Below are 72,089 nucleotides of genomic sequence, written 5' to 3' on the forward strand. Positions count from 1 at the left end.
TAAACCGGAGCCAAAAGCAAAGCCGGAGCCCAAGCCGGAGCCAAAACCAAAGCCAGAGCCTAAGTCGGAGCCAAAACCAAAACCAGAGCCCAAGCAGGAGCCGAAATCAAAGCAAAAGCACAAGTCGGAGCACAAGCACAAGTCAGAGCATAAGCACAACTCGGAGCCAAAACCAAAGCCAGAGCCCAAGCCAGAGCCAAAACCAAAGCAAGAGCCCAAACCGGAGCCAAAATCTAAACCAGAGCCGAAGCAGGAGCCAAAATCAAAGCATCAGCACAAGTCACAACACAATCACAAGTCAGAGCACAAGCACAAGTCGGAGCCCAAGCCCAAGCCAGAACCAAAGCTGGAGCCCAAGCCAAAGCCGGAGCCAGTTCATAAAAAACCATTTCCACCATTTTCACACCCTAAACTTCCTCCACTACCCACCCTTCCTCCAAAATGGAAACATCATCCCATCATACCAGGGCCACCACACCCATAAACTTTCCTTCCAAAGCATTTAAATTTCTTGAGTCATGGCATCTGTAGGCTACTTCCAGTACCAAATAATTTTTAAGAACGTAATAAAGGTTTGCAAGAAGATGATGCGGAAAATGGATTGATGTATCACGATTCACCAACGATGACAGGTCTTGATCCATTGCTTATGATTTCAAGATTGGGTGTGTGCATTTGATGGGGTCCGTAGATGTTGCCGGTTTGATTTGTTTTTGTGGCAACTTGAATTGTGTTATCTATTGTCGATCTTTACAATTATGATGATAGTTACAATTGTTTGTACTCGTTGAAATAAAACAATTCATTGTAGTTCTCATATTTACTATTTTTGGTGGCTTTCTTTTATTTACACCATCATACTTTCTTTATGACATTAATTGTGGGACACCATTTGTAGGGGCGTGACCATACTACAATGCATCTGTATACGCTTTTCGCGGGCACACATGCCATCAATTCTGTTGGAGGAGTGGTGTGTGCGTAAGTTAGCTTAGAAAACTCGAGATTGGTATAGTCAAATTTTAAATTTATAATAAAAATGATTACTACCCAATTATTTCACATACATAGGCCAAAATCCACCATCCATGAGAAGCACGACATGCCAATCAAGAGCTCCTCATCCTCAATCGCATACATGCAAAAGTTAGCTACGCTGAGTGAGTTCTAACAGTATAGTTTGAAAGATTTATATCAACATTTAAAAACTCATTATTTTCATACTTTCGAAACTCAAATTCAAGTAGCCCAAGACATCAATAACCACATTATACCCAAAATGGTAATCACACATACATGAATACACAATCAACCTGGCCTGTTACTAAGACCCATTAACTTTTAACCCATGGCGAGCTTGTTCCTCTTACATAAAATGAACTTCACAAATATTTGCTAAGTGATTGTGTAGATATGATTTTCATACAAGCCTATGACTCATGCATGCACTATGATTGACCTAAGTGTTACACCCATAAAAACTCACCCCCAAACATAACGAGAGTTAAGTGAACATTGTGACGCTTGTTAGACTATACATAATCAAAAATCAAGTAGGCACATCATGATTCATCGTTATCCCAAAAATTGTTAGTAAGTTGTAACTCAATGTAGGTAGGGAATGTCCAAAGACGCCTGGATCACGTACAATTTTCGACTAAAAACTTGCGAGTTTTCTTGAGGACAAGCAAAGTTTAAGCGTGGGGTTTATGATGTGCCATCAATTATGCATATATTTAGTGCATAATTACCCAATAATTCTAAGTAATTTTATGACTTTATAGTTGAAAATAATACCTAAACCGTTCATGTTTGACAAATGTAGGTTTCTAAGGTCTCTGAATGAAAAGAAGTGAAAAACGAGTACAAACGAGGAAAAAATTCAAGATTCTAAGGAAATCAGCAAGTTGCGAGATAGGCACAACCGTGCTAAGCTATGGGCATGGTCGTGCACATCACCCAGGAGCAGAAAGTCAACAAGTCAACCTAGGAATGGTCAACAAAAGTCCACGAATCATTATCCCCTTCAAAACAGTCAACTTGAGATCTGGGTAACCGGTACTTGAGGATCTGTCACCATCTCCTCCCAGATACGCATTCCACCTTTACTTGAGATTGAAGTTTTCTATTAGGGTTTTTTTCTTGGGTGAAAGTTGTGAACAGACTCTAAAGGTATATAATTACGATTAGAAGGTGAACAAAGGATTTTTATGGTTTTACATCTTGAAAAACATGGATTCCAACTTAATTTTTTTTGAACAATTTCTTTTTATTTAAAAAGAATACAGGATCAGCTAGGGGCTGAGGGATCTTGTTGAATGTTGCAGATCCTGTTTTGTGTTTATTGATTTTGGGATTTTTTTTGTGTTTGGAAAATCTGATTTTGAGTTGATGTGATGCAGGCGGGTGTAGAAAAGATTCTTGATGGGGATATGCTAGGCCAATTTTGGAGCTTACAAATGCGATGTACAAAGCATCCATTTTGGCAGCTGATTAGACTTTATCATGGTTCACATATGTAACGCCCGGCTCTTTTGTACTTTCCACTTATGGAAAGCTTTGTTCGTATTTCTATTTTTGGAAACCTTGTATTCTTGTAATCGCTCCTTTCATTGTAATCATTATCAAACCGAGACTTGGATCATTAATGAAACTCGTATTCTGATACAAATATGTTATACCCACTTTTTATATGCTCAAACATTCACTTTTATGGAACGATTGATACTTATTCGTGATCCTTGGAAACTATGTACTAAACTTGTAAATACATGAAACTCGTGCATTAAACGTATTTTGAACGTAAACAATACTTGATTATGAAACTTATACGCTTAATTATACTTCGGTTAGGATTATCGTGCTTGATTACATCTTATACTATGCTTTTATGTCAAAACAAGTCCCTAAACTCTCAAGTTTGCACCTAAAAGCATCAAACTCAAAACTTCAGGGGCTAAATTGTAACAAAACGAAAGTCTGGAGATCAAGGGCGCCGCGTGACGCGAGGCTCCTTGGCGTCACGCGAGCCCCCTGTTTCGGCAGACTTGTGCTTCTTGAGCTGTTGTGCACGAAATCCAATCTTCTAATCTCACCCAATCACCTTTAATCCACCTCTAATCACCTCCAATCACCTTCTAACTCCCTAATTATAAATACCCACCTTCTCCAACCCATTTGACACTTTCACAACTCTCTAATCTTCACTAAAACACTCTCAAATCTGCAGAAAATCTGAGTTTGGACAGCTTCTTGTATCTTTACTAAAGTGAGTGTAACTCACTCATTTCTTAACCAAATCACTTGGTTCTTCTTCCTAATGCTTCATTATGTCCTTAGGTTTGAATCCTTGGTTTTTCCTTGGAAGAATCATGCTTGGATTTTCCTTAAAATGGACCAAAACTTTCTGTTTTATATTTTATTTTTCAACAACTTGTTATTCCTTATCAAACTTGAGTTTACTCATCTCATTCCTATGTCCTAATGCTTACAACACTTTTGTGGTTGGTTAGGCTTAAAAACAAGGTTGAGACACTTAAAAATCAGAGGATTAAACCTCATAAACTTGGTGCTTTATTTAGGGTTTTAACCCACAAATCATGTCAAACTTAAGCTTTGATACATGAGTGATTATGGAACAACTTGGGTTGTTCCAAACATAAAATCCTCACATGGTTTGATGATTTCTAATAGTTAGTTTACTTAATGTACTTATTATAACCTTAGTTCATGACCCTCCTTGGTTGTTTTTACATCAAGTGTAGTGGTGAACATCAAAGGGGTACCTAAATGGGAGCTTGTCTTCCTACCCCATACGTGACATCTATGACCCATCTTGAGGTACCTAAATGAAGAATAAATCTTCTACCTCTTACTTGAATACTTAAAATATATATATCCTACAAGTTAAATAATATATATGTACATACACATCTTTGATAATCATCTAAGGACCTAAAACCTTGTCATGATTCTTATGAGTGTTCAACTCATGAAATCACTAAGACCCTTGTGGTTACCAAGTGTCATGCAAGTGTTGAAGGGAAGATGAATACTTTGATATTATATTCTATTACATTTTCATGTTACTTAAATTCCGAATCTTCCGAATCCCCCAAACTCATACACTTTGTTTCTTTGTGTAGAGGAACAAGGTGCTCCAACTAGCTAAACCACCAACTTACTCTCGGACCTCAAGCTAAAGACTTGCAAACCGTGAGTATACTCGTATTTCCCCCTTTTTACTTTTACCACTTTTGGGGTGTACCATGTTTACCTATTGAAAACTTACACATGAACACTTTGTTAAACACATGAACGTTTCTATAACATGCTTGTATACGTGATGGCTTGATACTTTAAACTTGGGTTATTCTTATGTGTTGAACTTATCATTAACTTCGTACGAGCCAAACCTTGACATATGTAGCGCTATAGGATTAACGACCCGCCCGTAAACTTGAGGTTATGTCTTGAGCATATTGCGTTTTCTTGGTTTGATATGTTAGACACATGCCATATTTAATGTTTATCTTGAATCATATGCTTGCCATGAGGAATTGTTCACACTTTTTATCTTATGCTATGTACGTACCAAACTTGTATACTCGCCTTTGCTTTTGCATTGAATTGTATTTTTAAACATGTTACAGGTTGATGATGATGAAATGAAAACGGATAGCAAAGATGCCTAGATACTCACTTAGACGTTTAGGTTTAAAGTGTTGCATCAATTTTGTTTATGTTATGTTGAACAATGTTGTTATTTGCCTTTCTTGTAATGTTTTGACAATTTATTTTGGAAATGAAATTTGGATTATTAAATTATTGTCACAAATAGCGTTATGATGTCTCGAGCAATCTTCACACTTCGTCTCATCCCGATGTTTCCGCCATTGGTTGGGGTGTGACAGATTGGTATCAGAGCCATAACTATAGGGAATTAGGAAAATTGCCATGCTTTTGCCCTAGTCTATAGTTTTAGGAACTTTGTCTCTTATTTGTTGTTTAAAACAATTGTGCTCTATCTTACATGCTTCCTAGCTACAATTCTTGTTATTAAACTTATGCGCCTTTCCTAAGGCTAACACGAATACACTTATGCTATTTTATACTCTTGTAACATCAACGAGACAACTTTACCAAAATAGGCGTGAAACCCACAATTTGGTAAACGACTCTCACTCTACCTTTAATCTATTTTTGCACGAAATTTCGCCATTAAGCTAGGAGTGACATCCACAACTTAATGGTAATTTCCATTTCAACTCTAGTGGACCCTTGTCAAAGTGTCAAAATTTTATTTTGGCCGACAAGTACCAACCACCTTTAGGGTACGAAATCGTCAAGTTAGGGGTGAAACCCGCATCTTGTCGATTAAGTCCCATTCCTTGATTTTCATTCTTGCCAAAGTCCCGAATGTTCCAATCATTTAGAGATGTGTAGTAACCGGAAGGGTAAGATACCGTTAATCGCTTCTCGACGAGAGTATCTTACTTATAGGCCAAAGCACAATATCTCTAAATCGAAAGGACTTTCGACCCACTTTGGAATTGTCGACGTTCCTCTACCCGGAACACTCCTATGTTTTATTGAGCCTCTCTTTTATGTATCTCACATTATATGTGATTTTATACTTGAACGTTCATCCATTTCGAAATGTCGTTTTAATCATGTCGCACATTATCGCAATCACAAACAATAATAATTCTCATGAACCAACTAAATTTATATTTTCCTATTCGCGACTTATGTATTATACATGTTGAATGTGTGTTGGAAACTTATGCTTTATGTGAACTTTACTTGGCACTTGAACATCTACTTGCTTGCATACACAAACCTTGTTTTCAATTAATGATCAAAGTCTCATCTTTTCCCTTCTCTTTCAAATCTTTTAGATGTCTTCTAGTTCATCCAAGAGACTCAAGTCTAAGAAGGGTTCGACTTCCTCCGCCATGTCTCAAAAAGATTGCATGAAATTCATGGCCAAACAATTTGCAAAGGTCCTACCCGACATTGTTAGCAAGATCCAAACCGATTCACCACATGGTTCGGTCGACTCAAAGGCCGACAAACCCAAAGCCACCTTCCAATTCAAGCAATTCATGGCTTGCAAACCCTTAGAATTTACCGGCAAGAATGGCGCTACCGCCATGATGAATTGGTTTGACTCCATCGAGCTTACCTTCTTACAAAGTGGTTGCCCTGACGAGCTGAGAACATTGAATGCAACCGGTGTGTTTCGTGAAAAGGCACTTGAGTGGTGGACAACTGAGCGTAACAAGAGAGGAAACGAGGTCGCACACGCTATGCCGTGGGACGATCTCAAACAACTTATGAAGGATCACTTTTGTCCCCCTCACGAACTCCAAAAGTTGGAAAATGAATTCTGGAACCTCACGCAAAAAGGGAGTGACATGGATGGTTTGATTACACGCTTCAAACAGCTTAGTGTTCTATGCCCTGGTCAAGTAGAAACCGCCCCCAAAACCGTGGCCAAATTCATTCGTTGTGTTGCACCTTCCTTAACAAACCATCTTGCATCTGCCAACCCTCAAACCATTGAAGACGCATACCGCATAGCTACCGAACTTAACAACAATTGTGTTCTTCATGGAACCTTTGACAAGGTTTCAACAAAGAATGCGCACCAAGCCACCATTGACTCTCCTAATGAGTCTAAACCCTCCCAGCAATCTAAGAGAAACCAAGGCAAGAAGCGGAAGGCTTCAAGCCAAAACTGCGCGGTCGTCACTCCGCCAAACCCACAACCCCTTCAAACTGTGCCTGCTTTCAATGGTGAGCGCAAGGTTTATACTGGAACGCACCCAAAGTGCGACAAATGCCGATATCATCACCCCCAAACGCTCATTGTCGAAAGTGTGACAAGTGTGGCCGGTATGGGCATCTCTCGCCATACTGTCGTATCCCCCCACAGGCCTACCAAAACCAAGCTCTCTTGACTCCAAATCAAGTCGCTCCTGTGCGAGCATGCTTCACGTGTGGTGTTACCAACCACATGGCCAATGTGTGTCCTCAACGATATCAACCACAACAACCTCGACAGCAACAACCACAGCCACAACCCCAACAACAACAACAGGTTCAAGAACCCGCTAGGGGTCGAGCTTTCCTTCTCACCACAGCTCAGGCTCAAAATGCAAACGACGTCATCACTGGTACGTTTCTCATTAACCATGTCTATGCTTCATGCCTATTTGATACTGGTGCCGATAAAAGTTTTGTGTCGTTAGAATTCGAGTCTTTGCTCAAGTGTAAACGCTCTAAGTTGCCAAAATCTTTCGCTGTCGAAGTTGCTAATGGTAAAACCGTCAATGTCAATTATGTTCTCTCCAATTGTTCTCTAATCCTTAACGATCATACGTTCTCAATCGATCTCATACCTATGCAAATGGGTAGTTTCGACGTCATAGTAGGTATGGACTGGCTTGGGCGAGTTCGTGCTGAAGTTGTCTGTTCTGAGAAGTTTATTCGCTTGCCTCTTCCAAATGGTGATTCTCTACACGTTTATGGTGAAAAGCCTTCTCAAGGCCTTAAGCTTATGTCATGTATCAAGGCAAACAAGTGCTTACGCAAGGGTACCTTCGCCTTTCTCGCCCACATCGTGGAAAAGAAGGATAAAGGCCCAAGCATAAGTGACGTTCCTGTTGTACGTGACTTTCCGGATGTATTTCCCGAAGACCTTCCTGGTCCTCCTCCTGCTCGTTCTGTCGATTTTCGCATCGATTTAGTGCCTGGCGCTACGCCTGTCGCTAAGTCCCCCTATCGTTTAGCACCCTCTGAGATGCAAGAGCTCTCGAGTCAACTTCAAGAGCTTCTTAACAAAGGCTTCATACGCCCTAGTACTTCTCCTTGGGGCGCTCCCGTGTTGTTCGTCAAGAAGAAAGATGGATCCTTTCGTATGTGTATTGACTATCGTGAGCTCAACAAGCTTACTATCAAGAATCGATACCCTCTTCCTCGCATTGATGACCTCTTCGATCAATTGCAAGGCGCAACCTGCTTTTCAAAGATCGATCTTCGTTCTGGGTATCATCAACTTCGAGTACTCGAAGAAGATGTGCCTAAAACCGCCTTTCGTACGCGTTATGGTCATTATGAGTTCGTGGTCATGCCCTTTGGTTTGACCAACGCACCTGCTGTCTTTATGGACTTAATGAACCGCGTGTGCAAAGCATACTTGGACCGTTTTGTGATCGTCTTCATCGACGATATCCTCATCTATTCCAAGACGCAAGCAGAGCATGAGCGACACTTGCGCCTTATTCTTGAACTCCTTCGTACTGAACACTTATATGCCAAATTCTCCAAGTGTGAATTTTGGTTACAAGAGGTTCAATTCCTTGGTCATACTGTCAACAAACTTGGTATTCACGTTGATCCCGCAAAAATCGAAGCTGTGAAAAATTGGGTCGCACCTAAATCTCCGTCCAAAATCCGTTCGTTTCTTGGTCTTGCTGGTTACTATCGTCGTTTTATCTCCAACTTTTCGAAAATCGCTGTTCCTTTGACCTCCTTGACTCAAAAAGAGAAACCTTTTGTTTGGTGTCCCGAACAAGAGGAGTCTTTTCAAACGCTCAAGGACATGCTTTGCAATGCTCCTATCCTAACGCTTCCTGATGGTAACGATGATTTTGTTGTGTATTGCGACGCTTCAAACCTTGGTCTTGGTTGCGTCCTTATGCAACGTGACAAGGTTATCGCTTACGCATCGAGACAACTCAAAATTCATGAGAAAAACTATACTACCCACGACCTTGAACTTGGTGCAGTCGTTTTTGCATTGAAGATTTGGCGACACTACCTTTATGGTACTAAATGTGTGGTCTTCACCGACCATAAGAGCCTTCAACACAACTTCAACCAAAAGGAACTAAACATGCGTCAACGTCGTTGGGTGGAATTGTTAAACGACTACGATTGCGAAATCAAATACCACCCAGGTAAAGCGAATGTAGTAGCCGACGCTCTGAGTCGTAGAACTCACGTCAAGAGTATCCGTTGTTTCCAACTCGTCCACGACCTTCAAAATCGCATACGTAACGCTCAGTACACATCCGTTAATGAGGGTAACCTCTACAACGAGATGCAATGTGGTGCTGAAAATAGCCTCGTGTCCAAATCTGATGGTATTTTATACTATCTCGATCGTATCTGGATTCCCGACCGTGATGATCTTCGCAAATTTCTGATGAAGGAGGCCCATAACACGAAGTATTCTATTCACCCTGGTGCCGACAAGATGTACCACGATATGCGTACATCCTATTGGTGGCCTGGAATGAAGAAGGATATAGCCACCTTCGTCTCAAAATGTCTCACATGTTCCAAAGTGAAAGCTGAACATCAACGTCCCTCTGGCTTACTCAAACAACCAAAGATTCCTACCTGGAAATGGGAGAGCATTGCCATGGATTTTATCACTAAACTTCCTCGCACTACAGCTGGGCATGACAGCATTTGGGTAATCGTTGATCGATTGACCAAGTCAGCTCACTTCCTCCCTATTCGTGAAGACTTCAAAGTCGAGAAATTGGCTAAGGTCTACATGAAGGAGATAATCTGCCGTCATGGTATTCCCATCGACATCATTTCTGATCGTGATGCTCGCTTTACGTCTTGTCTCTGGCAAACTTTTCAATCTGCTATGGGTACTAAACTCAACCTTAGCACTGCCTTCCATCCTCAGACTGACGGTCAAACCGAGCGTACTATCCAAACCTTAGAGGATATGCTTCGTTCATGCGTAATAGATTTTGGTGGCAACTGGGATTCACACTTGCCCTTGGTCGAATTCTCGTACAATAACAGTTATCACGCGAGTATTCAAATGGCACCTTTCGAAGCATTGTATGGTCGCAAGTGCCGTTCGCCTATTTGTTGGCACGAGATTGGTCAAGCCCAAATCACCGGTCCCGAGCTTATACAAGAGACGACGGACAAGATTTTACAGGTTCGAGATAACTTATTGAAAGCCAGGAGCCGACAAAAGAGTTACGCTGACAAAGGACGCAAACCTATGGAATTCGAGACGAGTGACTTCGTGCTTCTCAAGGTATCCCCTTGGAAGGGCGTGATTCGATTTGGCAAGAAAGGGAAACTCGCACCTCGCTACGTCGGTCCTTTCAAAATCCTCGAGAGGATCGGCGAGGTTGCGTATAGACTGGACCTGCCCGAAGAACTCAGCAATGTACACCCTGTCTTCCACGTGTCCAACTTAAAGAAATGTCTAGCTGATGAAGGACTTCACGTTCCTCTCAAAGACTTGCAAGTCAACGAAACGCTCCACTTTGTGGAAAAACCGGTCGAAATCATGGACCAAGGAACCAAGCAATTAAGGCGCAGTCGAATTCCTATCGTCAAGGTTCGATGGGAAGGAAAGCGTGGCGCTGAATTTACTTGAGAGCTTGAAAGTGAAATGAAGTCGAAGTATCCTCATCTTTTCCCCGAGTCTTCCTAAATTTCGGGATGAAATTTTCTAAAGGAGGGGAGACTGTAACGCCCGGCTCTTTTGTACTTTCCACTTATGGAAAGCTTTGTTCGTATTTCTATTTTTGGAAACCTTGTATTCTTGTAATCGCTCCTTTCATTGTAATCATTATCAAACCGAGACTTGGATCATTAATGAAACTCGTATTCTGATACAAATATGTTATACCCACTTTTTATATGCTCAAACATTCACTTTTATGGAACGATTGATACTTATTCGTGATCCTTGGAAACTATGTACTAAACTTGTAAATACATGAAACTCGTGCATTAAACGTATTTTGAACGTAAACAATACTTGATTATGAAACTTATACGCTTAATTATACTTCGGTTAGGATTATCGTGCTTGATTACATCTTATACTATGCTTTTATGTCAAAACAAGTCCCTAAACTCTCAAGTTTGCACCTAAAAGCATCAAACTCAAAACTTCAGGGGCTAAATTGTAACAAAACGAAAGTCTGGAGATCAAGGGCGCCGCGTGACGCGAGGCTCCTTGGCGTCACGCGAGCCCCCTGTTTCGGCAGACTTGTGCTTCTTGAGCTGTTGTGCACGAAATCCAATCTTCTAATCTCACCCAATCACCTTTAATCCACCTCTAATCACCTCCAATCACCTTCTAACTCCCTAATTATAAATACCCACCTTCTCCAACCCATTTGACACTTTCACAACTCTCTAATCTTCACTAAAACACTCTCAAATCTGCAGAAAATCTGAGTTTGGACAGCTTCTTGTATCTTTACTAAAGTGAGTGTAACTCACTCATTTCTTAACCAAATCACTTGGTTCTTCTTCCTAATGCTTCATTATGTCCTTAGGTTTGAATCCTTGGTTTTTCCTTGGAAGAATCATGCTTGGATTTGCCTTAAAATGGACCAAAACTTTCTGTTTTATATTTTATTTTTGAACAACTTGTTATTCCTTATCAAACTTGAGTTTACTCATCTCATTCCTATGTCCTAATGCTTACAACACTTTTGTGGTTGGTTAGGCTTAAAAACAAGGTTGAGACACTTAAAAATCAGAGGATTAAACCTCATAAACTTGGTGCTTTATTTAGGGTTTTAACCCACAAATCATGTCAAACTTAAGCTTTGATACATGAGTGATTATGGAACAACTTGGGTTGTTCCAAACATAAAATCCTCACATGGTTTGATGATTTCTAATAGTTAGTTTACTTAATGTACTTATTATAACCTTAGTTCATGACCCTCCTTGGTTGTTTTTACATCAAGTGTAGTGGTGAACATCAAAGGGGTACCTAAATGGGAGCTTGTCTTCCTACCCCATACGTGACATCTATGACCCATCTTGAGGTACCTAAATGAAGAATAAATCTTCTACCTCTTACTTGAATACTTAAAATATATATATCCTACAAGTTAAATAATATATATGTACATACACATCTTTGATAATCATCTAAGGACCTAAAACCTTGTCATGATTCTTATGAGTGTTCAACTCATGAAATCACTAAGACCCTTGTGGTTACCAAGTGTCATGCAAGTGTTGAAGGGAAGATGAATACTTTGATATTATATTCTATTACATTTTCATGTTACTTAAATTCCGAATCTTCCGAATCCCCCAAACTCATACACTTTGTTTCTTTGTGTAGAGGAACAAGGTGCTCCAACTAGCTAAACCACCAACTTACTCTCGGACCTCAAGCTAAAGACTTGCAAACCGTGAGTATACTCGTATTTCCCCCTTTTTACTTTTACCACTTTTGGGGTGTAACATGTTTACCTATTGAAAACTTACACATGAACACTTTGTTAAACACATGAACGTTTCTATAACATGCTTGTATACGTGATGGCTTGATACTTTAAACTTGGGTTATTCTTATGTGTTGAACTTATCATTAACTTCGTACGAGCCAAACCTTGACATATGTAGCGCTATAGGATTAACGACCCGCCCGTAAACTTGAGGTTATGTCTTGAGCATATTGCGTTTTCTTGGTTTGATATGTTAGACACATGCCATATTTAATGTTTATCTTGAATCATATGCTTGCCATGAGGAATTGTTCACACTTTTTATCTTATGCTATGTACGTACCAAACTTGTATACTCGCCTTTGCTTTTGCATTGAATTGTATTTTTAAACATGTTACAGGTTGATGATGATGAAATGAAAACGGATAGCAAAGATGCCTAGATACTCACTTAGACGTTTAGGTTTAAAGTGTTGCATCAATTTTGTTTATGTTATGTTGAACAATGTTGTTATTTGCCTTTCTTGTAATGTTTTGACAATTTATTTTGGAAATGAAATTTGGATTATTAAATTATTGTCACAAATAGCGTTATGATGTCTCGAGCAATCTTCACACTTCGTCTCATCCCGATGTTTCCGCCATTGGTTGGGGTGTGACAACATATGTGCTAGTAAGTAGCTTACAGAACCTTAATCTATTGGATAATCTTGATGGGTTTACATTTGGGCCAGCACTGTTTTTGTTTAATGGGTCAATTAATAATGGGTCATAACCCAATAGGTCTTGCATGTGTTTTGTTTTGAGTTCAAGAGTCATGCACGTGAGTGAAGTTTAAATAAGTATTTAATTAGGTAGTTTGTTTTTAGCTGGTCTTTTGTTTTGTCCGGGTATTAGGGAGAGTCTAGTGGTAGACTTTGATTGAGTCACTTAGTGTACGTTGCAATTGTTGGCTATTTAAAGGCCTTTTGTTTATTGAATAAGATGTCAGCTTTTCACTTTACTTTCTCTTCTATAAACTTCTTATAATATTCCTTCAACTTCAAATAAGTTCAGTGATTTCTTGAGTGTTTTAATTCAATTTAATCCAACATTTGGTATCAGAGCTTCGGCTCATACCAGGGATCGAGAAGGGTTCTTCGTGAACCGTAGAGAGAGAGAGTGAACAAGGCATTGTGTGAGCCGTGTTCATGTGAAGAAGAAGACACCAAATCTGTGTGGAGGTGTTTGGCTGTGTGCTTCAACGAGTTGAATAGAATAGATCTGTGTGATCTTGGAGGATTCTGTGTGAATCGGGAAAAATAGATCTGTGTGATCTTGGGGAATTCGTGTGAATCAAGAACAGTAGATCTGTGTGATCGGAAGTTTCAACTTGCTGTGTGTGGGTTGTGTGTTTAGGGAAGAAAAAAAAAGGAGAGATCTGTGTGATCAAAGAGAAGGAAAATTCTTTGTGAATTAAAAGAAGTTGGAGGTTGTGGTGTGATTAAAAGAAGATAACCTAGAAGAAAAGGAATTTGAGGGGTGTTTGTCTTTTGTGGTTAAAAAGTCAAACAAACTTGTGGTGGTGAACTACTGTACGAGAGAAAAACAAAATAAAGAAACATTATTTGTTTTATTCTGTCTCTTTATTTCTCAGGTTTGATCATTAAAAATGTCGGATGAGAAAACAAGTGGAGGCAATGCGATGGTACCCGTAAGTAGCCAAGGTAGCAGTAGCAGATCGTTGCAATGTCCGAAATTGACGGACACAAATTGCACTTCATGGGCGATTTTGGTGGAAACAATCCTACGGGCGAACGGTCTTTGGGAGGTGATAGATCCGGTCACTGGTCACTGGAGCTACTGTGGAAGACAAGAAAAATTACACAACTAAAGCCATAATTTTTCAGTCTTTACCGGAGGATGTTTTGCTTCTGGTCGCAAAACACAAGTATGCAAAGGACGTGTGGGATTCAATCAAGGTTCGTTATCTAGGGGCTGATAGAGTTCAGAAAGCTTGGCTATCAATTTTAAGAAGCGATTTGGAAAAGCTGAAAATGAAGGAGAGTGAGACACTAGACGAGTATGCGGGAAAGATAAGCGGGATTGAAGCGAAGTTCAAGAACTTAGGATCGACTCTTGAAGACGCAACTATGGTAAGAAAGTTGTTAAATTCCGTTCCTAAGAAATATATGCAGATCGTGGCGTCTATTGAGCAGTACTCGGATGTTGACACGATGCCGTTTGAAGAGGCGGTCGGGCGATTGAAGACGTACGAAGAAAGGCTTAAATCCCAGGATGACGAAGAAAATGATCAAGGCCAATTATTGCTTACAAAGGAAGATTGGGAGGAAAGAACTAGGCGGGGTGATTTTGATCAACACGGACAAGGACGTGGTCGTGGTCAAGGTAGAGGTCGCGGTTATGGTAGGGGTCGAGGTGGTCGGTTCCAAAGCATTGAAGACCGAAAGGATCAAGGTTGGTATAGAGACAAGCGAAATATCAAATGCTATAATTGTCAAGAATACGGGCATTATGCGAGTGAGTGTCCTAAGAAGGAAACAAAAGAAGAAGAGGCGAATTTGATTCGAGACGATGATGAACCGACATTGCTTTGAAGAAACGGATGGACATCAAGATTATGGGGGTGATTGTTGGATAATCTTGATGGGTTTACATTTGGGCCAGCATTGTTTTTGTTTAATGGGTCAATTAATAATGGGTCATAACCCAATAGGTCTTGCATGTGTTTTGTTTTGAGTTCAAGAGTCATGCACGGGAGTGAAGTTTGAATAAGTATTTAATTAGGTAGTTTGTTTTTAGCTGGTCTTTTGTTTTGTCCGGGTATTAGGGAGAGTGTTGGTGCATATTCGGTGACAACAGCTTAATAGTTTGATTATTTAGTCTTTGGATATTTTGTAATGGGCTTAGCTTATTGGTTAATGAGTTATTATTGTAATGGGCTTGGAAAATGGCCTAGTCTATGTAGGAAGCCCAGTTCACAGACATGTGGTATATAAACATGTTTTTGTGATTAGGGTTTGATTGGTTAGAGAGTTTTAGAGAGAGAAAACGTAGAGAGAGAGTGAAAAACGTTTTTGAGTAAGGCAATATAACAGAGATAGGCTGTGAGGTTGTGAAGGTCTTGAATTGGTTGTAAACTGCAAGTTGGATAATCAATAGAAGACCTGTTTGATTGTGAATTCAGTTTTCTACTCGTTTCTGTAACAAATCTGATCTAGAGGATTCCGCACTCTAGGTTAGATATACAATTCTGTGAAGATCCATACACATCAAGGGGACCTACAGAGAGTCTAGTGGTAGACTTTGATTGAGTCACTTAGTGTACGTTGCAATTGTTGGCTATTTAAAGGCCTTTTGTTTATTGAATAAGATGTCAGCTTTTCACTTTACTTTCTCTTCTATAAACTTCTTATAATATTCCTTCAACTTCAAATAAGTTCAGTGATTTCTTGAGTGTTTTAATTCAGTTTAATCCAACATAATCTCAATAAGCTCTTCCCTGGTCAGTGTCGTGGTTCCTTCCATAGTTGGCCCTGTCAATAATAGCCAAAAGCAGGTAACGACGGAGTATTTACACACCGTAAGTTTTTTTTCGGTTTTTAGGATCTGTGTTTTGTTATGTTCATGTAATCATGTGTCAATTTTTGGGATTCCTTAACTTTTTGGATGTTTTTTTTTTTTGGTTTCGTAAGCGCTGTGAATATTGAAGTTGTGAATATTGAAGCTGGTGTTTGATGAAATGGGGTTGTATTTGTGGTTTGTATTTGTTGAAAAATGGGGTTTAGGTTAAGGGTTTGTGATGATTTTTCAGGGGTAATAAAGATGTTTTTTGAAAGATCTGTTAAATGTTTTGAATACCCCATTTTCAAAATTGTTTGATATAAAAACATATATACTCTTTTTGGAAATTATGAATTTGTAGGGGGGAAGTGTGTTAAAAAAATTATGAATCCCAATTTTACAGCAATGTAAATGATGACTGTCGTCAGAGTCAATCAAAAACCTAATTAAACTACGTAGATAGCGTAAGTAGGGTATCGTATCCACGGGGAATATGTGGTTAGTGTTTAACTAGAGAATTATTATTAAAGAAAAGCAACTCTCACCCAGAATCCCGATTGCAAGTTTAACAAAAAAACTCGTTTACAGATTCATAACACCACATAGACATGGCCTCGGAATTAATGAATTTGATTAATTATTAGGGATAGTTTTTAAGATTCACTATACAACCTAATAATCCGTTTATTTATATCAACTACCCACAATTTACCAACCCACTAACGATGCAAGTATATCGCTAATATGCTTGATAAACGAAAAATAATTCAAATATAAAAAACGTTTACCAAGAATTCAACACAAGTGGTCAAGCTTTACCAGTTAAAAAGAATCCGTGAACAAAGTTTAATGAAAAACAAAGTACTTGTTCATCTGGGCAGAAGCCACAAGCAAAAAGATAAAGGTAACGTCCTCCAAGTTTCAGATTCTAGGTTCACACCCAACTCAATTTAATCATTAATTGGACACCACATAGACATGGTGCTGAAAAGTCGGTTAATTTAAGTGGTAATAAAAAATAGGTCTTTGTCATCAGATCTTTTACAGTTCAATTACCCTATTTACTAGTGTGAGTCAACCTACTCTATGTCACCCAACGAGCTACAAAGTTTTGTCATCAACCGAGCAAGTTGTAAAGTAAGAACTCAAAACACATAAAAATAGTTCAAAGAAACCAACATATCAAATTGTGGGGTTGTTTGGCTAAGCTTATTTTAGTGACTTATTTACTTATTTACTTTTTGAAAAGTTAAAAGGTGTTTGGGTTAGCTTATTATGTGAGAGGAATAAGTAAATAAGTCATTCCATTATGACTTATTTGTTTTTCAAATAAGCAAATAAGTAAATAAGTCATTCCAATAAGCTTAGCCAAACAGCCCCTGTTTAACAACGTTGTCAATGTCAAAAACAAATCCAATCATAAATAAAATTAAGAAAAGTATCAAACCCTATCAACCGTACGCTTGGAGAAAGCCACCTAATCGATCATGCCTTGAACCGTGTACAACCGCCCGAAGGCGGCTGCCCTTCTCCGTGCGTCCCTTTTGCCTTCCCCTTCAGCCGTCTGCCAAAAGATCTCTCCCAAATTCCCCTCTCGCTTGCTGCCTTTTTTTTTCTTTTTAATCCCCCGCCAACAGACTTTGAGATGATGTTAATCTAATGGCCCAAGTAAATCTCTTTGTTGGCCCAAATTAACTAAAACCCTTTTGATTTCTTTTTTTTTTTTTTTCAAAATCACGTGCACACTATATGATTGCAATTATCCATCACCAATAATTCTCGAGTTATATTTGGCTAGCCATTTCAATCATCCCATTATTCCATTTCAATTTTGCATTGAGGGTTTATAACCTGGTAACACATATGTGACCATCAACATAATGTAAACAATATATCCATGTTAGTAATTATAACTCTCAAACTAAAAGGATTGATGATATTAATAACAAATAAACATCAATTTGACATCTGTTTGTTCATCTCAATTTTAACTCAAATGCCCCGATTTAGCCCCACCGCATGTTCAACGTGTAAAGTATAAAAACAAATCAACGCAACGTCTTTTATGCTAATATCAATGCATTTTTATAATAATTAATATTCAATAACGTCTACTCAAAATGCACTGATCAGTAAACCATTGGTTAAAGCGTTTCTTAATTGTAAATGTTCAAATTTTCGCGCATGGTGTCGAATGTAAATGCTTTTTTTGCACACAGAAAGAAAATGCGTTTTTACGCCCCTCATCACACATAAATCTATTTTTTCACAAGTTTGAAAAAAAATTATTTTACACACGTTTGTAAAATGTTTTTACGTGCGGGCATTGAATGTAAAATATTTTTTTTTACGTCGGTGGAGAATGTAAACACTTTGTTTTACATACGTTTCATGTTTGTAAATTTTTAATTTTCATATACGTTTGTGAATTTTATTTTTACATAGTTTTGAAAAATGTTTTTAAGTATGTTTTTCGAATGTAAAAAAATTTTGCGCATGGTGTTGAATGCAAAGAATACCTTTTTTTACATGCGCTAAAAAAGTGTTTTTACGCCCTGATTGCCGGCCTAGGCTCCTCTAAACGGCACATGTAAATCTTTCTTTACAAACGTTTGTAAAAAATGTTTTTTACATGCGTTTGTAACATGTTTTTACGTAAGAGTGTTGAAGGTTATTATTTTTTTTTTTGCGTACAGTAGAAAATGTAAACACTTTGTTTTACATACGTTAACAAATGTATTCACGTTTATAAATTTTTAGTTTTTACATACGTTTAAAAAATACTTTTACGTATGTTTGTCGAATGTAAAAAAAAAAACGTTTGCGCACGGTCGAATTAGCATTTTTTATATACGGTAAAATAATGCTTTTTAGGCCCTTGATCGCCGGCCCGAACTCCTCTAAACGTCACACATAAATGTATTTTTACACACGTTTGTAAAAAAATATTTATCTTACATGTGTTTGTAAAATGTTTTTACGTGTGGGTGGCGAATGTAAAAATTTTGTTGCGTACGGTGGAGAATGTAAATGCTATGTTTTACATACGTTAAAAAGTGTTTTCACGTTTGTGGAATGTAAACGTTCATTTTTTCCGTTGATTTTCACAGGTGTTGGGGCGTTTATCTTCAAAAGACGAGGTTAACGAACAAGAAATGAAGACGAGTTGGATGCATTCATTTTTTGGGACATTTTTTGGTGATTTATGTCGATGTAAATTTGTAAATTTGATGCCAAGTGGAAATTCAGGGACTATTTTGTTGTATAAAATTCAAATTTGCATTAAAAAGTCTATTTACATGTATGAAAATATTTTTTAGAGGATATGTAAATTTGTAGATTTGAATGATGTTGGTTAGGGTTCAAAACAATTTTGTGGGTTTCATTTGATGGGCTAGCCTGACAAACATAATTCTTACAAAAAAAAAAAAAGTATAGTGTGTAAAAAAGTCATATTTATATTTGTCCTTTTATGTACTTGTAATGGTTTTTTATTAAAAAGTAATGGTCCCCACATGTCATAATCCAAATCAAATCTCAGCCATACATCCTATCTTGATCAAAGGATGAGATTAGTTTCGTTGGTTCTCTCAACAATGCATAGTTCTCATTTTACTCAATCCCTATATAAACAAGACATTGTAACCTTTTCTAATGTTTAATTTCAGTAACATATCCGGAATCAACTTCAAACTTGAGGTGCCTAATCCTTTGCCTTTTGCACTAATGTAATTTTTGTTTCCGATTCGAAAACAACAATCTTGACTTATCCCTAAAGAGCTCACAGACATATGTGCAAGGTTGGTCAACGGAAGCCTTGCTTCTTATTCTTGTTGTTGATCCTTGCATAGCCTTTCCACTGGCCGCAACTGTCATCATTTGTTTCAATTTACAATGTCTTCAAGGACGTTTTCTTTATAGATGATGGATAGGTTTGAAGTGAAGGCTATCATTTTGTTGTCAACTGAATTTGATCTATATCCAGCCTACTTGTTTCTTTTCTATTGTAGAAACCCAACTTCTATTATTCTGTCTTGGATCATAAGCCTTTTTTTCTTGTGACTATAGAACATTTAAAAGCCCGACCAAGATTATACTGTTGGTTTCAGACCCCTTGAATTTACACACACTAACCACACTAAAGAAACACACACAAATCTTTACGTAATATATGAAAAGAATAACGCAGAGAAGTAGAAAAGGAAATGTAGAAAAGCTGATATATTTTATTTATCAAGGAGAGACTTTATATAGCCGAGTACATCACGTGGGGACCAATAAAAAAACCATAAAATACTCATTCTACCTAAGGAACAGTTGAAAGCTACGACCATCACCAACGTTCACTTTTCAACTTGACTTTCCTTCTAAATCGGTCAAAGACTTCTACCCACTATTCTTTATCCAACAACTAAATAAAACAACTAAAATACTTATTAATAAAACTAATAAAACCAAAATTCAAGATTAAAACCCAACATTCTCCCCTTTAATCTTGACTCGTTTCCTCAAAGCAATGTCGGTTCTTCCTCCTCGATCAAATTTGCTTCTTTCTCTTCATCCTTCCATTTAGTGCACTCGTAACCAAAATTCCCAAATGGTCCACAATTGAAACACCGAAACCTGCATTTATCACCACCTCGACTCGTACCTCTTCCTCGACCTCTTTCACCTCTACCGTAGCCTCTTCCGCGGCCTCTTCCTCGTCCGCTACTTTCTCCATACTTTTGTTCGGCCATCAAAAGTTGGCCTTGCTCTTCCTCCTTTTCACCAAGGCCTTTTTGTCTTTCTTCACATGCCTTAAGCCTTCCAACTACTTCATCAAAGAGCATTGAGTCCAAATCAAAACATTGCTCAATTGAAGTTACAATTTGAAGATAGGACTTTGGCATTGCATCCAGTAGCCTTCTCACAATTTCTTCTTCTTCTTCTTCTTCTTCAACTTCGTACCCGAGACCCCTCAACTATGAAACCAATCCGCTCACCATAGAAGCACCCCCATCAACGAGTTCTTCTTCCTTTACCCACAAACCCTCAAGCTCTCTTCTCAATGTTGCAATTCGAGCCGCCCTCACTCGATCTACGCCCGAGTATCGTGTTTTTAAGCCATCCCACACTTTCTTTGGGTCCGTGTAACTCGACATTTGCAACACCATCTCCTCCGGTATAGCTTGAAATAGGAAGGCGAGCGCTTGTTTGATTTCTTCGAGTCTGGGTCTACACCTAATGCCCTCGGGTCGATCGTCTCCAAAAGACCATGTGCACCCAAAATAGAGTTAACCTTGATAGCCCATACCGGATAATTGGTTGAGGTCAAAGTCGGAACTTGGTAAGACATCGAACCTGCTTCTTTTGCTTGTATCATCGTCATTCTTCACTTTCTTTTTCTCGTTTGAATCGACTGTTTGAATCGACTGACCTTTCTTTTTTTCTTTGTCGATTTCTTCTTTCTTTCTCGGTCTCTTTCTTACTGATGTTTCTTCCTGAGTTGCACCTACGCTTTTTTTCTTTCTCTTTCTCACGGCACCTAACTTTCTTCTTTCTCACGCAGGTTACAACTATCTTTCTTCTTTCTTTGCTGACCTAAATCAGCTTCTTTCTTTCTTTCTTGCGAGAATCTTACATAAACTCGCTTATCTTTCTGTTGCTATCCTCCAAGGATCGAGCCCTATGGGCTCTGATTTCAGACCCCTTGAATTTACACACACTAACCACACTAAAGAAACACACACAAATCTTTACGTAATATTAAGGGTATGTTTGGCAAAAGTAGCTGGTGGCTGGTAGCTAAAAGCTGGAAGCTGGTAGCTGGTGACTGGAAGCTGGTAGCTGTAGCTGTTAGCTAGTAGCTGTAGCTTTTTAGATATATTTGGTGTTTGGTAGAGTAGCTGGAGCTATTAATAAAATGTATAAAATTACCAAAATGGACATAACTAAAAATTTAGAAAGTTGGTGTATTAAAAAGTTTCTTATTTTGAGAGGTTAAAATAGTCATTTTTCCCTAAAAGCTTGTAGCTCCTTCTAAACGCTACTAGTAGTAGCGTTCAACCAAAAGCTTCAAGCTCCTAACCTAAAAGCTTAAAGCTCCTTCAACCAAACAAGACTTTTTATTAAGTAGGAGCTTTTTCTTAAAAGCTTAAAGCTAGAAGCTCCTAAAAGCTCCATGCCAAACATACCCTAAAAGAATAATGCAGAGAAGTAGAAAAGGAAATGTAGAAAAGCTGATATATTTTATTCATCATGCAGAGACTTTATATAGCCAAGTAGATCACGCGGGGACCGATAAAAAACGATAAAATGACCAATAAAAAAACCAAAAAATACTCATTCTAGCTAAGGAACGGTTGAAAGCTATGACCATCACCAACGTTCACTTTTCAACTTGACTTTCCTTTCTAAATCGGTTAAAGCTTCCACCCACTATTCTTTATTCAACAACTAGATAAAACAACTAAATAGTTATTAATATACTAATAAAACCAAAAGTCAAGATTAAAACCCAACATATACATGGCAAGTCTTTAGTATTTTCGGGTGATGCAACTGATAATCTGTTCCAACCTTAAAAGTTTTAGAGCGCTTATAAGGCTATAGGGTGTGGTCATGACTCTCATGACCACCATGACCCTCCATGTTAGTGCCATGTAACTAATCTTTAATCCACCATCCAAAACCAGTACCCTAAGGGTATGGTCATGACCCAAACCATTAGCCCCTTATTTATTATCTTTGTCTAAACAAAAAGGAAATGATTTGTTGAAAAATGGAAAGGAGGACCATGGTTGTCATGGTTTAATCCATGCAAACCATGGTGGATCAATCAAGGGGGTGGTGTAGCCTTCCATTCATGTTCCTAGGTGGCAAATCATGTCCCAACCATGATCCCCACAGCCTATAGCCTAAGTATATCTATGATGCCGCGTTCTATGATATATGTTGTATGGATTTAGAAATACGGATCTCAAGATAGCAAAAGTTCCAATACCATTAAGTTAATAATTCGATATTAATGTAGAGATAGAAAAGAATCAAAGAATCAACAGATTATTAAGAACTGAATACATATTTATGTTGAATCATAACTAAAAATACCAGAGAAATGAGAATATATATGAAGGTACGAAATCATAACTAAATACTCCTTAAAAGCAAGTCTTCTTCTGACTTTTTCAATATCATCTCCTTGTAGTCATGATTAATAGTATCATTGGCAATCCACATCTTAAGCATGCTTAAACATTCTTTATGTTTGTACTCTGGAGCTGTATGACCTCCTCCCTTTATGAAAACAAAAAGGTAAGCCATCATTAAATCATAACAAGCTCCTTTAGCTAAGGTAGAATTGTCAATTAGTGACACTAACCAAAAAAGAAGTTTAAAGGTAGATTTTTCACCTTTACAGTAGCAAATGTTAGGTTGTAGTCCCCTTTTGAGTATTTCTTGGTGTATCTACAAGATAACACAAATTATCAGCACAGTTTCAAAATATAACAAGTTTTACCATTTATCTTGTCAGGACAACACAACTAACCCCGCTACTTGTTTGTTGACAAACCATGATCTCCAACCATCTACGAGCGACAAGTTCAGTGATTTAATCCAGTTCAATGTACTAATGTATGGAACAGCCATGTCATGATCTCCGCTGTTCAGTTACAAAAGGTAATTGGTCAAATTGTGCTTTCAAGAGCTCTAAATATGCTAGAACAACCACAATGTAGAATCTAATTTCATGAGGTCGAGGAGAATCACGATTACCTATATATAAGAGCGCGACATTTTTTATCAGCAAGGCGTCGATGATAGCCAACACTACTCGGGATATTGTATGTGTAAGATATGGCTTTTTTATGAAAATTAAATTTCGAGGTATTATTGCATTGCACCCACTCAGTATCCCCAAATTCCTGGTAATCGAGAGATTATTATTATCCTTCAAAATCCAGATGAACATGGATAAAACTAATGGTGAACTACAAACCTCATGAATGTGAAGAGCTTCTCGCACGTCTCTACTATTAGCCCAAGCATAGAAGTATATATAATTGTCTTCCTGCAATAAGCACAGATAGAAGACAAAACATCACAATAAAGCAAGCTTTGAATCAAATACGCAGAGGGATCGCGAGAGATACTCGACACAGTCGTGTCTGGACTTGAGGTAAGATATCCACTGAGGTGTTTTCAAAAGTTGTTAAGTCACTCCTGAAGGGGTCAGATCTTAAGGTATTGGAATAGAGACAATTTGGCTCTAAAATATGGGCCGGCTTTATTCTTTCAAGGCACTACAGAGAAAAAAAAAAAAAAACAAAAGAAAAATGAGACAATTTCACCCTAATATAAAATATACGTCTTTAATTCATCCAATGATTTAATTTTGTTTTTCTCTAATAACTTATGTTTGTTTAAAAAAAAAATAATTTTTGGTGTCATAAATTATACAAGTGCAAGTATTGTACCGGCAAAACCGATTCCAACATAATAACATCGGTGCTAGTATTCGTATTTGTAGTTTTTAATCGATGTAAAACACATGTCAAAGTCATTTTGGACGTATGATAACTTTATCTTTTGGGCTTTCTTTTCCAGTTGCAATAGGGAGTGTCAGGACCGTAAGGAAACAATACCGACTGAGTTCCAGGCGTGTAGTGCTAGGGAATCCTCACAGTTAAAATTATAACCGATAGATGCTGAAGATAACATGAGAATCATAAACTGGAATCTAGCTAACTCCGTAGTACCTTATATATCACTTGAAGGTCATGTATGCATAGAGTGTTGTTGGGATCTACGTTGAAGTAGTCTCCATGGCAATTTTCTTTAGTTGACTGCAAAAAATATATGTAACTTAAACTATTCTTCGAAATATTGTAATGTTATTTAGTGCAAGCAAGCACTAAGACAAGAGGTATCATCGCACTTGATTACCTCATAAATTGCATCTGATAAGAGGGCCATATTATGAGCAAATTCTATTTTAGAATTATAGTCACCTCTTACGTCTGTTAGAGGATTACCAAGCATATACCCCTAAATTTGGAAAGAAACAACAATATTAATTCAAGGTTCGGTTTTTTCAATGCAGCTGCTCGGTTTAGCTGCAAGAAAAAAAAATGCAAGTTAATAAATAGAAAGTCTCAAGTAATTGGCCTGGTTTTACTTTTATGTTGATATGTGGCCTTTCTCCAACTTCAATGCCTACAAAAGATAAAAACAAGCTGTTGAAACCCAAATATTCACTCAAAATTTTCCCACAAATTGAGCAATTTCAATATTTTTCCTTTAAAAGGACAACTTAAGTAATGTTTATGATATTCACTATTCAGTTTTGTATCAATTTCTTTGAGAATTATTCTTTGTATATAATTCTTGCTTCGACTCTGTAAGTTTGTTCCATATATTTGCATATAAAATTAGCGTTTTTGATCTGTACAAGAAGCTCTATGGAAATTAAGAATTTATGAGTACCGTCATATATTTCTTGAGCGATCATTGGCACCAGGATGCCACTGTAAGAATCACCACCAAGATACAATGGATTGCTGAGAAATCCAATGTGATCTACAAGCCACTGAAAGCAAACATTCATCTTAGTTAATTATATTCATAAGAAGTAATCTGCAATATGCTCCTGATGCGCTTTAATGACATGAATATTAAAATGCTACCAATATTTGTAATGGTGGAGGGCTATAATTCGTTTCATCAGGAAGAATAACGCGTAATGCACATACCTTCTTCAAAAAATCGTAAGTGTGTATTACTGATAAAGTATCATTCATTATGTAAGCTTCAGGAGTGTTCCCATAGGAGAATCCAGACCCAGCTGGTTGATCAAGAAATATTATGTTGGCAACCTAAATTTTCAGGCAATCTTCATAACATTAGCATGAAATTAGAATCGTTTTAAGGGGAAGTGGTAAAGGAGTTTGTATTAAGAATGAACGATAAAAAAAAGAATAGCAAAGATGAGATACTTTTGTCAAGCTGTCAGGGACTATTTCAAGTATGGGCTTTTCAACAGTAGAGATTTCAGAATTTAAAGTTAGTGGGCCTGCACACAATCACCAAAGCTTCAAATACATTTGATAACAAGCCTAGCTATAAAATTTGATTAATCGGTACCTATTGTAAAAAAAAATAAATCATATGCTAATTCTCAAGAATATCAGGCTTTTGTCACATATGCATACAAACTATATGCACGTGAATATCCCTTTTGCACAACAAATACATTTTGTGTTTTCATAGATTTTCGTTATGTATCTAGAATCCCTTTTGCACAGCAATTACATTTTGTGTTTTCATAGATTTAATTGTAAGTTCACTGTCTTAGTTTTTCCCACAAGTTGCGTCACCAGAATATTCATGCGTAGATGATTTTGTTGCACCAAATTCACAACTTATAGTCGTCGCCACACGCTATGAGTATTGAAGTTCATACTATTTGAACGTTCTTTCGCAGAAATCCAGCTTTTATGCCTGATATATTGACATTATTGTGTATTGCCGAATCTCTACAGCACTTGATACATGCTTGTATAAGTTGACGATTATCATCGAGAACTGGTTTGGCTTTGTCTTTGAGGTGATTCAGTGGTTAGATTCTCAATTTGATTTTTATTCAACTTCAGGTTACTGTATATTCCTTGGCTCCAACCTTTAAGTTGAAGTTCCAAGAAGGAGCACGTTGTTGCACCGACTAGTACTAAGCCAAATATTGGGCTCTTGGTCATGCTTTTGTCGAGATCAAGTTGATTATATGTCACTCATGCAATAACTATGGTCATCTTCCAGTTATGCACCTACTCTTTGGTGTGATGATATATGACGTTTAATCTCGTCGTTCATTAGTGCATCAAGCATCTTGAGATCATTCTACATTTTATTCAGGATATGATTTTGGCTCGGTCTCTTACAATTTGTTATGTTGCTACCACACATGGAGCCCTTCACTCATTTTCCATATCTCAAATCCGAGTGCATATGGGTGTAAGATTGGGCTCATAGTCTAATAATGGGTATTGCCATCCTTCTTAAGGGGCATGTTAAAGATATTTGCATTTTATTTCGATTATTTCATGTCCTAGTTGTTATAAACGTCATGGTTATTCTCCAATATATACTAAAGCACATATTAATCACACTTATCACTATGTATATTTCTTTCAGTAGCCTACATATGATTTTGGATATAAAAAAAATCACATATTACTTGTGTACAACAAGGAGTAGTAACTTAATAGTATACAAGCATAACCGCATATGAATCTTTTTCACCTATTTGAATAAAAATGAAGTAAAAAGTTGCTGTTAATGATAGTAATAGAGATAATAGATAATATTTTACCCATTGTATGTGATTTATTATTAGTGTACATGTGCAATTCTTTAGGTAGTTAAAGTGTAAATGTAGTGTCTATATAAGGGGGGTGGGGGTGGTCATCACTTATCACTCATCACTCACTCACAACTTTTAATCAAGTTCCGCCATGTCATGAAGCATTATTCCATCACTAATGATGGATTTTAGTAGAAATGCCCATCACTCACCACCACACCCAACAATTTCCCTCACAACCAACAATTTCCCTCACCCACTTCTTCACACGTGATAATTATGACGCGTTTTCATTTTGACGCGTGATAAACCTAGGTGGCGGTGGTGTTTTTTTTTTTTTGTATAACTCATTATATATCATCATCACGCGTGGTTTGATGACCGCCCCGGGTGGCCTAATGTTCCTTGTAATATGTTTTAATCAATGAGAAAAGATCTTTGACATTACACATGGTATAAGCTGATTTCTAGAAAGGTTGTTGAGTTTCCTTTTTTCTTGCTATTCCAGCCTATCACATTCTTAACCTACAGCTGATCATATTCTTCCCCTTACCTTGCCCTTCTTTCTCGTCCCTTGTCTTCTTCTGTCTTTCATCCGTCTTGTTCCCCTCCCTCTTTCGTACCATCCATGGCTACCTCATCCTTTTCCACTAATCCCCCAATGTCTGACCTTACCCCTATGATGCTAGAACACAGATACTTCCCATCCTCACCTATCAGCAACTATTACCCCATGTAGACGGTTCTCTTCCGCCACCCTCCCCAACTATTCGATTAAAGGACAAGGAAGTTCAACATCCTGACTATATTACTTGGGCAAGAGATGAACAACAAGCCATAATACTTCCCAATGCCTCCTTAACTGAGGAGGCTTTTTCCGTTACAATTGGTCGCACCTCGGTCCGTGAAATCTGGACTGCTCTTGAAGCGATGTTTTGTAATGTTTCGGTTGAAATGATTCAGAATTTGGGAGACAATCTCCGCTCTCTTAAGAAGGGTGATAATCTGGTTGCTGAATTTGAATGTGCCTTCAAGGCCATTTGTGATCAACTTAGTGCCATTGGACATCCTGTTGATGCTATGGATCAACTTGATTTTTTCTATGTGGACTCGATACATCCTTTGAAAGTTTCTCTACATCTACTCGTTCGGTACATCTCATCCCTACTTTTGTTGATCTTTTAGCTAGTGCGGAAAGTCATGAGTTGTTTATGAAAAACTTGCATGGCACATCTGAACCTCCTTTGCATTTACGACCCAAGGATCCTCAAACACGCCCAATATGTTGGGTTCCAATTACCGACCCAACAGGGCCTCTTCGGCCACTCCAGGCCTAACCGATCTCCTTTTAACAATAACAGGGGAGCAAACAGGAACTTTGATCGCCAATCTCGTCCTCCCACTTGTCAACTGTGTCGCAAATCCGGACATTATGTTTCACAGTGTTTTCGACTTGCTTCACTTGTTGCGTCTGCCTCACCATCTCTGGATCAATTGGCACAAGCCTTCCATGGTCAGTGTCACATGAACTCCTCCATTCCTGGAATCAGACACCGTAGCTACTTCTCACATGCTTCCTAACAATACTAATCTATAGAACTCCACTCCAACTCAAGGTAATCCAAATGTTTATTTTGGCAATGGTCACTCTTTATCCATAACCCATGTTGGAAACACAAAAAATTTTGGAAATCTTGCATTTAATAATGTTTTGGTGGTACCTAATCTCACCAAAAATATTTTATCTATTGGCAAACTAACTGAGGATAATCCTGTTGATCTTAGTTTTTCTCATCCCTATTTTTACATTCAGGATCCTCGAACCAAGCAAACCGTAGCTCGGGGGTGTCGTGAGACGGTTTATATGTCCTTCGCCAAACTTAAGAAGCTTTAGTCTCCACTTCATCTTGCCCAAAGGATTCTTTTGAGTTATGGCACTCTATACTTGGGCATGTTAATTTTGATAATATTTCGATGTTGAAAAATTATGGTTACTTGTCTTTTACTTAGGTATTACCTAAACCGGGTCTTTGCTCCCCGTGTGAACTAGCCAAAGCCAAACGGCAACCTTTTTGGTCTAATGATAAAACGGGCATCTTTGCCCCTTGAAATAATACATTGTGACTTATGGGTGCCTTCCCCAATCAAATAAAGTCGGTAGATAACTTTCTTTATTATATTGCTTTTGTTGATGATTATTTGCGCATTACTTGGTTGTACCCTCTACGTGCTAAATCCGATTTCTTTAATGCTTTATCCATATTTGTTCCTTTTGTTCAAACACAATTCTCAACCAAACTAAAGATTTTTCAAAGTGATGGTGGAACCGAATTCATAAATACTCGGGTTTGTAATTTGTTTGAACAAAACAGTATCTTACATCGCAAGTCTTGCCCTTATACCCCACAACAAAATTGGCGAGTTGAACGAAAGCATCGGCATATTGTTGAAACGGGCTTGACTATGATGTTTCATGCCCACTTACCCACCAAATATTGGGTTGATGCTTTTTCCTCGGTGGTTTTTTTAATTAACCGTTTACCCTCCCCAATTTATGGCAAATCACCATTTGAGCTCTTGTATCATCAAGTACCACAATATGCATTATTTCGACCATTTGGTTATCGTCTTTTTCCATGTCTTAGGGATTGTGCTCCGCATAAATTATCCCCTAGAAGCATTATATGTATCTTTACCAGTTATTACACCAAGTATAAAGGATATAGGTGTCTTGATCTAAAGTGCTCGCTTTGACGAAACACACTTTCCCCTTGATAACTCCACTGTCACTACTTCCATTGATCTTCTTGAGGTCACACCTTTTTTGGATGTGTCCCCTACCATTTTCTCACCATGTGACTTTATTAAACCTATTGTTCCAAATAAATTTACTACACCTCTTACTTCCAAAAGCTCAACTAATAATTCAACTCCACAAACCATTACCTCACCAATATCCAACCTTTTTTCCTCCACACCATACACAACAAACTGGTCCAACTATCGGGAAAACTGTCGCCTTTTTTTGGACCTACTGCTGCATCCACAGCAGCCCCCACAGGCCCACTGGCGTCCTCTACTGAGCCCACCGTAGCCAACACGAGCCCATCAACATGCACTAGCCCAAACTGAAACATTGCCTACCTTTATTGATACATCTTCATCCTCCACATCTCCTACTGACACCCCTCCCCCCTCTCCTCGATTATCGCAAACACCGGTTACTTCACCCATGACGGTTCCGCCACCTCCTCCTTCTCACCCTATGATAACTCGTGCCAAATCTGCCATCTTTAAACCCCGCCATCGTGTGGATTTGGTACTATTTTTCCAAATGCTACCTTTATAGATCCATTGTAGATGTTCTCCAATATTTAGCAATCACAAGACCTGATATTGCCTATGCTGTAAATAAAGTTACTCAGATCTTACATGCTCCGACAACAGATCATTTTCAAAAAGTTAAAAGGATTCTACGCTATCTTAAAGGTACTATCGCTTTTGGGTTACATTATAGTCGTCCCACTTCCACGTCGCTGCTTGGCTACTCTGATGCTGATTGAGCGCGTTGCTTAGAGACTCGTCGATCTACCTATGGTTATTCTATATTTGTAGGGGAACCTGATTTCTTGGAGTGCTAAGAAACAACCAACTATTGCCAGGTCCAGCAGTGAGTCCAAGTATCGAGCTATGGATAACATTGTTGTCGAAATTGTGTGGATAACTCACTTCCTACAAGAACTCCATGCGCTTCCTCCGAACAGACCAACTATCCTTTGTGATAATCAAAGTGCTATCATTTTAAATCAAAATCCAGTTGCTCAAAAACGGGCCAAACAAAACTGGTGACTGCTGGTAAATCGACCACTAAATTTGTTCCGTTTCATGTAGCTAGCTGACATTTTTACAAAAAGTCTTCCAAACTCTAAGTTTAATATTTTTCGACAAATGCTTCGCATTGGGCCACCACCGTTCAGCTTGGAGGGGGATGTTAGATATTATTTTACCCATTGTATGTGATTTATTATTAGTGTACATGTGCAATTCTTAATGTAAATGTATTGTCTATATAATGTTCCTTGTAAGACTAGATGTAGTAGTCCCCCATAACCCCCTTTACTCAAATATAACCCCCCATAATTAGGGCCGGTTTAACAATTTTGAAGGCCTAAAGTGGAAAAATATATAAGGCCCTTTTTACAAATGTCCCACTATAAGCCTTCTCTTTTACTCGAGCTTCGGAGTGATAATATTGTAAAGCTGGTAGAGTTAAAAAAAAATATTTTGGTTAGCCCACTTTTGCAAATAAAAAAAAAGATTTGAGGCCTATTTAGGTGGGGGCTTAAAGCTTTGGCCTTAGAATGCTTATGCTTTAGCCGGCACCGCCCATAACATATGTGTGTAATGAATAACCCGACTTCAATTAATAGATATATATATGTATATATGCATCCCTTCACCTCTCCAAGACCTAACATGTTTTATTCAATGAGAAAAGATCTTTGAGATTACACATACCTATTTCATAAAAAAGTGCATACATAGAAGAACAACCGGGGCCTCCACTAATCCATAAAATCAGAGGGTCATCTTTTGGGTTCCCTTCAGACTCAATGAAGCAGTAAAATAACTGCACATCATCATACTTTCCAACCCTAACGTAACTTAAACAAAATTCTTCTCTTTAGATTCTGTATAATCAGAACCATATAAAGAATGGAAATTTTAACAACAATTATAATGTACAGGCACTTACCCAGTTTCAAGAGTGAAGGGAAGATCACCAACTAAGCCGGGTAATGTTTTAACCAGAAATCGTGACTTGATAACTTCCGCAGAGATAATCACAATAAATACAACAAGCAACATCGTATTGACTTGAGTGCTACACTTGGTAAACGTTTGCATTGGACACAAAACCTTCTTAATATGTCAATAACTTCTTATCAGTAAAGTTCACTCTCATGATTTATCTCAAATAAAAAAAAAAAATACATATCTTTAGTTTAAGAACACAGAATTTGTACCTTTAGGGCATGTTTGTCTAAACTTTTTAAACCAACTTATTCACTTATTAGCTTTTTCAAAAAGCTAATAAGGAGATTTTGTGTTTGACAAACTCAAAATGACTTTTCAAAATGACTTGTTGTATAGGAGAAAAAGTCATTTTTGAGAAGTCACGATGTTGTGACTTTTTGAGGAGCTTTTAAATTTTCAAAAACCAAATTACCATATTACCCCTGTTTTAACTTATTGACTTATAAAAGAATGCCTCTTTTAGTCATTTTACATCAATAAGCTAAGCCAAACACTTTTTAAAAAACAATTTATTGACCTATTGGTTTTTCTCACCCCATAAGCTAATCCAAACACTTTTTTAAAAACTTCTTTTCAAAAAGTTATAAGTCAATAAATTCTTTTCACAAAAAGTCTTTTTTAATTAAGTTAAATAAGCATAGCCAAACATGCCCTTAATTAGATTATTCAAAATATGTTTTTTTTTTTTAACAGCATAAGAATCTGTAAAAATATAGAAAATCGGGTTAACAAGAAACTAGGAACCTGAACCACACAAAATCAAGGAATTACATTATAAATATTAAAAATATGTAAAAGCATGAGTAAGAATAACGGAAATGAAGAAACTAATACAACTAAAATTATTGAAACTTAGTTCATAAAGTAAAAATGTAACAATTGACAAATAAAGGAGTTGGGAAAATAATTCTACCTCGTGAACCACAATTGATGAAGAAAATGAAACAAACTTGTTCGAGCATCGATCTAACTTGATTATAAGCAGAAAAATGCAACATAACCAAAAAAAAAATTATATTATGTTGTTACATCGTATCTTATCGCATCAAAATTGTTATATATAATTATATAATAATATATAATTATATTGCATTATTGTATTCTATTATTATTATTATTATTATTATTATTATTATTATTATTATTATTATTATTATTATTATTATCTAATCTTCTAATCTAATCTAATCTAATCTAATTTAATCTAATCTAATCTAATCTAAGTTCTAATAAAAGACTTCAATTAATGTCATATGACAATCTCTCATTCTTCCTCAATTTTTTATTTAAATTATATAATAAAAATTCATGTAAAACTATTATCAAATGAAGTGTGAGGTTTGTTTTTACATCAATTATAATAATTATTAATAAAGGTAACTTTAATTATCCGATAAAGGTAGTTTCAATGTCTTCTTATTTATTTATGATCCATCCATTATAATCAGCACACGAATTTATATAAATTAATAATATTTTAAAACCATTAATTGATATGAAAAATATAGAATAATGTGATTAATAAAATATGTGAATGATAAATCAACTTAATATAAATTATTTATAATCTATTATTATATGATATTAGGTTTTCTTAAAATACATGCAAACATTATATCTTCTCTTAAAAGATCATTTTAACTAAAATTGTAAATTATTATTTTTTAAATCATAGTAATATAAAAAAATTGTAAAATTGTTTATTTAAATATTTACTTTAATATTCACGCATATACTACAAATATGTTTTAAGTTGAACGATGTTACTTGATAGATTATGTCTGCTAACCTTTCCCACAAATTTGTACTTATTTCAAATATATCTTTAATTTATAATTTATCATGAGAATTGTATAAAATAACGTGGTTAATAAAATATGTGAATCATAAATCAGCTTAATATAAATTATTTATAATCTATTATTATATGATATTAGGTTTTCTTAAAATACATGCTAACATTATATCTTCTCTGAAAAGATCATTTTAACTAAAATTATTTTTTTTATTATTTTTTAAATCAGAGTAATATTAAAATTTGTAAAATTGTTTATTTAAATATTTACTTTAATATTCACGCATATACTACAAATATGTTTTAAGTTGAACGATGTTACTTGTTAGATTATGCCTTTATAATTTATCATGAGACTTGTGTAGTAGAATAACTAAATCATTGTCACATCACAACCACATTATTGTTACATAGGAATATTAGCAAATAAGAGAATGGTGTTTGGAGCCCCCCAGCTGATTTGGCATGGGGCCGCTAATGGACTACACACAGTCTGGTAATAACATATTTTTTGAAGTAAACCTTAACAAAAACATATTTTTTGTGAATTACTATATATTAATAATTACTATATATTACTATATAGTTTTTTAATATTTTTATTATTTTACTATTATAATAATAGTTATTTTCTTTATTTTTTTTTTACTTTAATCCTTTTTTAATATCAGGGGTTGGAATAAGCTTGGTGTCAACCGGTATCGAACCAGTACTTGTATGGAAAATACCGGTACGATCCTGTTCGGTATCAGTACATGAAGTTAAAAACCGGCACTAATACAGAAAAAACCAAAAGTTGGTGCCGAATTGATATTGGAAATCTTTTGGTTTGGAATATTCAGTTCTGCTACCCGGTACCATTTGCTCATCCCTGATCACGGTTACCGTACGAACAATGGTATCGTCCACCTTTTTTTTTGTTGATTTTCTTCAACTTTAATTTTTTTCTTTTTTTAGTTTCAAGGGTAGGGATGAGCTCGGTGCCAACCGATACAGAATCGGTACTGATACCGAAAATACCGGTTACAGTACCGGTATATGAAGGTAAAAAAAGGTAGTTTACCGGTACTAGGAACGCCAAAAGTCGGTATCGAATTGGTACTTAATATCTTTCGGTTCGGTAAATTTGGTACCGGTACCCAGAACAATTTGCTCATCTCTGACTACGGGTTTCATACGAACAACATTGTTACCATACAACTTTTTGGCTGATTTTCTTTCGGTTATCTTTTATTGTTTTTTTCTACATTTTCTTTTTATTCTTGTCAGCAGTTCCGTTCGCAACACGCTCGTAGTGATTTTAAAACACATGTAAACACAGACTAAATAACAAAAGAAATTCTCCGCAACACGACGAACTTCTTTAAACCTAGTTCTTTTAATATTTGATTTATTATAATAATGCTATTATTGAATTATGTTACTAAAAATGGCCATAATTTCAAATATTATCTAATTTGAAGTCTTTAATTTTGAAAATTTATTTAAATTTAAACTATAATTTTCCTCTGTAAATATCGCCATCACCTTTTTTTTAACGAGAGTTGTTAAGCACTTTAAAAGTAGGTTGGATATAAATTACTATGAGCAAGATATTGGAGGCATGTGACACTTATTTGTCTTATTATGATATACAAAAAAAGTTTTTATTATTCAACTCGTGCAATACACGGAACAATAACCTAGTTATTATTAAATTAAATTAAAGTTATTATTAAAGAACAACTGATCATTAGCTACAAAAGAGTTTCCTTCTTTTTTTTATTTTTATTTTAGCCACAGTAGTTTTCTTACTTTTTTAAGCTATCACTTGAACTTTGTATAATTTCCAGCAAATGTTCTTTTTTTTAGTTTCACATGAGATACTTATATCTATTAGTTATTTTTAGTTTATAAAAAGATGAATACTGAGAACTTTTTATCTTAATAAAAATTTATAGTTAAAAGAAGTATATTACAAAACTCGTCCTTTATCTTTGTATCGGATTGCAAAGTATGTCCTTTATCTTCAATAATTACAAAAACGTACTTTATGTTTGCAAACTCTTGCTGGTCACGTCCTTTGGCTCTAACCCTGTTTGTTTTTAATGTTAAATATGACCACATGGACTTCACATGGGGGTATTTTAGGCATTTTACCCTATTTACTCAACTTAATAAACATAAAACAATTTAGAAAATTTAAATTAAGATAACATAAACCACCCAGCCTACTTCTCTTTCTCTCTCTCTCTCTCTCTCTCTCTCTCTCTCTCTCTGCCTAACTTCTTTCCCCACCATCAAAACCACGACCCACCACAATCAAATTCGACAATCACCGCACCACTCCCACCAAACCTTCATCACCATCAACACCACCACCAAATCAGACAACCACCACACCACAAGAACCCATCGCAACAACAATCCGACAACCACTGCAAGAACCCATCAATTCCACCCTCTTCGTAATCTATAATCTCGCAAGAAATTCACCCTAAGAAAACCCTCGCAAGAACCCATCACAACCATTCGTCATCCCGGATTCCCCGTGTCCTTTTTCAGAACCAATTTTTGACCCCAGCCTCTATGCGCTTTTGCACCATTTTGGGGGACTTGCCTGTGCCTTGAAGAACACCCAATACGAGCATAGGAGGAGACGCGATACTAGGATTCAAATGAACAAGCGGCTGGGATTTCAAAGAATTCATCAGGAGGTTCTCCTTTGAGAATAAGCATGGGAATTGGGCTTGATTAGGTTTATCCACCACTATTTGGCAGTGGATTGGCCGAATTTGGGACCTTTCCAAAATTAGGGTTTGTATTGGGGTGGCAGGCTTGTGCAAAGCTCCTGATTATGAACTGATTATGAAGAATATGGCTATGGAGGTTCTTGGTAAGAGTAATAATTGAAATCTGTGTTAGTGGTGGTGCCTAGGAGAGATGGAGGTCTTTAGAGAGAGATAATGTATGTTTAGAGAGAGAAAGGGTAGGGTGCGGTGGGTGGGTTTTATTTGTTTTCTAAATATAAAATTATTATTTTATTAGGATATGAAAAGACAATAATACCCTTGCATAGGCTCCATGTGACCTGATTAAATGGAAAAAATTAACTGGGTTAGGGTCAAAGGACGTGACCTGTAAGGGTTTGCAAACATTAAGTACGTTTTCTGTAATTATTAAAGGTAAAGGACATACTTTGCAATCCGAAACAAACATAAAGGACGAGTTTTGTAATTTACTCTAGTTAAAAGTCAGTATGATCCGTAGAGCGGCTTTTGTTAACTTTCATTTCACCATTTACACTATAAATGATATACATTTTTAGCTCATTTAAGTTTTTATATAATTTGTTTTTCACTAAAAAGTTGTGTTCTTTCGTTAACTTTATTAAGATATGCAATTGTGTTTAAATTTCTTTCGTGTTGGACCGTTCCGGTGACCTTAAACGTCAGTAAAAGTAGTTCATCTTAGTTTACAGAGGCGGAATCAAAGTAAACCAAGTCAAAAACAGCTTGTTCCTTTCAATCTTTCTTTTCTATTACTGGTTGCGAGCTTTTACAATGATTTTGACAGAAATCCGGCAGCACCTTCGCTCACACACACATACATGCATTCCTAACCGTTTGGAATGAACACCTATTTATAGACACAGGACATTCCGTTTGAGCGAAACACAACATGTTCAAACGGCCATGCTTCAAACGGTTAGGTGTCTTCAAACGACCAGCATTAGTTCAAACGGTCAGGATGTTTTTCAAACGGACAGGACCATTTCAACCCTAAACAACCCTAATCTTATCATGTTTGTGCATTCGTTTAACCTATCTAGACATAAGACTCGATAAGACATAGTCAGCAGACACTCAGTGCACCAACAGACTCCCCCTTGGATGTTGACGAAGTCTTCGGCGTCGAGTCTTCAGTCTTGGTCTTTTCTCCAACTTTCTGTCTGTTCATCATAAGCACTCTATCTTCACAGGCTTCAGAATCATTACCTGACTCTAACTTTCATCTTCCCTTCAACTATTGATCCAGACTCCCCCTTTCACAGACTCCCCCTCTCGATATGCTAGAATCTGAGAAATCTGGTTCAAGCTTTGACACTTAGCTTCCGTTGGGAATAATGAAATCCAAAAACCTGTTACTCAACCAATAACATTACAATTCTATCTTTTCAACAAATAAATCACAAACTCAATCAGCTTTAGAAATCCACTCAAGTATTCAGGTCCAAGTTAATGACCCTGATCACTTGATTAATCTACCAAGTTCAATTTAATGACCTTGGTTGATCATTTGACGAATCAAACTGATTTTGAAAAAACATTTTCACATTTTCTAAAAACCATGTAACAAGCATCAACTTAATGAACTTGTTTTAACTTTGAAAACAACTCAATCTCTGACAAAGTAAGCTCTCCTCATTCTTCAGCTCAGAATCTCCTGCATCTGCTACAAATCTCGAGAATCAGACAATCAACTTTCCACTCTGGTTTGTCTAAACTAAATCAGAATTGAAAAATCTTTTTGGATTTTATGACGTGATCTAAACTAAGAAATGAAATAACAGAAAACTTAAATTGCAGAAAAATAAAGAAATTGAACTATATACAAACTTATTTTTGGCGAGCGTGTTAGGGAATCATATCAGCTTTTCAGACAAATTACTAGTACCGTTAAGCTTAATACATGCTCAGATTTAAACAATTCACCTCGATTGTCGATATACTGATCCATCTTAAATTCTCACACAGATTTCAACCTATTCAGGATACGATTTAAATGTTTTATGAACTTAGTTCTATTCATGTGTCCCACCTCTTGAATATACTCCCGTATCCAGAATCCCAATATTCAGTCTTACAGGTAAGTATACTACAATGATATCTGTTCATAAATTAGGTATGCGAGGGCTGAGGGATCTCAGGTCGATACTTCCGTATACGCAGAGAGATATCAGCTTCGACTTTTCAGTATGTCCCCTTTAGAGGATCTTTTAGCTTACAACAGCAGCGACTATCAATTTTATTGTTTCATCTGCATGCTGAGGGTTTATGCTATGTTTCGAGCATTGGGTGAAAGTATTAGCCAAGGACTAGGTCAGAACTTCCGTTCAGCAGAAGTCCCGGAATAATACCCCAGACATCATTGATTATAAAAACCTAGTATATCAGAATATGAGACCTTTCAAACGAGATTTCAGGGGTTACCTATATATCCAAGTAGTGTTCCCCACAAATTTCACAAGTTTGAAATTTTAGATTTATATCCCGAATAAATCTACTAAATGTGCGAAAACCTATCGACACATCATCAATGAGATTGTTTAACTCATTTAGTCTTTCCAAATCTTTAGCATATTGTAATTGTCTAACCGATGTACTATCATTTTCCCTATATACACAAGCTCTTTTTCAATTTTATCATGTTTTTGTATTTTTGCATTTTTTACTGTTTTTGTATTTTCAGAAAATAGACTATATACAACTATCTACTCCCCCTAAATACCAAAACACGTAAAAAATCGACAAACCATTGCAGATTGTTTCTCGTCTTCATCCGCAACAGTACTCTCATCAACGCTCACAATTCCATCCGACACCGAAAGCAATTTCATACCATTAAGTTTTAACAAATATTGAAACCGATTTTTATCAAAAGCTTTGGTATGCAAATCAGCTTTTTGTTCGTCAGTGTGGATTTTCTCAATTCGTATCAACTTTTTCTCGAAGCAATCGCGAATAAAGTGATGAGGAATTTCTATATGTTTAGTTTTAGCGTGATGTACTGGATTCTTAGTTATATTTATTGCGGCCTCATTATCAACAAACAGAGGTGTGTTAAGAAAATGCAAACCGTAGTCTCGCATCTGTTGCTGTATCCACAGGATCTGAGAGCAGCAACTGCTAGCAGAAACATACTTCGCTTCACATGTAGATAACGCCACAGACGTTTGTTTCTTACACTGCCAGGTAACCAATCTAGGTCCAAAGAACCACTACAAAAAAAATGATTATTAAGGACTGAAAAATCAGTATAATGCATCAAAATCAGTCCCTAATGGGTATTAGGGACTGATTTGCCAGTCCCTAGCCAGTCTCGGATACCTAGTACTAGATAGTGGTTTTCGTAACTAAAAAACAGTCCCCATTGGATAGCACCAACAGGAACTATCATTCGGTACATATAATTTAGTCCTAAATGTTTCCCCTGGTACCACATCATTTCAGTCTTCGAAACAATTTTTCCCTGACTGAAATTCAGTGTCTGATACTACAATATATCAGTTCCCTACACATTTTTTAGGGACTGAAAATTAGTACTTTAAACCATGTCTAGTCCGTCTCTAATAAGATGTTTTGGAAACTAAGAGTTAGTCTCTGAAACCACATCATTTTAGTTCTTATTATGATTCTTTTAAAGACTGAAAATTAATCTCAAATATCATGTCATTTTAGACTCCAGTATGGTTTTAGAGACTAGAAATCAATATCAGGTAACATTTACTTTAAGTATCCAACATGTCTTAATACAAAACGAATGATTTTCACTGAGTTCTATTATAAATACGATGCTAAACGTATTTTACAGATATTATATTCATAAAAATTTACAACAATGTATAAGTTCTACAAATATATAGAGCTAAAATTGCATAAACAAAGCTGAATAGACAGCTTGACTTTGATCATCACATGTGCTTTTGGGCGCACTAGTCCTAGGTTTGGCACAAGACTCGTTGCAAGGTCCACAACTTTCGTGACAAGTTACTTTGATGTCTTTTTCAACACTAAATGTTGCTTCTTTTAAGTTTAAAGCCAGATCGCAACCTTGATCTTTGCCTTGTGCAACTCTCTAAATGAGTTTCTTGAGCCCTGGACGTCCAACCTGTCAAACAATGATTAAAACAAATCAAGCAGGTTGTTGATCAACACATTGAAATAAAATAATGTTAGACTCTTGGAGTAAATCATAAGCCATTTGACTACAATTAATTGGGGGTCATGGGTCTATGATCATCAGTAGGAAATGGGTTAATTTGACCCGTTAGGTCAGTTGGATATGTACCATAGCATTAAAAGAAGCATCTTGACTAAGTATAAGAAAAATAATCATCACCACATAGATTTGATTTTATGTTCTCTTTGTGGTATCAGGCTCCAAAATTTCCTCTCAACCTCAGTTAGATTCTGACCTAACAATTAAAAGCAGACAAATCAATGACAAATAAGAGATAAAAAAAATATGCTTACTTAAAGGGCAGAAGAACTGGACTAACCTCCATGGTAGTTGTTTTAATGAAACAAAACTACAGCACCAGCCAGGGAAAAAAATTATTCATGAAGTTTACTTAATGTTGCAAACAAGTCGAGTAGAGCCTGAACTAGATTAGGCTAGAGCTCGGCTCGATTTGAGCTTTGTTTCTAAAGCTCAGCTCTGGACCTCTGGCTCGGATTTTTTGTTTTTTATTAACTATTTTATATTAATTATGGTTATTATTTTATATATAATTTAGCTATATCTTCATAATTTTAAAATAGATGATTATTATTATTATTATTATTATTATTATTATTCAGATATATATTAATTAAAAATTATAGAAATACCAGGCTCATTTACGCTTATGAACCAGCTTGAGCTTGGGCTAGTTTACTAAACGAGATTGTTTCGACCCTCGGGATTGAGCTCATTTAAGCGTTTCGAGCCGATCTCAAGTAAGTAACTCAAAGTAAATAGTTACATATATTCAGCTGCAAAAGCACCGCAAATATAAGCATTTGACATTTTGTTAAAGATTCAACAACAAACTAGATTCTTAAGAACACTTTCTATAATAGTAACTTCTCTCTTTAGATAATCCACAATGATCCCAAAAAATGGCCCATGGTAAGCAGCTCCCCCTGATGTATTTTAAAAGGGATAAGGCTGAATTAGTTATAATTTATAAGCAATAATTTTTATTAGGTGGATCATAAACTTTAGCCTTTAAAAGAAAATTGTTCAAAGTGGTCAAAATGATCATATTTTCCTAATAGCAAGAGTGTTAAAAACTAGCTAAAAACTAAACAAGCAAATAAAAAATAAAAGATTGATTCTAAAGCGTAATTCAATCTCAGTTTTAAAAGAAATCACAGTTTGCAAACCAAAAATATTACTGAAAAATAAAATATCAAAGATTCACTTACCTCATAAAAAGGCATATGAAATTAAAAATCAGTTTGGATGAAGCATTTCATCGAGCAGTTGGCGTGCAACTTCAAACCTTTCACTTATAAACAACATCACAGAAAACATTAACCCTCAAACATACAAAATAAGTAGAAAACCTTGGGCATGCAAAGAAAATATGACAAACAAAATATTGCAATTAGGACAACATACAAATGGAACATATAGTAACGTATAGACACTTACAAAGGGGTCGATTGGAACGTGATTGATTGTTGTAGTTGAAGCAATTGAATGGGTTGATTGCTCAAGTCGAACTACTGCAAACGGTCGATTGGTGGTCGCTCGCGGGCAAGCACAGTCAAACGATTGGGATTATAGGTAGGAAACCATATGAGTTGATTTTGGAGAAGAGATCGATTATGAATTTTAGTTGAGAGATCATGTGGGAATAATGAATTAGGTCTTTGGAAAGCAGCGGGAGTTTTGGGAGGATGGCAAATTGAAAATTTTTGGGAGGGAATTTAAATTTTCATGGAAATTAGAAATTTTTGATGGAGAAAATAAAAGAATAAATCTTCATATTTTTTTAAACATTAAATTATATTTATAAAATACCTGTAAAATATATTCACAATTTGTATATGTTAAGAATTATATTTTTTAATATTTAAAAATATATAAAGGATATCAAATAAATGGAAAAAAAATAACAGGTTAGTTTGTTTTCTGTTACTATTATTAAAAAAAATTAGGTTAAACAATCATGTTCGTGATTACCCACAAAATTCATATTGGATTCATGTGCGTGACACAAATTTTGAAGTCATGTCAGTTTTGACGATTTTCAGTACTAGTACCAAGCTCATCCCTATTTTAATATACAAACACTTCTCATTCCCTAGCTCGATCAGTTATGAGAACATTAGACCATGGGGTATGGGGCAGGGGTTGGGTGAAAACGCCCAAGTCACCACCACGGGTGGGGATGGGTTTGGGCCTGGCCCCTTGGGCGGGAGCTTAAGGCCGGGCGTGGGGAATGCTAGCGATCCTATGTGGCCGGCTCTTATTGGTTTGTTGGCTAGGGCATAGCGGGCCATTTTAAATTTTAAAATATAACCGTTGGCCAAGCCAAACGGTTCACCCACCCCAGCTATCCACATCGCTATATAAACCCCCAACCCCACTGGTTGTCCCCATCGCTACCCCAACCCAAGTCACCTACCCGAACCGCTACCCACAAACACTTGATCGATGGCCTCTTGGACTCACGAGTAAGAGCTAGCCCTTGTCACGAGCGTTGTGGACGCGATGAAAGGCCGCTAACCGGGTGAGACCCGTTACTGGCCGGAAGCTTTCGCAAGCTACCGGCACAACGTGGGAAACGACCGACACAATTTAAACGCGTCCCAACACAAGTGGCGCGAGCTACGACCGAAACTCGATCGTTTTAAAGCCTACTACGACAGCGTCCCGGGCGGTGAGATAAGTCACGAAGACCGAGTAGCGGTGACCTACATCATGTTTCGAGGCAAGGAGCGGAAGCCGTTTGACAAGCTCGCCCCTTTCGAAATCTACATAACGCTTTAGGTTTTTTTTTTCTTTTGTAATCCTTTTTTTGTAAAATTTTGTAATATTTAGGAAATTTTAATAAAACTTTAGGGTTTTTTTAAATGTTATATGTATTTTTTAATTTTAGATTTTTTTTTATTTTAATATACATGGCCGAGCCACGCCCCGCCATACCCCACGGACACGTCACTCACCAGCGGGGGACTCGAACTTCATGTGTTAACCCATGCCCCAAACCCCCAGCCCACCATACCCCATGGTCTTAAGAACTACTTTTTAGTCCCTAATATGTCATCTTTATTAGATATTAAATATAGTTACTAACATAAGTGGCATATAAAATAGTATCAAATGTCAACTGATAAAACATCCCTGAATACTATACATTAGAAACTCATACATTAGTCAGTGTTACTTTAATCACTAATAGTTTAGTTGAAAATAACATACGGTTGACAAAAAAATAGTCTTTAATCCCTCAAGACCACTATGACCCTCCACGTGAGTGTCATGTCACTCACCTCTAATCCACCATCTAAAACCACTATCCTAAGGGTGTGGTTATGACCCAAACCACTATCCCCTTGTTTATTTTAATTTATCTTTATCTAAAGAAAAAGGAAAGGATTTATTAAATAATAGAAAGGGGGATCATGGTTGTCATGGTTTAATCCATGAAAATCATAGTGGATCAAGTAAGGGGGTGGTGTAGCCTACTATTCATGTTCCTAGGTGGCGAATCATATCCCAACCATGATCCCCACACCCTTTAACTTTACATAAAAAGCATTCAAGACTAATTACTAGTCTCTAATATCATCTCTTACAATAATTATTTGGACTGAGTTTCAATCTATAATATAACTCGTCAAATTGGTAACGTATGTGTCAAGTATGGAGATGGAATATTAGCCCATAACTATTTCGTCATCCAAATTCATAGGTGACTGAATATTTAGTTTCGAATAAGGTCGCTTACAAGATGTTTGAGACTAATTTTCTGATACTTCCTTTATAATTGTAGAACTTGAGCCACGTAATTGAATACTAAAATCAGCCCTTAATCATTTCATATATAAAAGACGTTCAAGACTGAATATCAGTCCCTAATTCGATCCGATTTTGGAATATTAAGAAGTGATTTTCAGATTCTAATACGTTCCTCCCATATTAAAGACTGAATATGATCTGCCGATACATTTACGCCATTTTTCATTACATAGGGAACACATTTGACACTAAAATTTAGTAGCAAATAAATGTCCCTCCAAAAAGTTATATGGTGCGAACATATTTGCAACTGAAATTTAGTCTCAAATAAGGTGTCAAGGTATTAGGGACAAATTTTTTGTTACTAAAATATGTGGTGTAGAAATCAGTCCCCAATATTATTAGTGACTGATAAATCAGTCCTAGATATTACGTATCTGAGACTGATATATCAGCTTCTAATAATTTAGTCTCTAATGGTCACTTTTCTTGTAGTGAACTGGCATCCTGCAGTTGTTGATTTCGTGTTGACTTTGCAGCTTCCGAAATCCGAATCGGAATACCCTTCGAGCATAAAATCGCCTTTTCTAGGATACCACAACCCCAATGTGGGTGTTCCTTTCAAGTAACGTAATATCCTCTTGACAATGATCATGTGCGAAGCTCTCGGGTTAGATTGATATCTTGCTGCGAGGCATGTTGGGTACATGATATCAGGACGTGAAGCAGTTAGATACATTAAAGAACCTATCATGGAACGGTAGAACGTTTCATCAGCCCTGTCTCCGGTAAGATCTGGGTGAATCCCATGATTAGTTGCAAGTGGGGTTGCAGCTGGAGTAGAACTTGACATTCCAAATTTCTCTAGAATATCATGCACGTACTTCGTCTGGTGAATGAAAATTCCCTTAGGTAGTTGTTCAACTTGTAAACCCAGAAAGAATTTCATCTCCCCCATTGATGACATTTCGAATTTCTGCTTCATCACCTGTTCGAAATCTTTGCACAATTTCTCATTCGTTGACCCAAAAATTATATCGTCTACATAAATCTGAACAATCAGAAGATGTCCGTCGACCTCTTTAGTGAAGAGAGTGGCATCCACTTTTCCACGAATAAACTTGTTAGCGAGTAGGTGTTGAGACAAAGTCTCGTACCAGGCTCTCGGGGCCTGGTGTAAACCATACAACGCTTTGTCCAGCAGATGAACTTTGTTCTTTTGGATTGGGTCAGTAAAGCCCGGCGGCTGACCAACATAAACCTCCTCTTTGACCTTCCCATAAAGAAACGCCGATTTAATATCCAACTGATACACTTTGAAGTTCTTCCAAGACGCAAATGCTAGGAAAATTCTGATAGCCTCTAGTCGTGCTACAGGGGCATAGACTTCTGTAAAATCAATCCCCTCTTGTTGACTAAAGCCCTGAACAACGAGTCGAGCTTTGTTCCTTACAACCACTCCTCTGTCGTCTCTCTTACACTTGAATACCCATTTTGTATTGATTTTCCTTTGACCATCCGGCAAATCCACTAACTTCCACACTCCCAACTTTTCAAACTGACTTAACTCTTCTTGCATTGCTATGACCCAAGAGTCTTCAGTAAGCGCCTCTTTATAAGTTCTCGGTTCGACCTGCGAGATAAAACAACTTAATGAAAATTCAGTTTGTAGAGGTGCTACTGTAGAATAAAAACATGTTAAGCCCTGGTCTATTTGACGTCTTGTACGAACGCCTGAATGCAGTTCTCCTATGATCAACTCCTCTGGATGATAAGAAAGAGTTTGCGGCATCACTTCGCTTGGAACATCAACATTTCCCTCCAGATTAGTAACATTCTGTTCTGCATCTTGTTCACCAACTTGATTTGTTTGACTTGATAACTGGATCTGCTCCCCCTCAGAGTCTGAATCACCATGATAAAAAACTGGCATGTTTTCAGTTTCTTGATTATCATTCACCTCCGACTGATTACCAGGAGCAACTTCATCATCGTGTTCACCACCATGACTAGGACCTGCTTCATCATCATTTGAAGTTTCCCGAGGTCTTCCAGAATACTCCCCTGGGAACCTGAGCTGCGACTCATATTCTCGCAAAATATCCAGCTCATCAAAGAAATCTTCATCTTCCTCTAATTCTTCTCTCATGTCAAACACGAATCCCAAAGTTTGTCAGAATTATATTTCCATGAATCTCCAGGACTTTGTGGCGGCATAGTGTAACCTTGACATTCAACATTCGCTGCTTCAATAATCTGCTTTTCACTTGGAACGAAGACACGTCGCATTGGATTGGCGTAACCAATAAATATTCCCTCAATGCACTTCGAACCAAACTTTCCATTAAGCTCTATAACTGTACAGGGTGACCCGAACGGTTCTAGATACTTCAAATTTGGCTTGCGGTTATTGATTAGCTCAAAACACGTCTTGTTGAACTTCTTGACAGTAAGAACCCTGTTGAGCGTATAGCATGCGGCGGAAACAGCTTCAGCCCAGAAATTAATTGGTAATTTTGAATCTGCGAGCATAGTTCTAGCTGTCTCGATTAGCGTCCGATTTTTGCGTTCTGCGACTCCATTCTGCTGCGGAGTGTACGGAGCACTAAACTCATGCAGTATACCTCGTTCATCACAAAATTCTTCCATCTTACTATTTTTGAATTCAGTACCATTATCACTTCTAATTCTACTGATAGGCCTTTGGTACAGATTCTCAATTCTCTTAAACAACGGCATCAAACTGTCAAATGTTTCGTCTTTCGATTTCAAAAATGAAACCCACGAAAATCTAGAATAATCATCAGTCACGACCAAACAGTAGTAATCTCCTGTTATACTCTTGACGTTCACTGGCCCAAACAAATCCATGTGAAGTCTTTCCAAAGGTCTTGAAACTGAATTGACTTGCTTTGAAGGGTGTGACTTTTTCTTCTGTTTGCCTTTGACACAGCTTATGCACTCCCCTTCCAGATGAAAACCTTTGACATGCACTCCTGTGACCAACTCGTTATGCACCAAGTGATTCATCTTCTGTAGGTGAATATGCCCCATTTTCCGGTGCCATAATCTTGATTCTTTCTCAGTTGCTCTGGACACAAAACAATGAGCCTGACCCGTGGTTGTAGTAGCTACGCTCATGTCCAACACGTACAGATCATTGACTCTTGGTGCCCTCATGATGATCCATTCCCCAGGTATCACAAATCCCGGTTTCAAGATCAAACATTCTTTGTCAGTGAAGTGAGTAGTATACATCCTGTCACAGATCTGCGAGATACTCAGCAGATTATTCTCAAGCTCAGCGATGTAATTAACTCTCTCAAACGTTATGATCCCATTGGAAAGCGTTCCTTCACCAATAATACGACCTCCCTGATTACCCGCAAAACCAACATATCCTCCATTTATGTTCTTCACATCATACAGTAACGCGGTCTTCCTTGTCATATGTCTTGACGCTCCACTATCCATGATCCATCTGGATACAAGTTTTGGAAGATCCTGCACATAACAAACTATGACTTAAACAACTTCAAGAAAGATGCCGATTCATGCTTCGCGATCCAGGAAGCTCCGGCAATTCAAACTGTTTAGTCAAACATGGAGTCCACCCAGGCCTCATCAGCCTTAGGTGTAACCTTGACTCTTGCAATTTGAATTTTGAAATTTTCAGCTATAAGAGGTGGAAAATTTGCATCATAATCAACCGTAATTGATTCTTCAGCCTTTTTCACTTCAGAAGTTGAAATTTTCTTTTCACTTTTGGGTTTCCAAACTTGTTGAGATAATGCAACTCTTTTGTAAAATTTGTCGTTTTTAGTTACCAACTTCTTTACGGGTTTATTTTTCACACTCTTTTTCTCAACAACGATTGGTGTTTTACCCTTCACATCACTTTTCTTCTGTTGAGTCTTCACAGTTTCAGTCTTAGGCTTCACATTGGTACACTTTCGTGCAATGTGACCAACTTGATTACATCTAAAGCAAGTTCGAGTATCAGCCACTCGACTTGGGCCTTCAGACTGAGACTGAGAAGCTCTTTTCTCAAAGAACTCTTTGTTTGATTTTGAAAAAAATTGTTTTTCCTCATCAGCAAGTGAACTTGAACTGTTCATAAACTGTTTCTTCTCAACAAATCTCTTGTTTGAAACATTTCTTTTCTGATACGATTTACCCCCCTGATAACTACCCGACTAGTTGTTTTTGTTGTTATTAAAACGCGGTGATTAACAGATTTCTTGTTGTAAACCTTATCTTTCTCAAAACTCATTTTATTTTTCTTTTGACTCAGATTATTCACTGCAGACAACTCAACTTCGACCAGTTTGAAAACATTTGTCAATTTGTTCATGTTTACATTCTCGATCGGAAACTCTGAATCCGAAAACAACTTATCTGATCCCAACATATTGTACATGACAAGATCAGGTTCATCATTCAAGTTGTTCTTGGACTTTTGTTTCGGAATGTATTTGTCCAAGAAACACCCATCTTCCTCAGTAGTGCCACTATCCGTTTTAAGCACATTTTCAACAACACCTTTTACAATATCATTTTGGACACTATCGTCATTGGAAAATGTGAACATGATATCAATGTTCTTAGGAAGTTTAACTTCACTTTCTTCCTCAAGTTCAACCAAAACAGATTGCTTTTTCGTGTAGTTGTCCAAAATTGGCGGTGGAACTTTGTGAAAACCCACCCCGGTTCCATCAGAATACACGTCTTCGCCAGCTTTGTTTTTGCCAATGGGTTTTGGAACAATATGTTGCAAAACAAAGCTTGCAGAGCTATAACTGTTGAGCTTCAACTGGATTCGCTCATTTTCAATTTCAACTTCTTGAACTTTAAGTTTCAATTTAGCGATTTCATCCAGTTGTTTGTTAATTGATTCTTCTTTTATTCTCAGCACAGCTTTTAGATGTTCGTTTTCTTTAAAAGTTTTACCTTTTTGGATCATCACTATCTTTTACTATGCTTTTGAGTTTTTCAAATTTTTCAGAAATCTGACGGTTTTCAAGAATTAACTTTTCATTTTCTTGTTTAACTTTTTCATGTTCAATTTTATCAGTTTCAATTTGAGAAGTTAATTCTTTAATCCGTTCAGTTGAAGCTTTCACTGTTTTGTCACGACCAAGAATTTGATCCTCAACGCTTCTGACCTTTACTGTCAGATTTTTAACTTTCTCACCGTTGAGATACATGACAGTGTTACAAAAACTGCACTCTTTGTTGCAATTTTTGCAATCAGCATTTCCTTCGATCTTTTTACCTAATGCATTTGTTGACGAGTTTGGACTGACCTGGCTTTTTGACTCAGACACGGAGTTAGAGTCTACCTCAAGTGCCTTAGCAGCTAGCACTTTGTCAGCCATTTTTCCCAGGTTCTCTGCAGTCAACTCCTGCGTTGTATCAATAATGCCGGTATCACTCTGTTTTGCTTTCTCGATCTCTTCTTTATCTTTCTTCTCTTTCTCTTCTTTCTCCTTTCTCTCTTTTTCTTTCTCTTCTTCTTTCATTTTCTCAGTTGGACTTCCCCACCATTTGTGTTGCCAATACTCATCATCTTCTTTTATCTCCTTAATGATGGCTTCCAGATCAAGTGTTTTGTCATCAATCGCAATATTTACATACTCATCAAGATAACACTCCCTGTCCGGATCCCATCTTCTCGCTCTTCTAGCTTCCAGATAGACACGAGAAATTCTGATGATTCTGTTTTCAGCAATCATTTTCCGATAGCAATACTTCTGCTCTTCAGTACGATCATCTTTCCACGGAATAGGTTCATCGTTTGTCGCCATGAATGCGTAACCAACCGCATCTTCTTCCGGTAAAACATCTTTACTCCAATCATACCCCTCATCATCATAAATCACCGCTAGAGCTCTAGATTTTTCTATGCTATCTTCACCCTGTTTCAATCTCGGCGGCTCGGATTTATTCTGATGGTATATTGCCTTCTTGTAGTAATCGTCCCTAAAAGGATTCTCCGACTCATCAGCATAGGCATTTCTGCATTCTCGCTTAAAGTGACCCTCCTGCTTACACTTGAAGCATGTCACCTTGGATTTGTCGAACCCCAGCTTAGTAGATGGACCACCAATCGTCTTCCTGCCGGTAATTTCCATAAAACGCTGTGCTCTACGAACAGCACTGGCCATCGCCCACCGAATATCAATCAGCTCCATTTTTCGGGATCTATCTGATCATAATCTTCTTTCGCCAGATTTGTATTCCCGATCTTCCCAGCCACCAAACCTTCATATGATTCCAACACCGACGCCAAGAAAACCATTTGTTGTTTAGCCGACTCCTCGTCAAAATTCTGAGCATTCTTCAAATCTATTGCGATGTTGCACTGAATTTTTGCATCAGAATTACTTGCAGATGATGAAGATCCACCGTGATAACCACTGTGACTTCCACTGCTTTGACTGCTTTGACTTTCTTTGCTTACTGAAGAAACATTCTCAGCCGAAAATGCAGTCTTGGGAGAAGTAGCTTTCGGCATCATGCTTTTTGGATATTATAGATCTAAATTCTGTTGATAAGATGAGTGATTGACTTTGTATGTCTTCTTCAGCTCTAACTCGTGACTTTCAAGTCTCTCAATCACCAAATCTGGAGTCAACTTTTCAGGCTCAATAGTGTTTTTCAGCATAAGCGCATAGTATCTCCAATCCACCTCGTCTGGTAATGAATCGAACAGTTTGTCAACAAGTTCTTCATCAGAATACTTGATCTCATGTCTTGCTAATTCCAGCTTCAGATGACCGAACCTTTCTATCATTTTACAAACTGACTCGTTCTTGAGACAACCAAATATATCAAACTCTTTCCTAAGAAGTTTCTTTTTACTTTTTACAATTTCAGTACTTCCTAGACATTTCTTTTCTAGCTTTTGCCACAGATCTTTTGCATTTGAATAATCGATCAACGCAATGATGTCTTCTCGAACAGACTGGAACAACAAAGCTACACACTTCTGTTCTGCTACAAAACCATCAATCTCTTCAGCTGATCTTAACGCTTCACCATTTTTGTTTCCATTTGCATAACGTTCTTCAAACTTTCCAGCTGGGAAATGCGAATGCCATCATCCAATCTTCAAACTTCCTAGACCACTGACTGTACTCCTCGATAGCCATAAGCTTTGGGGGTCTATTGAATGTTCCGAAGGCACTTTCCGATTCCCAAGCTTCCTTTTTCTTCTCTTTCGGCGGATTCTCATTTTCTTTGCTTGATGAAGTATCATCGTTTCCGGAATTTCCCGTGAACGCGTACATGTCGCTAAACGGATTCAAGAAAATATCATCCATCGTGAATGTACCTGCAAAATCAACAAACACTTAGAAATATTTTTTTTTGTTTTTGAAAAAAACAATCACAGATTCAAACGGAATCTGTTCAAGTGGAAAGGTTCAAACGATAGTCTTTCAAACGAAATGGCTTCCCTTCAAACGAAATGGACTATTCCGTTTGAGATAACACAAGTTTCAAACAAAACCCCTTTCAAACGATATAGTTTCAAACGATATGACCAATTTCAAACGGTATGGTCTCAAACGAAATGGTTTCAAACGATACAATTTCAAATGAAAGCTGTCCTGATCGTTTGAAATACACCACTTTCAAACGATAAGTTCAAACGGAATCCATTATTTTCAAACGGAATGTCAGTTTTAAACTAATGTTCAAACGAAAGATCTGTTTTCAAACGATAGTTTCAAACGAAAGTATTCTTCGTTCAAACGGAACCCTGTTTTTAGTCCATTTTTATCACTTTTACGTCGAATTTAAATTCAATACTTTCAAGGATTCGTTAAGAGTGTGTTTCATTTGATATGTGAGTTTTTTAAGCCATTTTAACCGTGACAACTAGTTCAAATCAGAAAAGAAAGGTAGAAGTGAGATAATCCGGTGATTTCAAGCTGAATTTGGTATGAACTCCTCGTCCTGAGCTCTGATACCACTTGTTGGACCGTTCCGGTGACCTTAAACGTCAGTAAAAGTAGTTCATCTTAGTTTACTGAGGCGGAATCAAAGTAAACCAAGTCAAAAACAGCTTGTTCCTTTCAATCTTTCTTTTCTATTACTGGTTGCGAGCTTTTACAATGATTTTGACAGAAATCCGGCAGCACCTTCGCTCACACACACATACATGCATTCCTGACCGTTTGGAATGAACACCTATTTATAGACACAGGCCATTCCGTTTGAACGAAACACAACATGTTCAAACGGTCATGCTTCAAACGGTTAGGTGTCTTCAAACGACCAGCATTAGTTCAAACGGTCAGGATGTCTTTCAAACGGACAGGACCATTTCAACCCTAAACAACCCTAATCTTATCATGTTTGTGCATTCGTTTAACCTATCTAATCATAAGACTCGATAAGATATAGTCAGCGGACACTCAGTGCACCAACATTTCGTCGACCACCTTCCGGTATAAATTCTATCGAAAATAGAGTTGTATTCAAAATAAAGCGTCTTCGAAGCCAGTTACACTAATCGTTAAAAAATAAACAAAATAACTTTAACCTTAAAATTTAATGTCACTTGATGAAAATAACTAAAATATGACAACATGTGAACATAAATTTAACCCTTAGATATTGATCTTATGTTCCTTGAATTATTATTATTATTATTATTATTATTATTATTATTATTATTAATGATAAGAATAATAATAATAATACTAATAAAAAGGGTAAATTACTTTTTGAGTCCCTGTGTTTTAGGGGTTTTAACCATTTGAGTTCAAAATCAAAATGTTTAACGCCCTGAGTCCCTATAGCCAGTTTTCTTAACGATTTGAGTCCAAATTTCTAATACCATCCACCAAGTTTGTTACTACAAGGGCAATTTAGTCATTTACACACAAAGTACAACTCTTATACGCACAAGAGTATAAGGAACAAATGTCTAATGCATAAATATTTTAATATTATATATTTCACACCCACCACCATCAGCAACTTGTCCATCCCTCCTCTCCCTCTCTCTCTCTCTCTCTCTCTCTCCCCTTACCACCACCATTAACACCACTGCACCACCACCATCCCCACCGTACCTCCACCACTAGTTGACCGTCAACCACCACTGTCACCGAACTTATCCATGCTTAGGGTTTGTTTTTTGGGGCGCTAGGGTTGGATTAAAGACAGACATTGATTGGGTGGGAAAGTGAAACAAACTGTAACCGAACTTATCCATGCTTCCTCTGTTGGACTAAATAGAACAGAACAGAACAGAAGCATGTTTGCTTCCTCCTTCTTGTTTGATAAAATCATGACACCGGCCAGCTGTTGCAGCCTTCATTTACCGGCCCAACCCTTAGTCGCCGGCGTAGAGGATCCTTCCAATGCAGCGTTCTTCTACCAACCAATTCGGGTTAGTATTCATCTCTCACTCATTACCTTCTGGCAGGCTGGCCTTCAATTATCTTAGAGTAAATTGCCATTTTTGTCCCTAAGTTTTTGTCCAAATTGCCATTTTAGTCCTAATAGTTTTTTTTTCTCCTTTGGGTCCCTGACTTTTCTTTTTTCTTGCTATTTTGATCACATTGCCTAACTTAGCCTAAAAACCATGTTATAATCAGGGGTATTTTTGGCATTAAATTATTATGAGGTTTATAAATTATGTTGTAAACTACCCCTGGTTATCACTACATAACAATTATGCCAAAAATACCCCTGGTTATAACCAGATTTTTAGACTGAGTTAGGCAATGTGATCAAAATGGCAAGAAAATGGAAAAGTCAGGGACCCAGGGGAGAAAAAAAACTATTTGGACTAAAATGACAATTTCAACCAAACCTCAGGGACTAAAATGGCAATTTACTCATTATCTTATTATTATTGTTTGTGTAGGAACCTGCTGTCGCAAGTGATGTCGGTTTAGGGTTTCAGTAGCAACGGTTTTAGGGTTTTTAGTGGTGGCGGCTTGGATGGTGATGATGGTGTTGTCGAAGGTAGGGCAATGGTGGTGGTTTATTGTGGTGATGGTGGTGTCGGAGGTATATATTCAACTTACTGGATTTTGATCTGATCTGATTTACTCTTGTTTAGGTCAAATTGATTGATTCGTTTTGACTAGCGTATACGTAACTGTTTTCGGTGATAATTACTGTTAACTTTGTGGTTTTGAATTGTTAGATTGATTACTGTTGCAGTTGTTGATTGTTTGTAGGTTTAGATTGTGTTGTCGGAGGTAGGGCAATGGTGGTGGTTTATTTTCAGGTCAAAATCCAGGGGTATTTTAGTCTTTTCATTAGAAACTAACAAAATATTCAAACGGAGTTAGAAATTTGGACTCAAATGGTTAAGAAAAGTGGCTAGAGGGACTCAAGGCGTTAAACTTTTTTATCTTGGACTCAAGTGGTTAAAACCACTATAACATACAGACTTAAAAAGTAATTTACCCTAATAATAATAATAAGAATAAGAGTAAATTACAAGTTTTGTCCTTTATGTTTGTCTCAAATTTCAGGCGTTGTCCTTTACTTTAAAATTGATGACTTTTGTACTTAATGTATAAAAATGTTGCATGTTATGTCCTTTAGGGCAAACCCAGTTAGAATTTTCTGTTAAGTTATGTCATGTGCACTGCACACGAGGATAGAACGGTCATTTACCTCCTCACTTGTGTTTCCCCCCTTTTATAACCCTGATAACACCCTCAATTATAACTTACCATATAGTTCAACGACACTTTCATTGTCAAGATTATCTCTGATATTCCAACCTTCTTCATCCTTGATAACACCCCCAATAATAATACAAAGTTTTAAAAAGATCCATTTTTATATATATATTTAAAAGAACTATACACATGTTCGTACATATATAAAATTTATTTTAGCGAATCGATCCCGAATACTTTAAAACCGACTTGACTTGTTTACGCTCTGGATTAGTCATTTATTTAGTCGTGAATTAGTCATTTATTTAGTCGTGAGTCGAGCTTGATATCTATTAAGTTATAATTGTTTTGGTCAAAAAACACACAAGGATAATGCAACCAAATCTGATTTTGTGAGGTGTGATGCTTAGTTAAACGATCAAATGTATGAACAATGAATGAATGAAATGGGTAGTGAACACAAGGATTTATACGAGGAAAAAGCCCTTGATTAATGAATGATCTCTGGCACAAAAAACCTCGGGTGATGGAAACTACCGATCACCAACTATATTAAGCAAACAAATATTACAAATCGGGATGATAACAAGCTAGGTACAAGGATCACTATAGTGCAAAAGTGTGTAATCGCAGAGAGTTCTTGAGAGCTCGAGTGTAGTGCAGTTGTGTTGCTAATAATAATTTAATCAAGCTTGTATCCCCATTTAAAAATAGAAACTAACTAGCCTAACTAACTATCCGCAAAAGGTGCAAGCTCCCCACGATCACCATAACGGTCGAAGAGTTCAAGCACGTGCAGAATCACTAAGCATATTCCCCTAGAATCTCGGTTGGACCAAGTCCTATTCGAATATACCTGCAAAACAAGTTCAAAAATGATGGAAACAATTGTTAGTGTTAGGATAATAATGAGGATCCTGGATCCTTAGTCCTGCAACACCTTCTGAGGATCCTTAATTCAAACTGAACTGAGGATCCTTGATCCAAGCTGCATTTGAGGACCTGTGATCCATAAACTATGAAATTCTATCCCTAACAATTGCCCCCAAACATGACTAGTTGATATCTGATTTAATAGTCATGTTTCAATTTTATTCGGACTAGCTGTTGCTAAGAGATATAGCCGTTGCGATGCTGACATCAGCGACGTGACTACCTGCAACAATCTTCATTATAAATAGGGTTAGAGATAAGGATGAAATTTGCATTTAAATTCGAGACCCTTCCCCTTTAAATCCTCATTTGAAGACTTCATCAGGTATCTCTTCTTTCCTTCTCTCCAAATCTTCTTCTTTCCGGTGCTCTGTTCTTCGTTTAACCCATGGCCAAGATGAATCTCCGATCCTCCCCTGCTAAGGATCCTAAAAAGGAGAGCCCTCCGAAGAGCCAGGGCATTACTAAAAGTCCTTCAATGGAACTCTTTCTCTTCACCGATCCTGAGATTGATCGGTTACGTCATTGTTTCCCGGAAGGAACCATCTTTATATCCTTTGACTCTTCGATGAAGAGTGACTGCGTTTCTCACGTCTGGATCTCTTTTCCCGCAAGCCCTTTCCAGATTGGCTTCACATATCCTTTCCCTTTCTTAACCCAAATCTTTTTTACACTCACCGGTTTGTGCTACGTCCAAGCCATGCCGATGGTGTGGAGAGTTTTGTACACACTTGAAAACATTATTGAACAGGAAGGGATTGATATAGGCTTATCTGAGTTGAGCCAGTTGTATAATCTTGTCAGCCATGGTTCTCACCGTTTTCTTCTCAAGCACAAGCCTGGTCAAGCACATCCTATTCTGAAAACCACTAAGAACGATTCCAACTGGAGGAACCAGTTCTTCTTTATAAGAAAGGACTCCATCCCAAATGGAAACCATCTACCCAAGAAATGGATCACCCAGGGTAGGATATGGGATCCTTGGACCAGGACCATAGTAGGATTCTTCTTTTCTGCTAAGGATAACTGATCCTTCTTTTGTTTTTCTTGTGCAGCTATCTCATTCTCTAGCATCCAAGAATCTCCTGTCACAAGAGAGAGGATTGCTGCTTTCTGGAAGCTTGACCCTGCTACAAGAACATTTCAAGCCAAAGTAAAGGATTCTTAAGAGATCTCCTCCGGTTCCTACACAATGTCAAGTAAGTATCCATATTGATGCGTAAATAAATGTTTAAATGAGTATAAGGTATGAATACTTATTGTTTTGCTCAAAAATCAAGCAAAGATAATGCAACCAAATCTTTTGTTGTGAGGTGTGATGCTTGAATCAATGAACAATGTTAAGGATAACAATCAAATGTAATGAAAAAAAATGACACAAGGATTTATACGAGGAAAAAGCCCTTGATCAAGAGTTGATCTCCGGCATAAAAAATCTCGGGTGATGGCAACTACCGATCACCAATTAAGATTAAACAAATGAAGTTTACAACTCGGGATGATAACAAGCTTGTTACAAGGACCACTAGTGTGTAGTGTGCAATAAGATGTATGAAATCGCCAAGTAAGTGTTTGAGAGCTGACTGAGAGCTGTTTACGAGTGTGTGTATGCCAAAAAATAGCTAAGTGTTCTACTCAAGCTTGTTATCCCCATTTTAAATTAGAAAATAACTATGCTAACAAACTATCCGACAATTATGCAAGCCTCCCACGATCTCCACAACGTCCATGAAAGCTTAGGACGTGCGGAATATTAATGGAATATGCCCCAGGAACTTCGGCGAGACTCGGTCCATGTTTTAGCTCCTACAAAACAACTTCATATTCGAAATGGACAATCGTTAGTTTAAGGATAACAATAATGATCCTGGATCCTGATCCTGCAACACTCCCTGAGGATCACTAATTCAAACAGAATTGAGGATCCCTGACCCTGGCAGCACTTGAGGATCCATGATCCTTAGGATTATAAAATCCTCCCCTAACAATTGCCCCCAAAATATAGGGAGTAAAATGTAAATTGTCGAACTATATTTTCTTGATCCTATCCGTAACAAACTAACGGATATATAGCCGTTAGGATAGAAGAACTATCCGTTATGGATCATACGTCACTTGAAACGACATCCCTACAAAATCATCATTATAAATTCAAGTTAGAGATAAGGGTTGAGGAGCATTTAAATTCGTGCGTTTCATCCTTTAAAGCCTCAATCGAAGATCAAGCAGGTACTTCTCTCTCTCCTTTTCTCTTCTCATTCTTGCTCTGTTTCTTCTTTCTCGAAATCTCTGAATCACGATGAAGCTACGATCATCCCCTGCTAAGGATCATCAGAAAGACAGTCCATTGAAGAGCCAAGGGATCATCAAGGACTCCCCGAAGGAACGTTGCTGCTTTACTGATCCTAAAATCGACAGGATTCGCCATTGTTTCCCAGCGGACTCTGTTTTTAAGCGTTTTGATCCTACCGCCCTGAGCGACTTCGTCTCTGAAACCTGGGTTACATTTCCGGCTACCCCTTTTCTGATCGGATACTCTTATCCTTTTCCCGCTTTCACCCAGTCCTTCTTCTCCCTTACTGGCATATCCTACGTTCAGGCAATGCCAATGATGTGGAGGGTTTTGTTCACCCTTGAAAGGATCATTGAGCAGGAGGATATAGAGTTAGGAATGTCTGAACTTGCCGAGTTGTATAACCTTGTAAGCCATGGATCACATCGCTACCTGTTCAAACACAAACCTGGTCAAGAACACCCGATCCTCAAGACCACCAAGAACGACACCAACTAGAAGAAACGATTTTTCTTCGTCAGGAGGGATTCTATTCCAAATGGAAAGGATCTCCCCTTAGAATGGGCCACTCATGGTAGGATAGAGGATCCTTATAGAAGGATCATAGGATAACCCTGCTCTTGCGAGGATAACTGATTCTTTTTGTTTCTACTTTACAGCTATCTCTATTTCCCATATTATTCCATCCCCTGCAACCAAAGAAAGGATCACAGTTTTCTGGAATCTTGAACCTACAGCAAGGTTATTCCAGGCAAGCACTAAAGATTCTCAAGAAATATCCTCGGGTTCTGTTACAATGTCAAGTAAGTATCCAAGTTGATATATGATTAAATATTGAAATGCAAATAAGATAAGGGTACTTATCTGTTGTTTTGGATTGATAGGTGCTGGAAAATCCTCAAAATCTATCTCCCGTTTCAATGCTAGTGACCTCAGCAATGTTGGTCCTCGATCTGCGAGGAAGAAAGCTGTTGCCAGCCCCAGTGCTGTAATCCCAAAGGCTACCACCTCCAAAGGGGAAAGAAAAGGAAGGCCACCGAGGCTGATAAGCTAGAAGGATTGCCTCTTATCCGCCACCAGTTCCAGGAATATTTTGCTGACGTAAGGATCACCTACTCTGCTTCATTATCCTGCCCACTTAAGGATCATGAATCCTAAACTTTACCTTGCCTTCTTGAAGAAATTTGCTGAGATTGAAATGCTCTTTGATGCATATACTGAGGAGGCGGAGCAGAAGCAAGCAGAGTTCCAAAGGTTCTTCCTAGCCAAAGATCAGACCATCTCCTCCCTCGAGAAAGACCTCGCTCTGGAAAAGAAGGAGTTGGTTACAGCTCAGATAAATGCTGACTATGAAAAGCATGAGATTATGGAGGATGCCAAAGTCTCTGCCGCAATCACCATGTACCAAATCAAGCTCCCAATGGCTCAAGAGGCTGAAGATCCCAACTTCGACAGGACCACTTGGGACAAGGAAGGCTGGAAGGGAAAATTGTCTGAGCTAGAGGATGAGGAGGAGACTACGGAGATCCTGACAATTGAGGCAAGGATCAAGCTGGAAGTGATGCTGGTGGTGATGCAGCCTGTGAGCTGCAAGGATGGGCGATGATGGACATTTCTAGACACAGCCGGAGCCCATTTTTTTTTTGAAATTTGGTAGTTTTTTTTTGTGGTTGTTGATGTTTTAAACACTGCTTGGTTGTATCTTGAACAATAGTCTTAGGTTTAAGGATCACCGATCCTTTGGACAATAAGTAGGATAATAGGTGGTGGAGGGATCCTCTGTTTGGGGGATGAAGCCACTTGTTATCCTGCCGTCTTTTATTTCCTGCACTCTCATGACCTGTTAAACAATGGACACCCTTTGCCAACCCAAGTGGACGGGCCACGTATTGCTGGTAGAAACTTGGGTTGGCAATTTTGACAACCTTAAAAGGGTTTAATATTTTGTGAATAAATAAAACTTTAACTTTTTGGCTATCTCCCGTGTTGTTATCCTTGTGAATTCTTTACTTTTCAACTATTGTTATATACCTTGTTTGAATTTATTAAGTTTAACAAATCATGTTTAAAAGTTTTAGGATATGATCAAGGATCAAATATCCTATAGTTAATTAATTTAGAAAGTTATGCAACTTAAGGATCATTAGTTCTGTTGTCAAAGGATAAGGGTCACTTATATAAATAATGAATACAATCAATGTGATAAAGGATCATACCTGAGAATCCAAGTTAGGATCCTAACCCTTTAACGTTCATAATGAGGATAATCAAAAGGCAAACCTTAGTAAAAGCTGAGGATCAAGGATCCTTGGTTGTTTAGCTTCAAAGACCTGAAATAGGATATAACTTGGGACTAAGCCAATTATAAGAGAAAAGTTAGGAACTGGGGACAAGCCCAACAATTCTGGGGACAAGCCCAATATACTAGGGACAAGCCCAAAGGATAACTGGGGACAAGCCTAAAGGATAACTGGGGACAAGCCCAAAGGATAACTGGGGACAAGCCCAAAGGATAACTGGGGACAAGCCCAAAGGATCTTGTGTAGACTGGAGTATGGCCCTCACTGGCGACTATCCAAACTTAGTGACATGAAAATGCCAAAACCTTAGCTAACGTGAAAACGTTAGAAACCTTAGGAACGGATGTATGGTACGTCTACCATTATACGTAGGATCCCGGATACATCCAGTACAATGAAATTGTCAGCCCCTAAAGCGAGTACTGGTCCCATTGCCATGAACTGTACCAGGATCATCGTGCGCTGCTGGCGATACTGGGGACAGGCCCAAACTGGGGACTAGTCCAAAGAACTAGGGTCAAGCCCAAATAACTTGATACTTCTGTGGAGACTTATCCTCTGCTAAGGATACCCAAACCTTCTACAAAACTTAGAAACAAGTGAAAGGAGGATAAAGGATCCAGGATCCTTATCCTTATATACATGATATTTGAAGAATTAAACAGTTTGAGATTAAATTATTACCATAACGAGGATCCTTCGTTCTGCAAGGATCCTTCAAGAATCATTATCCGCTAAGGATCATGGATCCTTATCACATGAAGTATTTTTTCAAGTGGACAGCATTCCAAGCTCTTGGCAGCAAATCACCTTCCACTGTTAGCAACCGATATGCCCCCTTTCCTGCTTCAGCTTCAATCAAATAAGGGCCTTCCCACTTTGATGCCAACTTTCCATCAGCAGGATTGGTGGTATTTTGAAATGCTTTCCTCAGTACCATATCACCAACTTGGAATTTCCTGATCCTGACATTCTTATTGTAAGCTCTAGCCATCTTTTGTTGATAACTGGCCATCCTTATCCTTGCCAAATCCCTGAGTTCTTCTATAGTATCCAGGTCTTGAACCAAGTTTTCAGCGTTTCCTTTAGGATCACGGATACTTGTTCTTGCAGTAGGAACCACCATTTCTGTAGGGATCACTGATTCTTCTCCAAATACCAAAGAGAATGGAGTTTGACCAGTAGCATTCTTGGGAGTTGTCCTATCAGCCCATAATACATAAGGTAGCTCTTCTGCCCATTTTCCTTTTTTGGATCCAAGCTTCTTTTTCAAGTTGCTGATGATGATCTTGTTGGATGATTCTGCTTGGCCATTAGCTTGTGGGTGGACTGGTGTTGATGTTATCATCTTAATCCCCCACTGTCACAAAAGTTAGTAGTTCTACTCCCAATAAATTGGGATCCATTATCACAAACAATTTCAGAAAGAATACCAAATCTAGTAATAATATTTCTTTTGATAAAGGATATCACTTCTTTTTCTCTGACTTGAGCAAAGGCTTCAGCCTCTATCCACTTTGAGAAGTAGTCAGTCATAGCAAGCATGAATACTTTTCCACCAGGTGCCTTGGGAAGTTTGCCAACTACATCCATCCCCCATCTCATAAATGGCCAAGAAGAGGGTATAGGATGCAAGAGCTCTGCTGGTTGTTGAAGGATATTACTATGTCTTTGACAAGGATCACATCTTTTAGCATAATCCACAGCATCCTTCTTCATAGTAGGCCAATAGTATCCTGTTCTCTGGATCCTTGAGAATAATGCCCTGCCCCCAGTGTGGTTTCCACAATCTCCTTCATGAAGACCCTTTAAGACTTCTTGGGTTTCGGGATCCTCAATACACCTTAGATATGTTCCTGCAAGAGATCGTTTATATAACATGTTATTCAATATTGTAAACTGAGATACCTTAATTTTGAAAGCCCTGGGGTTTTCTCCTGTAGGGATCTCTCCATGTTGGATATATCTCATGATTGGAAGGATCCATGATCCTAAATGAGATTGTATATCATCACTAGGGATAATTGCAGAATCCTCTCCGATCTCCATAGCTGCATGATCCTCAATAGCAGGGGTTAGGATATGGATAATAGGGATTTTGATAACCTCTGGAATCTTCAAGGATGATCCTAGATTGGCCAATGCATCAGCTTCTGCATTCTCTTCTCTAGGTACCTGTGTCAAACTAAAGGAAACAAAAGAGAGTGCCAATTCTTTGACTATCTCTAAATATTTGATTAGCTTTTCACCTTTAACAGCATAGGATCCATTAAAGTGATTAGTGATTAATAATGAATCTACATGTACCTCAAGATACCTGATCCTCATATGCTTAGCAATTTGCAAACCAGCTATCAAGGCTTCATACTCAGCCTCATTGTTGGTAGTTTGGAACTCACAAGCTATAGAGTGGGGTATTATGTCCCCCTATGGCGATTTTAGTAGTATTCCAAGCCCAGTTCCTTTGATATTAGAGGATCCATCAGTGAAGAGTATCCAAGGATCCTTAGTTTCCTCTAGCTGTTGGACTTCTAATTCAGCTTCCCTTTGCAAGTCACTACTGAAATCTGCCACAAAGTCAGCCAAGGCTTGGGATTTAATGGCAGTTCTAGGTTCATATCTTATATCATAAGTGTTTTGGTCAAAAATCACACAAGGATAATGCAAACTCTCTGTTAACGGGGAATGATGCTTGTAATGATGGATAAAGAAAAGGATAACTCAAATGTGAATTGCACAAGTGACACAAAGATTTATACGAGGAAAAAGCCCTTGATCAATGAATGATCTCCGACATAAAAAACCTCGGGTGATGGAAACTACCGATCACCAAACTCCAATATAATAAACAATGTTTACAACTTCGGATGGTAACGAGCTAGGTACAAGGATCACTATGGTGTAGTATGCTAGAGCGTGTAAGAAATGTGTTGTGTCTTCCGAATGCTTGAGAGTGCCCTTTATATAAGTGTGTGTGGTTGAATTTAGGTAAGTCACCTAACTACTAGCTCGTTACCCCTTTAGAAACAGAAGTAAATTTAGCCTAACTAATTGCCCGTAATTTGTGCTAAGTTTCCATATTCTCCACAATGTCTATTTCTGGTAATGCATGTGCGAAATTAGCGTGAAAGATTCCTTAATAACGCTGCCAAGACCAGGTCCAACTCGTAATTCCTGCAAAACAACATTAAATTCAAAGAGAACAATCGTTAGTATGAGGATCCTTAGGATGATCCATTATCCTGATCCTGAAGTTCTTCTGAGGATCACTATCTGCCACAGAAACAAGGATCATTATTAGGATATTAGGTAAGGATCACAGGTCATTAAAAATCCTGCCCTAACAATTGCCCCCAAAATATAAGGAGTAATTATATAATATTAACGAGTTATATTTTGCTGATCTTATCTGTAACTAACTCAACGGATATATAGCCGTTGTGAATGAACTATCCGTTGCAATCCTGACGTCACGGAGGTGACAGCCCTGCACAAATCATGATTATAAATAGAGATAGGGATAGGATCGTATGCATTTAAAATCAAGAACTTCTCCCTTTATAACCGCAACCAGAGGATTGAACAGGTATTCCCCTTCATCTTCTCTCTTGCTTGCTCTGTTTTTCTTTTCGTATCTATTTCGTTCAAAAAATGTTGCTCCGGAATTCTCCTGCCAAGGATCAGCAGAAAGAAAGCCCCTTCAAGAGTCAAGGGATCGTTACAAATTCTGCTAAAGAACGCTGTATCTTCGCTGATCCTCAGATTGACAGGATTCGGTGCTGTTTTCCTGCAAATACTGTGTTCAAAGCCTATGATCCTTCTGCCCTGAGCGATCACACCTCCGATCCATGGGTTGCCTTTCCTGTGACCCCATTTGCCATAGGTTACACGTATCCCTTTCCAGCCTTCACCCAGGCTTTCTTCTCTTTGACCGGCATATCTTATATCCAGGCTATGCCGATGATCTGGAGGGTTTTGTATACCCTTGAGAGGATCATAGAGTAAGAGGGGATATACTTAGGTATGTCCGAGTTAGGTGAGCTGTACGATCTGACCACCTTTGGTTCCCATCGTTATCTGTTCAAACGTAGACCTGGGGAGGAGCATTCGATCTTCAAGGCTACCAAGAATGACACTAACTGGAAGCGGCGGTTGTTTTTTGTAAGGAGAGATACCATCCCTGATGGGAAGGATTTGCCCAAGAAGTGGGCTACCCATGGTATGATAGAGGATCCTGGGAAGGATCACCGTAGAACTTATCCTTTAGTATAAAGATCACTGATGTTCTGTTGTTTTCTTGTTGTGCAGCTATCTCCGTTTCACATCTTAAGTTGACTCCTGCTGCAAAAGAGAGACTCTTGGCCTTTAAGAAGCTTGATCCTGAAATAAGAACTTTCAAGATTACCACCCAGGATTCTCAGGAAGTATCCTCTGCTTCTGTCACAATGTCAAGTAAGTATCATTATTTAAGGAGTATTTATATAATGAGAGTCAAATAAAATTAAGATACTTATCTTGTTTTGGTTGTGCAGGCGCTGGAAAATCCACCAAATCTTCCTCGAAGTTCGGCATCACTGATCTTACTAACGTTAAATCCTCTAAGAAGAAGACTCCTGCTGCTAGCCCAACTGCTTCGGCCCTTAAAGCACCCCTCAGAGGAAAGGGAGGCAAGAAGAGAAAGACCTCCGAGGCTGAGGATCTGCAAGGCCTCCCCTTGATCCGCCAACAGTTCCTGGACTATTTTAGTGAGGTAAGGATCACTGTCCCTGCTTACATATCCTGCTTGTTTAAGGATCACTTGGCTTCTGACATCATTCCTTTGTCTTCCTTGCAGAAATTTGCGGAGATAGAGACATATGTTGGCCATGTTGAGGATCAGGATCGCCAGATTGCTGATCTTCAACAGGTTGCCGTGCTGAAGGATCTCAAGATAGCCGATCTTCAGAAGGAGCTTCAGGCCACCAAGAATGATGCTGCCAAGATGCTGATCAACTTCGACTATGAGAAGCACGAGATCACCCAGGATGCCAAGGTCTCTGCCGCGATAACTATGTACAAGATCCAGCTGCAAATGGCCATGGAAGCTCAGGATCCTGCTTTTGATAAGAGCACCTGGGATGTCGAAGGCTGGAAGGCTAGGCTGGCTGAACTGGAGGATGATGAAGAGGCTGAGGAGATCCCGATGCTTGAGGGTGGAGGCACTGGCAAGGACCAAGGTGGTGAGGCAAGCGGAGCTGGTGGTGATGGTGCAGCGAAGGATTGAGCTGCAGGATTGGGCGATGATGGAAATTTCGAGACTTAGCCGGAGCCCAATTTTTTTGTTTGGTGGTTGTTTATTTGAATAGTTTGATGGTTTGTACTTTGAACAATAGTTTTTAGGGTAAGGATCTATGATCCTTTGAACAATAGGTAGGATAATAGGTGGTGGAGGGATCCTCTGTTTGGGGATGAAGCCACTTGTTATCCTGCCGACCTTTATTTCCTACACTGCTATGACCGCATGAACGATGGACACCCTTTGCCAACCCATGTGGACGGGCCACGTTTTGCTGGTAGAAACGTGGGTTGGCAATTTTGACAACTTCAAAGGGTTAAATATTTTGTGAATGAATAAAACTTTAACTTTTGACTTATCTTGTTATGTTATCCTTGTATATCCTTTAAACTTTCAATTGTTTTGATTTATACTTGTCTGAGTAAGAAAAGTTAAGCAAATTATGTTTAAGAAATTTAGGATATGATCCAGGACCAAATATCCTATAGTCGAAAACTTCCAAAAAGTAGTTAATTTTAAGGATCATAGGTTCAGTTGTCAAAGTGTAGGGGTTATTCAAAATAATGAATGAAATCAAAACAGTTAAGGATCATACCTGAGAATCCAAGTTAGGATCCTAACCTTTAACACTATAATCAGGATAACCATAAGAAAAACCTTAGTGGATAATAAGGATTGAGGATCCTTAGTTGTTTGACTTCAAAAACCTGAAAATAGAATATAACTTGGGACTAAGCCAATATAAAAGACAAGTTAGTAACTGGGGACAAGCCCAACAATTCTGGGGACAAGCCCAAAGGATAACTGGGGACAAGCCCAAAGGATAACTGGGGACAAGCCCAAAGGATAACTGGGGACAAGCCCAAAGATCATAGGTGAACTGGAGTATGGCCCTTACTGGCGACTATCCAAACTTAGTGACATGATAATGCCAAAACCTTAGCTAACGTGAAAACGTTAGAAACCTTAGGAACGGATGTATGGTACGTCTACCATTATACGTAGGATCCCGGATACATCCAGTACAATGAAATTGTCAGCCCCTAAAGCGAGTACTGGTCCCATTGCCATGAACTGTACCAGGATCATCGTGCGCTGCTGGCGATACTGGGGACAGGCCCAAGGATAACTGGGGACAAGCCCAAACAACTGGGGTTAAACCCAAGGATCTGAATTGCTTCTGAAGATTGTCGACAATATGCTAAGGATACCTGGACTATCAGAACTCAAAATCTTGTGAGAGAAGGATGAAGGATACATGATCCTTATCCTTAAATAAGAAAAATATGTAAATAAGAGTTCAAGATTAGGACATTACCATAGTAAGGATCATTGACACCTCAGGGATCCTTCAAGGATACTTCTAATGTAAGGATCATATGTGCCAGGAGGATCCTGCTCACATGAAATATTTCTTCAAGTGGACAGCATTCCAGGCTCTTGGTAACAAATTACCTTCCATGGTTAGCAATCTATATGCCCCCTTTCCTGCTTCGGCTTCAATCAAATAAGGGCCTTCCCATTTTGGTGCCAATTTCCCATCAGCAGGATTGGTGGTATTCTGGAATGCTTTTCTCAACACCATATCCCCAACTTGGAATTTCCTTATCCTGACATTTTTGTTGTAAGCACCAGCCATTTTTTGTTGGTAGCTAGCCATCCTTATCCTAGCCAAATCCCTGATTTCCTCAATAGTATCCAAATCTTGAGCCAGGTTCTCATCGTTTTCCTCAGGATCACGGGTACTTGTTCTAGCAGTTGGAACCACCATTTCTGTTGGGATCACTGATTCTGCCCCAAATACCAAAGAGAATGGTGTTTGACCAGTAGCATTCTTGGGGGTTGTCCTATCAGCCCAAAGCACATAAGGTAATTCTTCTGCCCATTTCCCTTTCTTGGATCCAAGTTTCTTCTTCAAATTGTTGATGATGATCTTGTTGGATGATTCTGCTTGACCATTAGCTTGTGGGTGGACTGGTGTTGATGTTATCATCTTAATCCCCCAGCTGTCACAAAAGTTAGTAGTTCTGCTCCCAATAAATTGGGAACCATTATCACATATAATTTCAGAAGGAATGCCAAATCTAGTTATAATATTTCTTTTCATAAAGGATATAACTTCCTTTTCTCTGACTTGGGCAAAGGCTTCAGCCTCTATCCACTTGGAGAAGTAATCAGTCATAGCCAGCATGAACACTTTTCCACCAGGTGCCTTAGGGAGCTTGCCAACTATATCTATCCCCCATCTCATAAATGGCCAAGAGGAGGGTATAGGATGTAGAAATTCAGCCGGCTGGTGAAGGATATTGCTGTGTCTTTGACAAGGATCACACTTCTTAGCATACTCCACAGCATCCCTTTTCATAGTCGGCCAGTAGTATCCTGTCCTTAGGATCCTTGAGAATAATGCCCTGCCTCCAGTGTGGTTTCCGCAATCTCCTTCATGGAAGTCTTTTAAAACTTCTTGAACTTCAGGATCCTCGATACATCTCAAATATGGTCCTGCAAGAGATTGCTTATACAACATATTATTTAAGATTGTAAATTGAGATACCTTAATTCTGAAAGCCCTAGGGTTTTCTCCCATAGGAATCTCCCCGTGTTGTAAGTATCTCATGATTGGTGAGATCCATGATCCTGAACAGGATTGAGTATCCTCACTAGGGATCATTGCAGAATCCTCTTCTATTTCCATGGTCACTTGATTTTCAATAGCAGGGGTCAGGATATGGATGATGGGGATACTTATATCCTCTGGGATCTTCAAGGATGATCCAAGATTAGCCAATGCATCAGCTTTTGTATTTTCTTCCCTTGGTACCTGTGTCAAACTAAAGAAAACAAAGGAGAGTGCCAATTCTTTGACTATCTCTAAATATTTGGTTAGTTTTTCACCTTTAACAGCATAGGATCCATTAAAGTGATTAGTGATTAACAATGAATCCACGTATACCTCAAGATACCTGATCCCCATATGCTTAGCAATTTGCAAACCAGCAATCAAGGCTTCATATTCAGCCTCACTGTTAGTGGCTTGGAACTCACAAGCTATGGAGTGGGGTATTATCTCCCCCTGTGGCGATTTTAGTAGTATACCAAGCCCCGTGCCTTTAACATTTGAGGATCCATCAGTATGTAGTATCCAAGGATCCCTGGTCTCATCCAGCTGCTGGACTTCCAATTCGGCTTCCTTTTGTAAATCACTACTGAAATCAGCCACAAAGTCTGCTAATGCTTGAGATTTGATGGCTGTTCTAGGCTCATATCTTATATCATGGGCACTAAGCTTTACTGCCCACTTAGCCATCCTTCCGGACATCTCTGGTTTCCTGAGGACATTCTTAATTGGAAAATTAGTTCTAACAACAATAACATGGGTTTCAAAATAATGTCTTAACTTAGTAGATGCCATAATTAATGCAAGAATAAGCTTTTCAAGGTGTGAATACCTGGATTCAGCATCAAGTAAACTCTTACTTACATAATAGACAGGATATTGTGTACCTTCATGATCCTTAACAAGGACTGCACTTACTGCTTTCGAGGATACCGCAAGATATAAGGATAACACGTCTCCTTTTTCTGGTTTCATCAACGATGGAGCTGAGGATAGGTATTCTTTGAGGGCTTGTAAAGCACTCTCATGCTTTTCAGTCCACTCGAATTTCTTGTTCTTTCTTAGGATATCATAGAATTCTTTACACTTTTCTGAGGATTTGGATATAAATCTGTTTAAAGCTGCTATCCTGCCTGTTAGCCTTTGCACATCCTTAGCGTTGGCAGGAGATTTAATATTCACTAATGCTTTGATTTGTTCCGGGCTTGCTTCAATGCCCCTTTTGGTTACCATATATCCTAAGAATTTACCTGCTTTAACACCAAAGTGACATTTTGAAGGATTAAGCTTCATGTTATATTTGTCAAGGATATCAAATGCTTCCTCCAAGTCTCTTAGGTGATCCTCAGCTTTTATGGATTTCACCACCATATCATCTATGTATACTTCCATAGTCTGTCCAATCTGATCTTTGAACATCATATTCACCAGTCTTTGATATGTTGCACCTGCATTCCTTAATCCAAACGGCATAGCAATATAACAATATAAACCGGTTGGGGTCATAAAAGCCGTATCCTCTTGGTCAGATGGTTCCATCTGAATTTGTTGGAATCCAGATGAAGCGTCCATAAAGGTTAACAGTTCATGACCCGCCGTTGCATCCACCATGGAGTTAATTTGGGGTAATGGGAAAGGATCCTTGGGACATGCCTTATTTAAATCAGTGAAATCGACACATACCCTCCACTTTCCATTTTTCTTTTGAACAACAACCACATTGGCCAGCCATCTTGGATATTTTACTTCTCTAATCATACCTGCTCGTAGCAATCTCTCTACCTCTTCCTGGATAATGGCATTTCTTTCTGGTGCAAACTTCCTCCTTTTTTGATGGATTGGTTTGAATGACCTGTCAATGCCAAGTTTATGAGTGATAATATCCTTAGATATACCTGTCATATCCTCATGTTTCCATGCAAAGGCAGATTTTCTTCTTTTGAGGAAGGATACAAGGTCTTCTTTCATCTTGCCAAGGATCCCCGATCCGATATAGATTTTGGATTCAGGATCATCAGGATCCATGAGGATTTCGTCCACATCCTGCTCTCTTGCCTCCAAGACATCCCTTGGAGGATACTTTAATTGCTATTGCTCCCTTGATTTCGAGGCTGGTTTCATTGATGAGGTGTAACAATCCTTAGCCTCCTGCTGATCACTATCGATCTTGACTATTCCCCAAGGGCTAGGGAGCTTCACACATTGATGGTAGGTGGATGGGACTGCCTTCATATCGTGTATCCAGGGCCTGCCAAGGATAACATTACAACAAGATAAACAGTCAATAACACAAAATTTTTGATAATTATGTAATCCTTCCACATAAATTGGGAGTTTGATGTCCCCCAGGGTTCTCTTAGTTTCGCCACTAAATCCCACAAGCACGGAGGATCTTGGTGTGATATCTGATTCAGGGATACCCATTTTCTTCAGAACATCAAGCTGGATAATGTTTACTGAGCTTCCTCCGTCAATAAGGATCCTGCGGACAAAATGGTTAGAAATAAAGAGAGTAATAACTAAACTATCATGATGATGATCCTGGATGTCAACGCGATCATTCTCATCAAAGGTTATCACTTTTCCTTCCGAGACACTTGATGTTCGAATAGGTCTTTCTCCATTATCCATTTTAGCTTCCTTTGCATGCCTTTTAGCTGCTGAGAAGGATGTACCACAGATGTCTGATCCTCCAGAAATAAAGTTTATCACTTGTGCATCTGCCGGAGGAGCTGGAGCTTTTTCAGGGATCCTTTCAGGATCCTGAGTCCTTGGCTTTTTTCTTCCCAACAACTCTTTTAAATGTCCCTTGCTCAGCAGATATCCAATTTCCTTTCACAATGCGATGCATTCCTCTGTTAAATGCCCAAAATCCTCATGGTATGCAAACCACTTTGATTTGTCTTTAGTTGCAGCTGGGTTGTCATTTTTTCTGGGCCATCTGGCTTTTTCTCCTAGATTCTGCATCGCAAGGATTAGTTCATGGTTATCAACGGAAAAACAGTATTCAGAAATTGGAGGATAATCCTCATCATCCTCTTCTTGGTCAACAACATGCACGTTCTGGTTGTCAGTTCTGTTATAGGATTTGAATTTGTTGTTCTTGAAAAAGGATCCTTTCTTTTCTTGTTTTGAGGATCCTGCTTGTCTCTCCTGGATCCTCTTGTCATCCTCTAGCCGGATGAACCTGAGTGCCCGAGTCCTTACTTCGTCTAGGTTCCTGCATGGTGTCATAACAAGAACATCATAGAACAATGAATCCCTAAGCAATCCCATCTTGAAGGCCTCAACAGCCGTGGCAATATCCAAGTTGGGAATGTCCAAGGATTCTTTACTAAATTTGGTTATATAATCCCTTAATGATTCATTATGACCCTGAGTTATCCTATATAAATCACTAGTCAATCGTTCAAATTTTCTGCTACAAGAAAATTGGTTATTGAATAAGTTAACTAAATTAGCAAATGAAGTAATAGAGTAAGGGGGAAGACTTAGCAGCCATTTGAGAGCTGATCCAGTAAGAGTGGA

General features: G+C 38.0%; 4 protein-coding genes and 1 long non-coding RNA gene across 5 annotated transcripts in view; 2 read left to right on the top strand and 3 right to left on the bottom strand.

Moving 5' to 3' along the window:
* The window catches only part of LOC110884755 (proline-rich protein 4-like), a 1,376-nt gene extending 756 nt beyond the window's left edge, over positions 1-620 (top strand). Inside the window, exon 2 of the mRNA XM_022132475.2 lies at positions 1-620. This exon is cut by the window's left edge and continues 397 nt beyond it. Coding sequence (XP_021988167.1) covers positions 1-484 — 484 coding nt within the window. The 3' untranslated portion in view covers positions 485-620.
* Positions 621-13,902: 13,282 nt separating this feature from the next.
* On the top strand, positions 13,903-14,848 carry LOC118482691. Its single transcript, XM_035978299.1, has 2 exons — positions 13,903-14,061; positions 14,141-14,848. Exons 1-2 carry the CDS (start codon positions 13,903-13,905, stop codon positions 14,846-14,848), a joined length of 867 nt encoding a protein of 288 aa, XP_035834192.1.
* Positions 14,849-20,323: 5,475 nt separating this feature from the next.
* On the bottom strand, positions 20,324-20,971 carry LOC110881348. The gene is made up of 2 exons (XM_022129633.1): positions 20,840-20,971; positions 20,324-20,779 (listed from the first exon to the last, which is right to left on the bottom strand). The coding sequence occupies exons 1-2, from the start codon at positions 20,969-20,971 to the stop codon at positions 20,324-20,326; spliced, it is 588 nt and encodes a 195-aa protein (XP_021985325.1).
* Positions 20,972-22,946: 1,975 nt separating this feature from the next.
* On the bottom strand, positions 22,947-32,025 carry LOC110881347 (serine carboxypeptidase-like 13). The gene is made up of 14 exons (XM_022129632.1): positions 31,913-32,025; positions 31,675-31,820; positions 25,793-25,869; positions 25,550-25,672; positions 25,284-25,386; positions 24,976-25,013; positions 24,744-24,845; positions 24,557-24,643; positions 23,951-24,100; positions 23,797-23,868; positions 23,574-23,722; positions 23,347-23,460; positions 23,210-23,264; positions 22,947-23,093 (listed from the first exon to the last, which is right to left on the bottom strand). Exons 1-14 carry the CDS (start codon positions 32,023-32,025, stop codon positions 22,947-22,949), a joined length of 1,476 nt encoding a protein of 491 aa, XP_021985324.1.
* A 9,487-nt stretch (positions 32,026-41,512) lies between these two features.
* On the bottom strand, positions 41,513-42,441 carry LOC110881479. Its single transcript, XR_002559751.2, has 3 exons — positions 42,170-42,441; positions 41,941-42,023; positions 41,513-41,655 (listed from the first exon to the last, which is right to left on the bottom strand). It is a non-coding gene; the product is annotated as an uncharacterized LOC110881479 (long non-coding RNA).
* Between the last annotated feature and the right edge of the window lie 29,648 nt (positions 42,442-72,089).

The sequence above is a fragment of the Helianthus annuus genome, chromosome 10 (assembly GCF_002127325.2).
Source record: "Helianthus annuus cultivar XRQ/B chromosome 10, HanXRQr2.0-SUNRISE, whole genome shotgun sequence".
Taxonomy (NCBI): domain Eukaryota; kingdom Viridiplantae; phylum Streptophyta; class Magnoliopsida; order Asterales; family Asteraceae; genus Helianthus; species Helianthus annuus.

What these genes read in the sequence shown, in the direction of transcription:
- LOC118482691 (XM_035978299.1), top strand. Translation starts at nt 13,903, where the DNA reads ATGTCGGATGAGAAAACAAGTGGAGGCAATGCGATGGTACCCGTAAGT. An exon ending in GGGCGAACGGTCTTTGGGAG is followed by an intron (nt 14,062 to 14,140) that starts GTGATAGATCCG and finishes ATAATTTTTCAG; the next exon opens with TCTTTACCGGAGGATGTTTT.
- LOC110881348 (XM_022129633.1), bottom strand. Translation starts at nt 20,971, where the DNA reads ATGGTGTTGCAAATGTCGAGTTACACGGACCCAAAGAAAGTGTGGGAT. An exon ending in GAGAGCTTGAGGGTTTGTGG is followed by an intron (nt 20,780 to 20,839) that starts GTAAAGGAAGAA and finishes TTGGTTTCATAG; the next exon opens with TTGAGGGGTCTCGGGTACGA.
- LOC110881347 (XM_022129632.1), bottom strand. Translation starts at nt 32,025, where the DNA reads ATGTTGCTTGTTGTATTTATTGTGATTATCTCTGCGGAAGTTATCAAG. An exon ending in CTTACGATTTTTTGAAGAAG is followed by an intron (nt 25,387 to 25,549) that starts GTATGTGCATTA and finishes GTTTGCTTTCAG; the next exon opens with TGGCTTGTAGATCACATTGG. An exon ending in ACCTTCAAGTGATATATAAG is followed by an intron (nt 24,101 to 24,556) that starts GTACTACGGAGT and finishes TTTTCTCTGTAG; the next exon opens with TGCCTTGAAAGAATAAAGCC.